General features: G+C 44.8%; 3 protein-coding genes across 4 annotated transcripts in view; all 3 read right to left on the bottom strand.

Moving 5' to 3' along the window:
* Positions 1-22,094: 22,094 nt before the first annotated feature.
* On the bottom strand, positions 22,095-50,880 carry LOC310775778 (intelectin-like; the record flags this gene model as incomplete). The annotated part of the gene is made up of 11 exons (XM_083635912.1): positions 22,095-22,223; positions 26,248-26,371; positions 37,307-37,576; positions 37,626-37,802; positions 43,111-43,223; positions 45,309-45,412; positions 45,664-45,787; positions 48,196-48,354; positions 48,501-48,748; positions 49,577-49,639; positions 50,823-50,880. 11 exons carry the CDS (start codon positions 50,878-50,880, stop codon positions 22,095-22,097), a joined length of 1,569 nt encoding a protein of 522 aa, XP_083492038.1.
* A 7,950-nt stretch (positions 50,881-58,830) lies between these two features.
* Positions 58,831-64,878, bottom strand: LOC310775506 (intelectin-like). Its single transcript, XM_083635668.1, has 8 exons — positions 64,806-64,878; positions 64,552-64,611; positions 64,299-64,349; positions 62,146-62,393; positions 61,253-61,411; positions 60,117-60,237; positions 59,524-59,627; positions 58,831-59,333 (listed from the first exon to the last, which is right to left on the bottom strand). The coding sequence occupies exons 2-8, from the start codon at positions 64,607-64,609 to the stop codon at positions 59,181-59,183; spliced, it is 894 nt and encodes a 297-aa protein (XP_083491794.1). The 5' UTR covers positions 64,610-64,611; positions 64,806-64,878; the 3' UTR covers positions 58,831-59,180.
* A 4,481-nt stretch (positions 64,879-69,359) lies between these two features.
* The window catches only part of crmp1 (collapsin response mediator protein 1), a gene marked incomplete at its 5' end in the record, with an annotated part of 15,226 nt that continues 12,496 nt past the window's right edge, over positions 69,360-72,089 (bottom strand). For both annotated transcript variants that reach the window (XM_083635664.1, XM_083635665.1), the window contains 3 exons: positions 69,360-69,490; positions 69,664-69,829; positions 71,189-71,368. In XM_083635664.1, the coding sequence (XP_083491790.1) occupies positions 69,399-69,490; positions 69,664-69,829; positions 71,189-71,368 (438 nt within the window). In that variant the 3' untranslated portion in view covers positions 69,360-69,398. The remainder of the gene's footprint in view (positions 69,491-69,663; positions 69,830-71,188; positions 71,369-72,089) is intronic.

Here is a 72,089-nt window from a genome sequence, read left to right as displayed (position 1 = left end):
CGGTCGTCGTAGCGTCGTGGCGGAGAATAGTCACGATGGCGTTCACCATAGTGGGGCTCCTCCCTGCGCCTTGACGGCGGGGAAAAGTCGTCACGACGGCGACCGCCATGGTGTTGTGGCGGAGAATAGTCGCGGTGGCGTTCACCATAGTGAGGCTCCTCCCTGCGCCTTGACGGCGGGGGAAAATCGTCACGGCGGTGGCCGCCATGGCGTTGTGGCGGAGAATAGTCGCGATGGCGTTCCGTGTGGCGTTCGTTGCCCCAGCGGTCGTCTGCCCGCCGCCCTGTGGGCGGGGGGCAGTCATCCGGGCGTGGGGGCGGGGAATAGTCGCGATGGCGGTGTGGGGAAGCATGGTCGCGGCGGTGGCCTTCGCGGCGAGGCTCCTCCCCCCGCCGTGACGGCGGGGGAAAATCCTCACAGCGGCGGCTCTCCCAGCGGCGGCCATCGCCTCTCAGCCACGGGGGAGCGCGGTCGCTCCTGTGTCTATTCCCCCCCTCCTCTTGTGGAGGGGAGACTTCAGTCCTACTGTACTCGAACCATGGTTGTTCAAAGGTGGCCTTTTTGTGGCCCCTCTCACGGGTTAGCGAGCCCCCTCGGTCGTCCCTATGCGATTGCCTTAAGGACGTGGACTCGAACGGGGGATTGGGTCCCCTGGCCTCACTGGGCTGGGACCCGAGTACGACGGGCGTGTCGATGTCGTATGGCGAGGGTTCGGCTCCACTACCGAGCCCGTTACGCAGTGCAGCCGGCGTCTGGACGCCGTGCGATGAGGACGCTTGTGGAGGCAGACTTACCTGCCTCTCTTCTCCTGGGACCTGGTGGGGGGTGGACGAGAACGGAGGCTTGTCGGTTTCACGCTTACCGTCATTGCCTCCCTCTCCATCACCCTCTTCCTCAGAATCTGCTTGGGCTGCTCGCAGTTTCCTTTCCAAGTCCTGGATTGTCCTCTCTTGGTCTTCGTTTGAGACCTCCAGGCACGCATTTTGCCTGTCCAACTCAGTTGCTCGGTTATGCAGCTGTGTGTTGGTTTTTCTGTGAAAGGTTTCTCTGTGGAGAACGAGATAAAGCAGCTCTGACAGCATGGTGCAGTTTACCGTATCTGCACTTTTCATGGCGGCTGCTTTTCCTTCCAACATTTTCTCACATTCTTCTTCTGTGAGCTTCCGCAGATGTTCGATCTGTCCTCTCCCAGGAGGAACCGCGTTCATGAGCGCTTCATGTAACAGCTGGTCGGGCGAGGCCGAGTGCTCTGCAGCAGCACTCTGGCCGTTGTGCTGTGACATCTTACCTGCTAGTCAGTGCACTTCTTAAGCTTAGGTGGAGCTCGTACCTGTAGCTTGAAAGTCAAATAACTTGACTTGAGAGGCAAACGTAAATAGGCTTGTAGTCAAACTGTGTTTGCGAAAGTCCTATTGTTGAATTTTAAATATAAGCAGGTTTTAATTCAACTGTAGTTGCCTAATGTTAGGAGTTAGTCGCTATGCAAGCTTGAAATAAGGGGTTCTTAAATCAAAACGATTGAACTGTGTTAGTTGTCTGTGTCAGTCTGAATCTGTGTCAGTCTGAGCGGTGGTAGCTCTGTCTGGCTCCGCTCGTTCTGGCTGGAAGCTGTTTGGGAGGTTATTAGCATTCAGTGCTTGGCATGCGCTTCAGTGGTTACACAATGCAATTTAGGTAATTCAGTGTTTCAGTCAAAATTGTGATATTTGTGGTAAACTCTGCCTGAAAGATGCCTCGGGCGGGGCTCCAAATGTTGTGCTCGTTATTTGGGTGAATTTAGTTAGGTAAAATAAAATATTAATAATCCGAAAATTATTAATATTTCATAAAATTATTAAAATCAAATATGTAATCCTTGGTAAGGATTAACCTAGGGGCACCACCGGCTTAATCACCGGACCTAATCTGAATCACCTTTAGTCTAATCTGAAAGGAGAGAGTTCTTACACCTTAGACAATAGTTTACCACAATTCCACAAAATCACTCTGAAACAGTTGAATTCTAATAAAAGTTGACAATATTTATTATATATATAAAATAAAAGAGAGGGATTGGCAATACAGTCAGTGAATTCACGTGGTAACTGAGTTACATTCTAAACATTTCAATGTATGGTCGGTGAATGTGAGGTAGGGGTATTTATCTGCATCAAAAGTGTAAAGCACCGGATGAACACTAGAGGGAGGCAGAGTGTGTGTATGTGTGGGTGTGTGTGTGTGCGTGAGGGGTCTGTTCTCAAAATGGCCGACCCGGAAGGGCCGACTAGACACAAAATGGAGGCTACGGGGGTGTGCTTTCGGGCCAAAATGGCGATCGGCCCAAGATGGAGACTAAGGGAATGTGTTCTCGGCACAAAATGGCGGTTAGCCGACTAATAGCTATGTGTGTGAGTATTTAGCAAGGAAGGGTCCGTTCACGCGCTTGCGCACGTGCCCGTGAGTGAGAAATAACACCGTCTAGATGAAAAACAGGGCCGTGAGGCTCTTACTTCGCCACGATTAGTTAATCGACTTTGAATTGGCGAAACAAGTTCCTCTCAGCTCGTTGGCTATATTAGATCCACTCCGTGGATCGGTGAAGAAGTAACTGGCTAGCGTCTAAACACTCGGATTCAGTAATGCATATATAACCCACAGTCACAGTCAGATATAAACAGTCACAGATTCATTCACAGTATCATATCAGTTAATCATGTACATCTAAAGATATATATATCATCTAACTCTAACAATTCTAAGCCCGGACTTGAGTGATCAATTCAGTCAGCTTACTTGGCTTGTTCGTTCAGCTCTGCAAACGCGGATGCAGGTTTGTTGCGGTCGGACTCGCAAGGTTCCTCCAGCGGGGAGGAGGGGTGCTCGTGGAGCGGGCGGCCGCTTGTCTCGAAGAGGAAGACGTGGAGGAAGGAGCGGGGGTTTGAGAATAGGCAGTCGATCTCAGCTGGCCACGCTGGGTTCTTGCATCTGCTGTCGTCTCAGTGGAGGAAAGGGGGAACCTCACAGCTCGCTTCTTCGGGTTGAGGGCACTCAGGCGATGCGGGTCGGTTTCAGGATATCAGAGCTGGCTTGGCCCTGATGTGGAGGTCGTCGGCCTGGTTGCGGCCTGGGCGGCTCGGGTCCGGGCAGGGGGGAAGGGCGGTTTGTCTCGGGACACAAACGCACGTCCTGTCGCGACGATTAGTCACTTAGAACTTCTCAGAGGAGGACCTGTCTGCAGCTAGGCTGCTTAGGAACTGACGTTTTCAGGCTTCAAACCGGTATATGTTTTGGGGTGCAGGGCGTGTCTTTGCTGCGGTTTAGGCACACCGATTGGTTCCCCTTATCTCGCTGCTGTGGGACAAAGGAATCGGCTCGCATCCCTGTGGTTTTTATCACGGGTGTGGTATTCAAATTGGCCCAAATGGCCAGGTATGTGGGGGTTGGGTGCTCCCACTGTCTCCACCAGGACCAGCCAGTATTCAAACAACATGTCTCTCATTCAATGTCAGTTTTCGTTCAACATGTTTTTCATTCAATATCACTGTTAATTCAATATCAATGTTAATTCAATATCAATATCAATACTCCAATATGTCTGGCCCAACAATATAATGATAATACAATTATCTCAACCTTAAAAGGTTACATATAGGTGCCAAATGTTGCATACATGAATGCTTATACTTGTGTGTATACTGTTACTTTATACAGAAATTAGAACCACTGATCCATATACTGCTGTGAGTTTAAAAAATAACAACACTGAGGCTGCTTCAAGTTTGAACAAGACGCCCTCTGGTTTATTTATCCACAGAGAGAACAAAATTCCTAGATGTCATGAAGTTGTCATGCATTAGACTCTGGAGATGATGTGCCCTGCGTTTTTACAAAAGTAACAAAACCATTGGCTAGCAATGCAGCAGCAAGTTTGCCTCTAGAAAACAACCAATTAAAAAAAAAAAAATTTTTTTTTTTTGGGTGGGCCAGGGCAAGAAGTGGGTGGGCCTGTGCCTACCCAGGCCCACCCGTAGATACGCCCCTGGTCACAACACACTCATGCTGACAGTGGCCGGTGAAAAGTGTCCTCTGCATTTAACCCATCCAGGCATGTCCTTTCCTCCGGGGGGCAGGCCAGGAGCAGTGGTCGCTTTCTCGTACAGCGCCCGGGGACCAACTTCGGATGTTGTCGTCACTGGTCGGATGACGATGACGATCTGATCTTCTGCATGTTTTTAGTGGGGGGGGGGGGGGGTTATATACGGAGGAACCCCCTGGGGGAGCACGGGGAGAACATGCAAACTCCACACAGAGAGAAAGGCCCTTACGACGAGATAACCCACCTGGGCAGTAGGCACTGAAGATATGGGGGGGAACACAACCACAGCGCTCACAGTGTCCCAGGCGAGAATCGAACCCAGGACCTTCTGACTGTGAGGCGACAGTGCTACCGACTGCGCCACCGTTGTCAGTTCAGTCTTAAAGGTACAGTAGGCTGCTTTTATAATGTGTTTATCAAACAAATAATTTTAGTGATTAAACAGGAGAGCAGACAGTATCAAAGAAGTTAGTATAGGTAGAGGAACTGTAGGTTAATGCCATACCTGACACATGGTGAACAACCAGGGGAAGGATAACAAGAAGAATTGTCCATCTTTCCATGACTGAGGAGACCAACAAAATCAGTTACAACATTTTGACACAAGTTTGAGATGTTTCAATACTGCCTATGCTAAACATCCATTTGTTAAAAGCAATTGGATTAACTTAGTTTAGGGACCATTTCTTGTGACTTACCTGGCCAAATGTGATACACGGAGAAAGACAAAGCAGCTCTTCTTCTCACTAGACTGTACTGTTCTCTGATGGATGAAGAATGAGGGAAAAGGAAAATGTGGCATGATGTGTTGTCCCACCTCCTCCTTTATAGCCAACCAACACATTAGGGAGCGGCCAGCAATGGTGACACTTTCAGTGAAAGCTCAGAGACACAGTGATCCATCTGTCTGTCTGTCATACTCTGCATACTTCAGTGTTGCTGACAAGTTGGCGACTATATAAAACAGTATTCCGATAAACACTATCTTTTGCATCAATGCATTTGGCTCCCCAACAAACATATTAAGTCAGGTGTCAGCAACCTATGGCTGGAGGCCACTTCTGGCACGCGAAGGTTTAACCAGTGGCATGGCAGCACACAGTAGCAATACGTGCAGGGGAACAATTTTGTCAGAGAGTAGAGGAAGTACAGCCTGGGAAAAACCATCTTGATAATGTGACCTCAAATTCCATTCTTGAATGTGTTTAGTACGAGGCATTCTTCTTTGGCCCACAGAGCAATCATCAGACGCAATTTGCCAAATTTGTGTCTAACGGCCGGTTCACACACACGCCTAGAGCGACGCTTTAAGCAACGCTTTAAGCTACGCCTACGCATATAGGCATTGCTTCATGCACGCCTGGCGCCTATTTTCGTTCACACAGGACGCCACACTGAAGCCCCGCTCTGCGCTACACTGATCACATGAGCAGCGGTTTTTTTACACTTTTCAGATCTGATTTATAGCATGGGTGAGTCCTCTTTTTTATTGTAATGTGCAAGTGAGGATGTCTGTCTATTTCCTGGCCCGCTGTAATTGTTATTTTCCCTCGGGTAATCATGTGACTATGAGTCATCAACACCATGAGTGATACATGCATTGAGACAGGGGGGGTATATATACATCTGACAGAAAAGACGTTAATAGAGGAACACATGAAGGACAGCTCTCCTACTATGCACTCGTTAATTCGCGCTCCACCCTCCCTTTTGGGCAAACTCGGTAGAAAATATGGCCCAAGTCCATCAGAAACAACAGCCAGCTTGACAGTTCAGCGCGCCTAGACGCTGAAAAATAGAACAGACGCCTAAACGATAAATGCAGCGCAGCGTAGGCACAGCGCGAGCGTGGCTTCAGCACAGCGTGGCAGCGGTATGTGTGAACGCTCTCGTCTGTTAACAAGGACGCCTAAATTTTAGGCGTTGCTTAGGCGTTGCTTAAAGCATCGCTCTAGGCGTGTGTGTGAACGTGGCGTAAGAGGCAGGAAGTAACAGGTGCAAGCAGAATATTAATGAGGGTTTTCAATTTCGAATCCTTTTGGTGATCCAATGCCGGGGCCCTCGTTAGTGTTTTGCTTGTACCTGTGTTACTTCCTGCCTTTTAGACACAGAATTGGGTGTGAAGTGAAAAAGGCTAATGACTCCCATGGCTGCTGCAAATACTGTTATTGTTATTCTATGTTTAACATTTTTGCAACAATGTGAGTTGAAGGCATTGTGGTGTCTCGGCAGCCTAACCCCCGGCAGGTGAGAGTGGGAGGACGGCCAGCCACGACAGTGACATCAGAGCCGGGGTTCCAGACAGAGACGCTGTCTGGGCCACGTCATCAGTAAGAGGTGTTTCCCCAATTAGCTGCTCAATCAGTGGGACCGCTAGCAGCTGCGCGCTGTTAGGAGCGGCTCACATGGCTGTGACAAACTGAGCAATCAGCGAGCCTAGAAAGGGGAAACAGCTCTGAAGGTCCACTGTCTGGCTGGCTCTCCTCGAGAGAGAGGGGGTCCTCTCCGTGCTGTCGGGCGGTAAGGTATAATTTACAATCCTCTCCCTAAGCTCATGATAATGACTGTATATGATTTCTGACCGCTCCTGTCTCTTATCGCACGCAGGCAAGATGCTGGAGCATGTAACTAAGGCAAGCTACTGGTGGCAAGTTACTGGAGAATGTATCAGAGGACTGGAGCATGTATCAGAGGAAGTGAGCCCGGCCACAGGCTGGAGCCCTCACCAGAGGAAGCGAGCCAGGCAATGTACTGGAGCGCTTGGTGCCACGTTTTGGAGAAAGCTCATCTGCTGTGACTCACCTGTTAGGTGAACCCCACCTGCCTGGATTGAGACTTTGAATGAACAGCCCCGAGAAGGGAAGAATTTAAGTTGATTTGAATTGAATAATGAATAAAACAACGCTCCTTGCGTTTAAACCTGCTTTTCGTGTCTTGGCTTGCATCAGAGTTGCCACAAATGGTGGAGAATGCAGGCACTCTGATTCAACGCCAACCTCACGCACTAGGGAGCAAAAGCTGGCTCTAGTGGCGCTGATAAAAAGCCAAAGTGAACTACAGCAGGTCGTAAAAGAATTGGGAAAAAAAAGTAGAGAAAGACGAAATTACTTTACGGCCCCCCCCGGAGACGTGCTCACCAAGCAGAGCCCGATGAGGACGTCGAGGCCGACTGGGAGCTCTTCGGGGAGACCCCCTGTAGAGAAAAACTCGTCATAGACCGATGCCTACGCTCCTTGCCGCCCGACGCCAGAAAACGCCAGCCACTCAGAACCGACCCGGCCGAGACAGCCGCCGCCACCGGGCCCCACGCAGAGCGAGCCGCGCCCTGATCCCCCCGATGAGGGGAAACGAGGGGAAAACGGATTCCCCGTCAGCGCCTCGCCTGCCCAGCCTTCCGGATGGATTCCGAAGGACCGGGGTCCGAAAGCTCGGCCGGAGACGAAGGTCCGCCCGACGCTAGACAGGATGCAGCCCAGGGGAGCCCCTCCTCGCTGAACGCCTTGGGTGAGTTATGGAAGAACCACCAAGTCAGCGGGGACGGGATGCGCTCCACCCAGAGCGATCTCCTCCGCACGCCCGACGCCAGAAAAGAAAGCAGAAAATGATGATGGAAAAAAAAAAAAAATGTTTCAGCAGGGACATGACGTGCGCTACCCAGAGCGTTTAAAACTGGGAAAAAGGAGAAAAAAATTTTAGGGGGAGGATGGGTGGCTGTGTGGCTTGGTGAAGTTATTGGAGAACCACCAAGTCAGCGGGGACATAATGCGCTCTACCCCGAGCGATCCCCGCCGCAAGCCAGCCACTCCAGCTAAAGCTGCTCCAGCCGTCAAGAACGGCAAAGCAGCCCAGAAAGCAGAAAGCGATGATGACGATGAAGAAAAGGACGACTCTGAAGAAGAGACTCCACCAGTGAAAGTGGCGAAGAAGGCCACTCCAGATGAAGATACTCCAGCTGCCAAGGCTGCGACCAAGCCTGCAGTGAAGGCCCAGCCTGCTAAAGAAAAGTCAGAGAATGATTAAGACGAGGAGGATGATGACTCTGAGGAAGAGGTGCCACTCGCCGATGCCATGTCCCGCCGTGAGGAAGCAGGAGACATGGAAAAGAGATATGGAAGCTCGCCGCACGGGCAGCGAGCTTAGGGGGAGGATATGTGGTGTCTCGGCAGCCTAACCCCCGGCAGGTGAGAGTGGGAGGACGGCCAGCCACGACAGTGACATCAGAGCCGGGGTTCCAGACAGAGACGCTGTCTGGGCCACGTCATCAGTAAGAGGTGTTTCCCCAATTAGCTGCTCAATCAGTGGGACCGCTAGCAGCTGCGCGCTGTTAGGAGCGGCTCACATGGCTGTGACAAACTGAGCAATCAGCGAGCCTAGAAAGGGGAAACAGCTCTGAAGGTCCACTGTCTGGCTGGCTCTCCTCGAGAGAGAGGGGGTCCTCTCCGTGCTGTCGGGCGGTAAGGTATAATTTACAATCCTCTCCCTAAGCTCATGATAATGACTGTATATGATTTCTGACCGCTCCTGTCTCTTATCGCACGCAGGCAAGATGCTGGAGCATGTAACTAAGGCAAGCTACTGGTGGCAAGTTACTGGAGAATGTATCAGAGGACTGGAGCATGTATCAGAGGAAGTGAGCCCGGCCACAGGCTGGAGCCCTCACCAGAGGAAGCGAGCCAGGCAATGTACTGGAGCGCTTGGTGCCACGTTTTGGAGAAAGCTCATCTGCTGTGACTCACCTGTTAGGTGAACCCCACCTGCCTGGATTGAGACTTTGAATGAACAGCCCCGAGAAGGGAAGAATTTAAGTTGATTTGAATTGAATAATGAATAAAACAACGCTCCTTGCGTTTAAACCTGCTTTTCGTGTCTTGGCTTGCATCAGAGTTGCCACAGCATCCTTTAGATTTCACCTGCTGTAAGTAAGGTTCCTTTGGTCAGGTGCATGTGTTGTACTTGGAGGCAGTATGAATTATCAAACAACATACGGTACTATAGTAAACTCTCAAACAGCCCCTCCTGGGCTACCGTACAGCAGGGCTAGACTGTCCTCATACCAAAAAATCTGATCCTTGAGACTAACTGGAACCTTCTCATTTTTGTATCATTCTGTGATCATTTATTCAAGATGAAAAAGAGACTTATTACTGGAAGACTTCTCTGAGACAAATGAAATTGAATTGAGATAATAATTTTAGTAATATTTGAGAAAGTAAAGAGATGAACATGAGATCATTCTGAGACTTTCATGAGACAAATCTGACAAGTATGATCCTTAGACGAGATCTTATTATTGTATATCCAATGTCTCGTCCTTGACTCAGTTATTTATCTTAAATGTCCAACTGAAGCTATGAAAAGGTAGCATGATTTTTTAGCCATATTTGAAAAATATGAGAAACAATTAAGAATTTAATTAGTTAATATTTAGTCATTAGAATTAGCTGTAATAAAACAAGAATAAGTTTAAGATCAACGACCTTAAAGTGGCAAAACATATCAATTTTAAATAAATTTGCATTCATTATTTATCCATCTCTATTGTTTAATCATGGGATCAAGAGGCATAATAATACACAACACAGCCTGTATTAACATGTGATTCCACCATCCCTAAAAAAAATAAAAAATAAAAATACTGTGTGTGTATATATATATATATATATATATATATATACGATTCAAAATACAATGCTACAGCATGCGCTGGGACGCGTCATCAGTGATGTTAACTGTGGGTCGTAAGGTGTTTCGGGTCTATCCAACATCATACACCCTCGCCCAGTAGACCCAGCCGAGGCCGATTAAGACCCCGACCCGCGTCCCGGAATAGGTCCGCGGAAGGGTTGATCACGCCCAATCCGCTGCAATAGAGTTTAGTGCTACACCGCAGTATTGTGAGACCTTCGGTGCATGGAGGTCTAAGGCCCTCTGGGGTGATTCCAGGCCGGGCATCTCCTTCGTCTCACCAGAACCTCCTGTGGCAAAAGGCAATCCTACCATGCCGTACCATGGGCAGGGAGGATGCCTCAAGGAGGCCTGTGCGCTGCACGTCATACACCTGCGACGAGCACCTCGCTCTAGCCTGAAGGACCCCAGGCCACGCCGATGTTTACGCAGATTTTCAGGAGGCTGATCCGTAGCGTTTGTGGATTTCTCCCTCACGAGAGAGCCAGGCTGGGGTGCTAAAACCCATTCAAGATTCAAGATTCAAGATTCAAGATTTTTATTGTCACTCCATGGTACAAGTATCACGAGTGAAATCCTTGTGCTGAGGACTCCGTTTACAACATAGTACAAATGTGACAGGGCATATGAGTGCAAAAACAACAAGAGACACAACAAGCAATAAGGCAGTATAGTGATAAGACAAGTCAGAGACAGTGGCATATTCACTGCACATACTGTAGGTGCACATGTCATGTGCATACTTTAGACGTGCTTAAACATTTTAAATTCGGGTATTTGACATACAGGTGCAAATAGCATATTCATTATTAAACATACAATTAAACTCGGCGTTTTAAATTCGGCGTATTTGACATACAGGTGCAAATAGCATATTCCTTATTAAACATACAATTAAACATTAGACATACGTTATGGTAGCAGCTACAGTGCGGTACAGTACGGCTACTACACTATTTGTGTATGTTAAGGAGTCTCGTGGCCTGCGGGAAGAAACTGTTCCTCAAGCGATTTGTGCGTGCTTTTGGAACCCTGTATCTTCTCCCTGAGGGTAACAGGGAGAACAGGCTGTTGTGGGGGTGGTTTGTGTCTTTGATGATCTTCAGGGACCTCCTGAGGCACCGCTGTTTATACAGTTGATGCAGTTCTGGCAACTCACTTCCTGTTACGTGCTGGGCCGCGCGTCTCACTCTCCGTAGCGTCCTGCGGTCCATGGTGGTACAGTTCCCGTACCAGGTGGTGAAGCAGCCAGTCAGCAGGCTTTCAATGGTGCCTCTGTAGAAGTCCGTAAGGATTTCTGGCCTTAGCCCAAATTTCTTCAGGCGCCTGAGTCCGTGTATTCGCTGTTGGGCCTTTTTGACAACAGTGGCGGTGTGGCCGGACCAAGTCAGGTCCTGGTGGATGTTGACTCCCAGGTACTTGAAGCTGTCCACCCTTTCCACCACTGTGCCGTTGATGGTGATTGGGGGGTGTGTGCCCCCCCCCCCCTCCTGTAGTCTACAATGATCTCCTTGGTCTTGGAGACGTTCAGAGAGAGGTGGTTGTCCTGGCACCATTGTTCCAGGGCCCCCACCTCCTCTCTGTAGGCCGTCTCGTCGCCCCCCGAGATCAGCCCCACGACCGCTGTGTCGTCTGCAAACTTCACGATGGTGTTCGAAGTTTGAGTCGACACGCAGTCGTGGGTGTAGAGGTCGTACCAGAAGGGGCTGGAGACGCACCCCTGGGGCGCTCCTATGCTGATAGTCAGTGGTGAGGAGGTGAGGTTGCCCACCCTCACCACCTGGCGGCGGTCTGTCAGGAAATCCAGGATCCAGTCGCACATTGCTGTGTTTAGTCCCAGATCCTTGAGCTTGCGTATCAGCCTGGAGGGTACTATGGTGTTGAATGCTGAGCTGTAGTCCACGAACAGCATTCTTACATAGGTGTCCTTCCCCTCCAGGTGGGACAGGGCGGTGTGGAGCACGTGTGCTACTGCATCCGCTGTGCTCCTGTTGGAGCGGTATGCAAATTGTAGCGGGTCGTGGTCCGGGGGGAGTGTGGGGCGGATCTTTGATATGACCAGCTTTTCAAAGCACTTGCTGGCTATTGGCGTGAGGGCTATTGGGCGCCAGTCATTGAGGCTGGTCACTTTTTGCTGCTTGGGAATGGAGATGATTGTCGCTGCTTTGAAGCAGGAGGGAACTCGTCGGAGGGAGAGAGACTGGTTGAAAATGTCTGTGAATACGCCTGCCAGCTGGTGGGCGCAGGCCTTGAGGACCCGCCCGGGGATGCCGTCCGGGCCGGCCGCCTTGCGTGGGTTGATATGCAGGAACGACCGGCACACTTCATCCTCAGTGATGGGGGGGGTTTGGTGGTTAGGTGGGAATGGGAGGGGGTGGGGGTGCTGAGGGGTGGGGGGGAGGAGGGGGGGAGCGGAGGTGGTCGGGGGGGGGGAGAGGAGGAGGGGTGGTGGAGGGGCGGAGAGGAGGAGGGGTGATGGGGAGGAGGGGAGGGGTGATGGGGGGAGAGGAGGGGGGGGTGGAGGGGGGAGGAGGGGGGAGGGGGGGTTGGGTTGGGGAGGGGTGGTGGGGGGGGAGGGAGGGGGGGTGATGGGGGGGAGGAGAGGGGGAGAGGGGTGGGGGAGGAGGGGAGGCGCTCTGGCAGAGGGGTCGAAGCTAGCGTAGAACGCGTTGAGTTCGTCCGGTAGGGTGGGTGACGTGCTGGGGTTCTGTCGTGTCACCTCTTTGAAGTCTGTGGCAGCATGGAGCCCTCTCCACAGTTGTCTGGGGTTGTTAGTGTCCAATTTTGACTCCAGCTGCCTTCCATAATTTCTTCGTGCTTTTTTTATAGCGGTCCGGAGGGCATATTGTGCCTGCTTGTGTTGTTCTGGTGTGCCAGAACTGAAGGCGGTGGTCCTGGCGTGAAGGGCAGCCCTGACGTTGCTGTTGACCCAGGGCTTTTGATTTGGCATTATTTTGACTCTCTTTGTGGGGACTATGTCGTCGGTACACTTCTTTATGAAGCATGATGATGATTTATGAATCCCGTACCGGATGCAGTCTCTCCGACCGTCAACTGTCTCTCCAGCTTGTCACCAAACTATACTTGGTTGTCACCTAGTCTATTCCCAAGTGTCACTGGCCAGGGGGAGCCAGGGGTTTCGGTTCAAGTATACATACTACTGCATGCGCTGGGACGCGTCATCAGTGATGTTAACTGGGGTCGTGGGGTGTTTCGGGTCTGTCAACATCATACACCCTCGCCCAGTAGACCCAGCCGAGGCCGATTACGACCCCAACCCGCGTCCCAGAAGCAGCCGCTCTAATCTAATCTAATCTAAAATGGATTTGATCAAGATCACCCAAATATTACCCAATAGATTACTGACGTTGCACTGCTCTGAACACCAATTCACCTGTGTTCTCATCAAATTCATCTTTTAGTCGTTTGCAGCTTCTGGAACTTCTGGGCTCAGCAACTGCACAGAAAAGATCAGATTCTGATTCATGAATTCTAGTATCACCATCACATGTATAAGTGTTTGTCAGTTCAGTCTTAAAGGTACAGTAGACTGCTTTTATAATGTGTTTATCAAAAGCATAATTTTAGTGATTATACAGGAGAGCAGACAGTATCGAAGTAGTTATTATAGGTAGAGTTACTGTAGGTTAATGTCATACCTGACACACGGTGAACAACCGGAAGGATAACAAGAAGAATGATCCATCTTTTCATGACTGAGGAGACCAACAAAATCAGTTAGAACATTCTGACCACAGTTTTAGATGTTCCAATACTGCCATATGTTTCAATACTGCCTTGTTATGGTTGCTGTGAGACTGGTGGATTTACGTGCGGATACTTAATGTCCAAGACACACTTGGTAAACTGAAGGCTCGATAGAACGCTGTGGCACTTGATAGCTCTTGAGTCTGCGAGGTTCGAAGATGGGAACTGTTGCAGAAGGTTGCCGTGAGGTTAGTCTATGAACAACTACTGAGGACTTGCAGAGCACACTGTTATAGGCCGAGACTATGACATCACACTGCGTTGTGACATCATCAGTGAGGCCATCAGAGACGGCATGATCATGATCCAGTAACGTAGTCAGATAGAGATGTAGGTATGACATCATCTAACACGATCTGACAGAGATGTCATGGGGACATCACCTAACAGTACGGGCGCCACCTGGCGTCCAACGAGACCTGCCACATGAACGGCCAGACCGACGAGCCCGATATAGAACCACAGAGGGCGCCGCAGACTCTGCAGGGAATCTCCAGGGGAACCTGCAGACCCAGAAGGAGGAGTCCCAGCGGACACCCCAGACTCCGAAGGTGCTCCAAACTCGGAAGACAGGGCCAAAGGGGGTGTCGCAGGCTCAGAGAGCGGAGCGCCAGAAGGCTCCGCAGAATCTATGTTGCAGCTCCCAAAGGCAGAGCCAAAGGAGGCTCTCCCCTGGGGGATGGCGGTCTAGGCAAAAGGCTGGCAGAACAACTGAATCTGAATAACAACTGAATTTGGATAAAAGCGTCTGCCAAATGACGTAATGTAATGTAATGTAATGAATCCGGACAGGAATTCGAGGATTGGTCGAGAGCAGGAACCGAACGTCGACGCTTAGACCTGTAGTTAGACTGCTGCTGAGGTCCGGGCTCGGACTCGGCGAGGGAAAGGCCTACCATCCCGACCTGGAGTTGAGGTAGGACACCCACAGGTTGGGCCTCAAGGTCAGCAGACTGGGAGGCCCTGAACTGATCCCTCGCCAACAGATCCTGGGTGTGAGCGTCAGCCGAGGGGTAGGCTTTAATTACAAGCCTCCGCAGGTGGCTGCCAAACTCCCGAGCTGATTCATTATGTAGCCGGTGTCTTGATGCAAGGCTAGCCCGAGACCAGTCCTCACTATCATACGGCTCTAAACATCCAGCCATAGCGATCTTCAACAAGGTGAAATCATTCTTAGTCTCTGCTGAAAGGCCACTATAAATTTCACGAGCGCGGCCCGACAGCAGCAATGCCATAAATCTTAATCTCAATTGGTCATCCCACTCATTCACATCTGCAGCAAGCTCGAAATGTTCTGACCAATCCGACCAATCACGCCTGGTACCAGTGAACGTTTCAGGCATAAAAACCGGGCGGGGGGCCGAGACGCGACTATGCCCAACAAGGCCCACTCCGGCGCCCTGTGGTCCCGCCTGCTGCGGAAAACCCGGAGGTAAGGAAGCAGGGGGCAGGGCAGCACTGGAAACCTCTGAAGCAGATGCAGTGGCAGAAGGAATAGGAGGTACTGGCGCAGTAGGGAATAACCTTCGGAGGTCATCCACCGTCATGCCTTTGGCCCGCAGTAAACCTGTGAGCCTCTCCTTGAAATCGTCTCCACACTCAGCAGCACCTAGCAGGGGTACGTCCTGTGGCTCAACCAGCTGTTTCGAATCAGGCATAGTGGGAGCAAGAGGAATGGCTGCACTGGAAACCTCCAGTGTTTGGGTTGGGGCAACGATCTGCTCAGGAGGAGGGGGAGCGGAAGACTGCGGAAAGACACCCCCCTCTGCCCGGGCGGTCCAATCGTCGAGCCGATATAGCTGGTTAACCAGGAAGGCGTGCCGATCATCGGCCTTGGAAGCTGCTTCCTTCTGGCTGTCAAGCAGGTCCTGAAGAATGTCTGTGGCGAGCGCTTGCACCCGGTGTGTTTCCCTGTGGCTGTCAAGCAGACCCTGAAGAATGTTGTCCCTTTGCAAGGTCTGCAACGCTGTTTGCAAGGTCCCCACCGAGACAAAATGTGAAGTGGCCGGCGACCCGGGCCACGGGGTTTGGAACGAGGGCTCGGAAGCTGGATTCTCAGGGTCTTCCTCCTTTATTGGTGGAAATCTATCCGCTAAATCCATTTCTGATTTGTTCATACTGTTAAGGTTGCTGTGAGACTGGTGGATTTGCTTGCGGATACTTAATGTCCAAGACACACTTGGTAAACTGAAGTCTTGATAACTAGGAACGCTGTGGCACTTGATAGCTCTTGAGTCTGCAAGGTTCGAAGATGGGAACTGTTGCAGAAGGTTGCCGTGAGGTTAGTCTATGAACAACTACTGAGGACTTGCAGAGCACACCGTTATAGGCCGAGACTATGACATCACACTGCGTTGTGACATCAGTGAGGCCATCAGAGACGGCATGATCATGATCCAGTAACGTAGTCAGATAGAGATGTAGGTATGACATCATCTAACACGATCTGACAGAGATGTCATGGGGACATCACCTAACATGCCTATGCTAAACATCCATTTATATTAAACTATTTTCTGCACTCTTGTGTCAAAAACAATTGGATTAACTTAGTTTAGGGATAATTTCTTGTGACTTACCTGGCCAAATGTGAAAGACACAGAGAAAGAGAAAGCAGCTCTTCTTCTCACTAGACTGTACTGTTCTCTGATGGATGAAGAATGAGGGAAAAGGAAAATGTGGCATGATGTGTTGTCCCACTGTCAGTGAAAATTATTGATTGATTGATTGATTGATCGATTGATTGTTGATCATTGTTGTCTGTGTTCAGTGTTGGTGAGCGGCCTTCCCCATCGGAGATGTGCTGTGGTTCCAAAACATCATTAAAAAACATCATTAACACATTGACTGCCAGCCCTTTTTTCAATGCTGTAGGTAGGTTCTGCCAGGTTTTTTTTTGAGGATTCTGGCTCATTTTACAAGAGCCGAGGATTCTTTTCTGCTAAGATTTTGTGAACACACAATATCTCAAAACAACTAATAGAATGTGTGCTTTCTCTGTCTAAAAGAGTTAGTTTGTAGAGTTAGTAGTTATGTAAGCATTAGCAGTTGAATACAGCATGGTTTCAGCGTCAGAAAAATTATTCAGAGATAAACGGCTTTTTGTGAAATTCGATAGAACAGTCACTTTAACCATTCATTTTTGGCATCAGTAAGACCTAAAGAATAGTTTTGAACAGTAATTTCCTCCATAACAGCAGGAAACTCCCCTCTGCTTCCAACTCCTCCCTCCGTGGGCGTTCCTCTTGGCTGCAGCCAGCGGCCGTGTCACAAGCTTGTCACCAGTCTCACTGCTTTGCAGCTGCTGTGCGGCTGTGCCTGTCTGAGCGGCCGCTCTTTGAGGAAGTCTGGTTGGACTCGCTCGCTTCTTGGAGTTTTGGTTGAGAGCTTTGATCAAGCTTTTGCGATTCTGGTCATATTTATGCTCAAAGGTACTCGAGTGTGTGTGTGTGTGCGCGCGCTTGTGTGTGTGTGTGTGTGTGTGTGTGTGTGTGTGTGTGTGTGTGTGTGTGTGAAATCGAAAGCGTTTTCGCCCAGCTATTTCCTTGAAAATTAGAATGGCTTTCTCCCGCGGACCCGCGGCTGTGCTTTCTCTCTGTCTGGAGAGCACTGTCGCCACCTAGCTGGTCGGTAAAATAGATTATACACATTCTCTTCCTCCAATTCTGGTATAGGAGACGTAAAAGGGGTTGATCGATGTCCCACCGTCAAAAAAAAAAAATGTTTATGTAAGCCGAGATATCTCGTCCTTGGCACTCAACGGTTGGATCATGTAAGCCGAGATATCTCGTCCTTGGCACTCAACGTGTTAAGATGAATCATCTCTGCTTGCTGAGCTTCAAAGGCCTTCAGGCATGTGAGGGAGATAACGTCCAGGTCTGCTTGACCAGAGTGAAAGTTGAATCCTCCTGGTGAGGTGATGGAACTTTACAGCAGACTCCGGAGGGTGGGGGCCAGCCACTCCTCGTTATAAGATATAGATACGAGTTAGCTTTTGGGGCACTTGTTCTGAAACTTCCAATTGAGTGTGACTCTCTGTATACAGACAGACCATTACTTGGAAATAAATCCTCCTTTGTTCATTTCAACGAGCGACTGATTAATTGTTTCAAACAACAAGCATTTTTTGCCATTACAATCTTGGGGGCTCGTCCGGGATGTAATCTTTTTGCTGGACTAGGCTGTTTGCGGGGAGTCGACTGATTGATCATCTCCTGCTGACAGGACCTCAAACCTCGACTTAGCTCTGAGAGTGGAGGGGTCGGCCTGCCCGCACAGCCCTGCCCAGTGACTGTGATCTACAAAAATCCGGTGAGACGCATTTAATGCATTGTTGTTGATTGATCAATTATACCAAATTTTATTTAGCTACCAAATTTTGAATACTGTTATACAATTGGTTTTAAAACATAGACAATTGTAATTACTGCTAAAAGCTGCAGGTCTGGGGGATGGTTACGGATATAGCCACTGCCTTAGCCAAATCTTTTGTCTAATAGAGGGTGGTGTGGATGTCTAAGGGAGACATTTGCGTGAGATATATATAAAACTCACTATTGCCTTACTACGGATATACTCACTGCCTTGCATGGGTAACTATTATCCAGAAGAGAGGGTGAGGTGTTGCATCAGGAGGGATGCACACGTAAGGGAGGTTACTAGAGCCGTACTCGTTTTAAGCAAGGTTTAGAGAAAAAAAACGGCCTGTTTGTTGACGGGCAACAGAAAGACGCAAGGTACCAGAAGAGGGTATGCTTGGGGTCCAAACTGCAGTATAAAGATAAAGAAAACACCATACCCAGACCTGAGTTTTGCGAAAGGAGGTATAAAATAGTAGCTATAATACAAGGTACAGTATAGAATTACAAAAAAAAATCTAAGTGATTTGGTAAAAATATCTTTCCATTCAATTTACAAAAAGAAGTTTCAAAAGGTCTCTTTCCTTTCATAAAAAAAAAAAAAAAAAAGTGAGAGAATGAGGGGAAACAGAATGAGCAGTGAGGCTCATTATAGAAACAAAAGTCACAAAATTACAAATTAAACTTTTTATTTTGGGTTAGGGAGGGGGTAGGCTCCCTGAACCTAGCCCAAAACAGGCGGCGGCAGGCCTGTGAAGGTCTGAGGGCACGTTAAATCATAATATAGTGCTGGGGAGAGGACTGAAGGCCCCCGTGTCTTGAAGTATGAATTAACATACTGCCGTGGTACCGTCTAGTCGGCGTGTTTGTCGCATGTAGGTGTGTGGGCAACACCTGGTACGTGGATGACAGTCCACACCTAGCAGAGTGGGCTTCTGTGATAGGAGTCACTTTGTGAACAGGCAAGGTGGATGTAAACGGTTAAAGTTTCTATACCATACATGGGCAACATACGGCCCGCGGGCCGTATGCGGCCCGCGGCGCCCCCTGTGTGGCCCGCGATGGAATTGCAAAAAAAAAAAAAAAAAAAAAAAAAAAAAATTTACAGTGCACCTGAACGCAACATGCAAGATACCCGCTGGATAAGTGTCCAAATGTTCATGTCATTCTGGCCAATACTCCACTTCTGTTATAACATTTCAGTCTGGAATATGGAATATCTTTCAATAATATTTATGACTAAAAGGCTAAAAGTAATCTCATGTGTAAGAAATTACTGTTCTACATTGAAGTAGAAATTTAAATAATTAACTTGTTGGTTTTGGATTTATTTAGCTTCAAGAGTGCATTTTTGTTCTTGTGTGACCCTCAACACAGGCTTTGAGAATCCCGGGCCACTTACTGATACTTATGCTTAAATTAACCCACTCATATTCTGGTTTATTTCAAGAAAAACATTTAGGCTAGTGGAAATTCTAATTGGCTGGTAACTTTAAAATCTAGCAGCCATATTGTCAGGTGGTCAAAAAAGTTAATTTCAAGCCCTGCAGGGAGAGCAGGTGGTGACATAGGAGTGAGTGAAAAAAGGATCAAATATTGGTGGTTAAGACTGAATAATGACATCACAATTGTTAATTTAAAATGAGTTATTCCTCTAAACCTGGCTTCAAATGCCCCAAATTTTTCACCCTGGCGCCGTTCAGCCCTCAGCAAAATCTGGTAGCGAGGAATTTTTTTTGTGGCCCTCTCTATCATCAAAGTTCCTGGGTTACGGCATGACAATATTTGTTCGGCCCCCGGCAACAATCTGTGTTTCTCATGTGGCCCCCCATGAAAAATAGTTGCCCACCCCTGTTCTATACCCATAGCAAAGTGGGATAGAGATCAGACCGTCGGCTTCCAACCGGGTGGCTAATCACCACTACGGGATCTGCCTTAGAGGTGGGTTGGCGGTCGCTATCGATCTGGGTCATCTGCCGGTTGGGTCGCAGATGGCAGTAAGACCATGTTGGACTGTATGTCAATATGGCCGCCGCGCTCAGCTCAATGTACAGTCAGGCCACTACAAGCCAAAAGCGAATGAGTTAGTAGGCAAGTAGTGCTCTTGTGATCAGTGTTTTTGAAAAGAAAACTCCGGGAAGCAGGAGGCTGAGTTGTCTAGGTGGAGTGGGCGAGGCCAGCTCACCTGAGTCGATCCAGTGGAAGGGGTCTAGCCATGGCCGTAACTAGCTATGAGGTCGGGGAGGTCCGGACCTCCCCTAATATTTCAGAGATCTTTTTTTTTTTTTTTTTTTTTTTTTTAGCCTTTATTTAACCAGGTTTGTCCCATTGAGATCAAAGATCTCTTTTACAAGAGAGACCTGGCCAAGAAACAGCAGCAACACAAAGTTACAACAAACAAACACATAAACACATACAATTGAAAAACATTAAAATGATCAAATAAAACATTTGCATACAGACAGCCTGTTCTCAAGAGATTTTACCATAGCCTTAAAACCATTTAAGGTTACTAAGCCATTAAGTTTAAGATCAGACTGCAGACTGTTCCATGCGGTGGGTGCAGAGAACCTAAAAGCTTTCTTCCCCAATTCAGTTCGGACTTTGGGAACAGAAAATTGTAGTGTCCTGAGAACGAAGATTGTAAAAAAATAAAACAATCTGCATGGAAAAGCATGAAAAACACGGGATCGCTTTTATTTTGAAACGAAAGGCAGGTCAGGCAGGAAGTCATCTGACGCCGCGTCCGCGGTAACTTGATTCCGAGAGAGCAGCAGCATGGTGGTGAGTGATGACTGTCTGTCTGCCTGCCTGGCGAGATAATTGAAGGTGAGCGAGCTGCGAGACAGTGAGCGAGTGAACGACAGACAGTGAGTGACACTGACAGATTTTTTAGCAACAACCAAGAAAGTAAGTGTCTAGTCTGTCTCTTAAGTAATGTTACCTGTGTGACACGTTGGGATGCTACTGGCTAATCATGCATGATGCCAATTGCCAAGCTCCCGAAGTCAGGTATGCAGGTGGCTATATGCATGGTTTCAGTTTCATGACCCAATAAGTAACAAAAAGAGGTGGTGTAAAGTTAAAAACAACATAATATATTTTATTTTATTTTTCAATCGTTCCTATCAGGAATAAATAAATGTCCCTCTGTATGTTTTTTTTATTATCGATGATGACTTTGTGTGTTGTGTACGGCTTGGGTTGTGTACCTGTGTTTGTAGGTGTCATTTTGATATGAATTTGGCTAAAACAGTTTGTGTTTGTTAGTTACAATTATGTTGACAGGAGAGCTGAGCAGGTGGTGACATGAAAGAGAATATACTGAATAATGACATCACAACAGTATAATCCTAATGTTGATTTAAAATGATATATTACTCTAAATATGGCTAAAAAAGGGGGGAAAAAACCCTCCATTTTTTTTCGGCGGCGCCCGTAATCCGCCTCCCCTTGCTGGACCTCCCCTATTTCGGAACCCTGGTTACAGCCCTGGGTCTAGCCTGGGGCTGCATCCTTCGGGAAGGTCCGAAGGACTCAAGCGTTTAAGGTTTCATAAGTGTTTGAATAAGCCGGCCGGCAGGATATAAGAGGATGTGTTTATTTGTTTTGAAATCCATGGTGGGTTTAGGGCTTGTTTTGAGTTCCATGGTCTAACACCCACACCAACAAAAGTACAGTTGTTTTTCTTTAAGGCAAATCAGCTATAGCCTACAGCAACCCACACCATTTAAAGCACAGATATTTCTTTGATTTGCGGGTATTTATTTGATTGGTACCAACGTTTCCACATTTTGAGCCATAGAAATAAGACTGTATAAAAGTTATGGTCTAAGTCGACATAAAAAAAAAGAAAAGAAAGATGGGAAACAGAAATAACAATCTTCTCCTATATTGCTGTTAAAGCCAAAAGCAATACAACACGATATACATACATTTATTTTGTTATTCCTTTATTGTTCTCCTGAACATTTTCTTATTACAAAGTGTATACATTTACATACATATACATATTTCCATTTATTGTATGAGGACAGGTAATTTCAGCTAGTGTCTCTTATTGTGTCTTTGAACTCGATCTGGACTTGGGCGGCGCCACACCCCAGCAGTAGCAGACCGAGATGCAGCTGTCCAGGCACCAGCGCAAAGAGAGGAGGCATCAATACCCACACAACAGCCACCATCGTACAGTGGCGCTGGAAGCACTTTTAGGGGGTGCTGCAGCACCCACCGCACAGCGCCGTTGCCATCGTATGCAGACCTCCTCGGCCCATCAACACCAAGCCCGCTTTCTCCCTCATGATGCAGAACTCCTCCGGACCACGGAGGGCATGAGGCTTCAACATGAGGAGGGTGTCAGAGACCAAGCAGAACTTCTCCAGATTATGGAGAGCATGATGAAGACGTGCATGCGACTTCTTGTTCGCCTCACTGAGACTTTCAAGCGAGTGAACGCCTTGCACGAGGAAATGTTGACATTCCTCCACAACAGCAACATGCAGCAGAGCGATGGCAGGGGCCGAGGGAGAGGAAGAGATGAACAGTTTGGTGGCAGGGGTCGACAGCAGAGAGAGCGACGTTTGCGCCTAGCACATGACCAATGTGCTGTGTGTCGCTGCTTTGGACATTGGGCGAAGGACTGTCCCGAAGCCAAGGGACAGTCCGATGCCCTGAATGGACAATTTCAACCTGGACAGTGTCAACAGCGACAGAGAGGATTCATGCCAAACAAATCCAACTGACTAGGAGGGGGTGTGGCGCTGTGCCGGGAACGGAGAGAGGGCCTTCACTGCAGGACATAAGCAGGAAAGTGTAAACACACACACACACACACACACACACGCTTACACGCTACAGCTGTTCAAAATACAATAGATAGGCTTGAGAAAGTGTACAAAACACACACATACACTTGCACACAGCTGTTGAAAATACAATGTATAGGTTTGAAAAATCATTGCAACCACCAACTGACTCATACATTATGTATAAAGGCAGCGCCCACAAGGCGTTGCCACAGGTGCGGCTCTTGGTGGACGGTGAAATGATACAGTTTTTGGTGGATTCAGGGGCATCCGAAAGTGTAATTTGTCATAAAGCCCTGTCTAACAAAACCAGCGCTGAGTGGGCGTTGGTTGAAATCAATTACTGCTTCAGGTAATATTGTGGATGAGAATTACACTGTGCCACTGCAGTGTGTAGATGAGTCAAGGAAAGATCAAACATTCATTCCTGTACTCCACAAACTGTCCCATCAATTTGTTGGGAAGAGATTTGATCATTCGTTTGGGCATCTGTCTAATTTCCACACCTGAAGCATTCAATTAAAAAGATTGACAGAGCTGGATTCAAATGCAAATTACACGATGGTGAAACAGGACCCTACGATTCCATTGTACGTTTACCAGTGGGACATTGTACCCACCACAGCCGGCAATGTGAATACTGATTTACTCAGTAAGGCCGAAGCCAGATGTCACCCAGGAGCTTAGCTGAGGAAAACTGACAACTTGCACTGCACAGCTCATGTACACAAAGGTCCAGATAAAACATATGAACTACAATGGGACAGAGTGACCAGAAGGAGAAACTTACACTGAAAACAATGTTTTGGACAGGCGCTCGATGTGCGGTTTCGGTTTCGTTATCGAAGCCTAGGCCGCACACCGACCCAAGGGACATGTAGAAACTAGGGATGGGGCCGATCCGATCCAATATCGGTATCGGGTGCCGATATGGCACTAATTCACGGATCGGATCGGATCGGAATTGAAAAAAAAAAAAAGTTATAATATCGGTATCGGCAGATATCCAAATTCAGGTATCGGAATCGGATCGGAAGTGAAAAAAGTGGATCGGTGCATCCCTAGTAGAAACATTTACCCAATTATACATTTCCTTTTGACGTGCACAATTCTTTTCCCCACGTATCCCTGGGGTCCACCCGCTATGCCGACCACCCGCAATGCCGACCTTAGGTTTAGGCATGGGGGGAGGTTAGGTTTGGCGTGGGGGCTGGGAGAGGTTAGCTCCACCGACACGCTGCACGCCGCCTCGCTCAGCTGGTTCTGCTTGTGGGCTATCGGCATTGTGACCTGTCGGCACTGCGGCCTGTCGGCACATAGACCCTTGCCAAAAGTCCGAAGGACAAATGGCATGATTTGGGACCGTGGGTCAAGGAATGTGAGCGCATCACCTCCTGGAAACAAACAAACGATGATGATGTAATGGTGGCTACCATGCCTGATAATACCAATGTTTTTAAACAATCCTACATGGCAGTGGTACAAACTGTCAGGACTGTTTCATTAGCAACCACTTGCAGGGGGAAAGTCATTTTTATGTCAAAAGACATGAGCATGGTAAAATGTGACATATCAACAATTCCTGAACTTTCCGAGGTACCTGAGGGTTTGTGGGCTAGAGGCAATTGTGATGTTGGTCTGATTAAAAGCATGGAACCAGTGGTGATCACCCCAAAATCTTGCTATCGACCGAAAGCGAAACAATATCCGCTTAAACAGGAGGCTATCGATGGCATTACACCGGTTTTCAACTCTTTGTTGAAGGCGGGGGTAATTATACCCTGTGAAGGCTCTCCTGTGCAGACACGTTGAAACTGATGCGACATCTTTATGACAGTGGCCACAAAGCGAGCGCTTCGAAATTGCAGTAGGCTGTCAGACAGAAGTTGTGTTTCTAGGACATGTGATCACTCAAAATGGCAAATCTTTATCGCCAAAGCGAATAGAAGCCATACAGGCCATAAAAAACTAGTGACAGTAAAACATTTTTAGGTATGACATCCTACTGTAGGACTTTCATTATTGACTACTCTTGTTTGGAAGCTCCGTTGAGTGCCATCGCACACGGACAAGGACTGACTGCAGGTAGTAGAGTGACATGGACACCTGAGGCAGAGGCCTCATTTGAAAAGTAAAAAATGGCTTTGCAAAGCACCCCCACACTTGGACTACCTGACCAGACTCGACCTTAAACTCAGATGGTAGACACCAAAGGGGACTTTATGACCTCTGTTTTGCTCCAAGAGCATGGTGCCCGCCTGCGACCAGTGGCATATTTTTCCACAAAACTTGACCCAGTGGCAGCTGGACTGCCAACATGTCTTCACACCGTGGCCGCTGCCGAGAAAGCCGTTCATGCGTCACGTGACTATGTAGGCTATTCTAGTCTCACTTTACTAGTGCCGCATGCGGTGACAATGCTACTGCTTGAGCAGAAGACGTGTCATTTGTCAACCAGCCGTTGGTTGTGATATAATCATTGCCTCTTGGACATGCCAAACATTATAGTTAAAAGGTGCTTAACCCAGCCACTCTGCTCCCTACGTCAGAGGATGGGGAGCCACATGAATGCTGTAACACAACTGTTACAGCAGTGTGATCACCTAGGCCTGATTTGCAGGAAGTTCCTCTCATTAATCCGGACCTAGAGCTATTTGTTCATGGCTCTGCCTCCCGTAACAAGGTCACAGGTATTAATGAGGTGGGTTTCACAATGGTCTCACACCATGACATTCTGTATGCTTCCTCATTGCCAGCTAACTGCTCCACCCAGGCCGCCGAACTCGCGGCTCTGATCAAAGCTTGTGAATTGGCAGAGGGCCAATCCATACAGATAGCAGGTATGGCTGGGGCGTGGTGCATGATTTTGGCACTTTGTGGAAGCAGAGAGGGTTTTTGACATCCACTGGTAAACCGTGCATGCATCACAAATTAATTGCCACGTTGCTTGATGCTATTTTGACGCAGCAGCAAAGGACGACGTCCATTTACTCCAGCATTTCTCTTTGCTAAGTGAAGAGAGCATTATCCCACACACATGCACGCCACCGCCCCTCTCTGAGCTGCAGGCTAGAGCTTCCCCTGAGGAAGTTTCACTATGGTGTAAGCATGGATGTGTACGAAGGGATGGAGTGTGGGAGGGCCCTAATGGTAAACCAAGTCTTCCAAAATGGCTCTTTCCACACTATGCAAAATTGACACACGGGTTCACACATGTGTCAAAGGGAGGAATGCAGGCAGCTGTGGGGCAGCATTGGTTTACGAAAGGATTCACAATTTACTCTCAAAAGTTTTGTGAGAAATGTGTGATCTGTGCACAACACAATGTGGGCAGAGCAATTTTGAGACAGGCTTCCCATGGAGAAAAGTCCTGCCAATTGTGTTATTTCAAATTGTGAAATTCTCTATGGCAGACCTGCCAATACTGGCGTAGGTCCAGCAAAAGGGATCTCGTTGTCAACGGATCTCTTCGATCATGACATGTTGACTTAATGTGTGCACCTAACCAAAACTCTTTCCCAGGTGCACAGACAGGTGAAAGAAGCACTACCCAAACCTGCAACGGGACCACTGCATAATCTGGTACCAGGAGACTGCAAGAGAGCACCGCCGCCAGACGCTGAAGCTCAGCCTGCTGAAAGTTAATAGGCCTCATCATCGCTGAGAGTGGGGCGCTGCAGCTGAGTGTGAGGAGGAGAGTGAGAGGTTCTGAGCCCACTGCGGGCGGCCTCTGGGATCACTATTTCCCTTCCTGGTGAGAGGCTTTGAGCGTTTGCGGCCTCTCGGAGCATTTATCAGCTTTGTCTCTTTTACACAATACACACGAGGAGGTTTGAGGCTCTGTGCTGCCTCCTCTACATGCACATACATACATACATGAACTTTAAAGGCAACCGGTACACACACCCCATAACCAACCTGAAGATTGGATCAAAATCACAGATCATTTGCGTAAAAAAATCGTAAAACAGAAGATGATGAACAGGGACACTGGGGGGAGGAAAGAGCGATGGCTCTCATGTAAGGGGACTATGTGTGTGTTTGCTGTAATTGCCATTGTTTTGACTGTGCCATTCATATAGTGGGAATTGTGAAGGTGGGAGTAATATTGGCTGTGATATTGGTATTTGTGTCCTGGTACCAATGTGTCAGAGAAGGTGTGATCCAGCTACCAGGATGTACAAGGATGATGGTGAAGTGATGAGTGGGTTCCACCTTATTTTGATATCATGGAGTTGAGTGAGATAGTAAATGAATAGAAAATGCAGCTGAACATGTACTAATGAATTTAATGTTTCACAGGTTGCTACTAATTGTTTTGATGTTTCACAGGTTGCTAAAAAAACAATTGTTTTAATTCTAATCTTGTGAGCTTTCTGATATATTTGAATCCAACATGCAGACATATTTTATATCTAGGAATCAAAGGGCTAAATTGTACAGCATTGTATACATTTTACTGTAATACAGACATTGTTTTTAACTAGTCATTTGATATTGTTTTGATGATCATTTTCTACAAGTTAAGCATAAAAGTGTTAGTTTTCAATGGCTGTATTTGTTCAAATGTTAAGGTTTCTTATCAATAAATTTTCTTTTAATAATTGATAATGATGATTGATTTTTATCAAAGGGAGGAAATGTCAGTGAAAATTATTGATTGATTGATTGATCGATTGATTGTTGATCATTGTTGTCTGTGTTCAGTGTTGGTGAGCGGCCTTCCCCATCGGAGATGTGCTGTGGTTCCAAAACATCATTAAAAAACATCATTAAGATGAATCATCTCTGCTTGCTGAGCTTCAAAGGCCTTCAGGCATGTGAGGGAGATAACGTGCTTGACCAGAGTGAAAGTTGAATCCTCCTGGTGAGGTGATGGAACTTTACAGCAGACTCCGGAGGGTGGGGGCCAGCCACTCCTCGTTATAAGATATAGATATGAGTTAGCTTTTGGGGCACTTGTTCTGAAACTTCCAATTGAGTGTGACTCTCTGTATACAGACAGACCATTACTTGGAAATAAATCCTCCTTTGTTCATTTCAACGAGCGACTGATTAATTGTTTCAAACAAGCATTTTTTGCCATTACACCACCTCATAGCCAACCAACACATTAGGGAGTGGTTAGCCAAGGTGACACTTTCAGTGAAAGCTCAGAGACACAATGATCCATCGGTCTGTCTGTCATACTCTGCATACTTCAGTGAGCTGAAGACTGGAAGCCACAGTCACGCAACAAGCATTAGATCAAAAGCAGTGCTGCTACATGATTCATTACATAATGACATGTCTGGTGTAATCGCTTTGAAATTGAAAACATTGCCAAGTTGCTGATAAAAAGTTCCTGGTAAAAACCCTGATGATAATGTGACCTCAAATTTTGTTTCAGTGTACATAGAGTGAAACACAATGTGAGAGGTTATCAAGATGTATTTATTTATTACCAGGCTAGAGGACGTACAGCTTCATGCAAACAGGTGGAATTGATAGCCAACTCATTCCAAACAAAGTTTTGATGTGGAAATTGCATGAGGAAGAAAGAAAACAGTATCCAGTCATCAGGTACTGTTTGTCTGGTTAACACTTAAAATTCCATGTGTTTCAACTGATTTAGGACAAACAACATTCTGCTTTTTTGCACCATACAAATTTAATAAACTCCAAGCTGTATTGACGCTGGTCTCACTCATGCCAGTTGGACAGTTCAAATCCTTCGTTGAGGACTTCTTTAGTATTCTTCTTGTTTCACCTAGCTGTGGTTATTTGCAGTGTTGGGCAAGTTACTTTCAAAATGTAATATACTACATATTACTAGTTACTTTCATTGTAAAGTAATAAGTTACTTTACAATATTACTTTCTGTGTAGAGTAACTCATTACTTATTACACTACTTTTGCATTACTTTTACCAAAACAACAGCCGCAGCAGAATGACATTGCCGCCCCGGAACCATCCCGAAAAATTATTTCAACCGCCTTGAAGTCGGTGTAAACTATCCAAAATTCTAAATGTTATTATTTCCCTTTGTTATTGTCATCTATAGTGGTTATTTGCATAATAACACACAGTTTGATTAGGAAGTTATTGTATCTTTTTTAAATATGTGCTTTGATTTAATAAAATGTAAATCAATTTGTAACTTGAGTTACTTGACAAAGTAACTGGTATAATATTACTGAAATCCTATAAGTAATAAGTTATATTACTGAGTTACTACTAAAAGTAATATATTACATGTAATATGTTACTTTTGTAATGAGTTACCCCCAACACTGGTTATTTGTAACAGCTCCGGCAGTAGTAACAGGACGCAGAGAGTCTTGACTGATGAACCATTGATTTTATTTTCTCCAGCAGGCACGACTAGGAGGCGTGATGGTTAACACCGTGAAAGCTATAAGGGACATACAAAACATATCAATTTACAGCCTGCACATCAAAAATAAACAATAGTAGGCCTACATAGAATTTATTAAAGCTAATGTAACAATTAAAATACAAACTTTATTAAACAACTAATTAAAACATCACCAGTCAACGTGCAACAAAACAGATAAAGTGCAAACACTAAATAGAAAGCAGCAATGGGGTTGACTACACCATCACACTAAATACATAGAATTAAAAGACATCAAGACAAAGTCAATAGACCACCCACCAAACCACATACATAAACGAATAAAATACATGTACATTCACAAAAGCAACACAATTGGACCTGCTAAAAGTGCAAACAGAATACCTCGTTCCGCTCGCCGAGGCTGTTAAGCAGGGGGCTTATCGACGCATCTTGGCTGGGTTATACCGCACACTAACAAATACAACCAAAACAAGAGTCACCATCGGCTTAAATCGCCAGCACAAAACTCCCGTAATACAGTTTTACAATTTGCACAACATACCTCAGGGCTTTCAGTCATGTTACTCTGTCTTTCTTCGGGGGAGAAAGTCGGCATTACCAGAGCACAGTACAGTATGCCGAACAGTTAAATAAGAAATGCAGCCAGCTGCTGACTCAACAGGTGGAGGAGATGAGGCTAATCAGTGGGGATTTCCTGGTCATCTACACAGACCAACCAGACTAGAGTGTAAGAGGAGGCTGCCACCTAGTGGACACTACAATAATTCCGAAAGGAAAGGGTGTAAATTATGTGGGGAAGAAACTGGAGCAGCAAAGAAAATAAGCGGTCAGTTACATTATTATTACCAACAATGGTTTAATTACTTTTAGACTAGTTATAAAATTAATAACATGAGATATGTTTAAAAAAGTTGTCCATTTATTTTGCTATTGTCTATTATTGTCTATTGTCTATTATTGTACTGTATTATTGCTATTCTGTAAACAGGGCACAATATGTTTTTCCTCTGTAAATAAAGGTTACTGTTTAGAGCACCTTTATGTCAGTGATCTCATTCTAGTGTTGCTCATAAAGAAAATCATTCACTAGTGACTATTTAGACACATTTGTGATTCATAAATGTCACCACAACATCGAGTTAAAACCCCTTTCCTGTCACACATGCTTTTTTCAATCATGAGAGACCAGAGGGTAAGGTTAATCAGCAAGCTTTATTAAAGTATGGCATGGCGATAGGATTCATGGCCTGAAGCGGTATGGCATTAATTCTGATGGCGTGGCAGCATGGCAACTGATTCTTTGGCGTAGTGACTCCGAGGCAGGATGCCTCTCTTCTTGAGGCGGGAGGGCATCTGCTCGGAGAACCCCCCCCGTAGGGGATTCTTCGGGAGTCAATACATTGGTGGTGGACTGGGGAGGTGGGTGGGGTGAAACGCGGCTTCCAGAGAAGGAATTAGATCAGCTTAGTGCAGCGCTAGGGGACAGGGAACAAGGACCGTGGTGCGCCCGGCGTGGCTATAAATACTGCCACGTCATGGCCTCGGCACTGACGACATTAACGCCGTCACCTAGGCAAGTGCGTCACTACTGCACTGACGACATTAACGACGTCACGCTGGGATTACTGCACTTGTCGTCACGCTAGGATTACATATGATGCTGAGGTCGCTATGTCTCTAGATTACGTGTGGCGTGAGGCAGCGTGACTGGTCTTCATCTTGAAACTAGGTCGAGACCATCATTTCAATCATGAGAGACCAGAGGGTAAGGTTAATCAGCAAGCTTTATTAAAGTATGGCATGGCGATAGGATTCATGGCCTGAAGCGGTATGGCATTAATTCTGATGGCGTGGCAGCATGGCAACTGATTCTTTGGCGTAGTGACTCCGAGGCAGGATGCCTCTCTTCTTGAGGCGGGAGGGCATCTGCTCGGAGAACCCCCCAAAAGAGAGAAACCTGAAAGGCCAACCGGTCTGCTCGCCTCGCGATACAGCGGGCGCTGGGCGGAAGGCGACGCTTGTCGCCGACCGGTTGGCTCGAACCAAGGGCGCCGAAAACGTGGGTGCCGGGTCGCGCGAGCACCCACGGAAAGAGCCGAGCACCCACCGGGAAATGAGGGGAGAGAGAGAGAGATAGATGCCTATTACTGTGCCACAGGCAGATATCTCTCTCTCTCTCTCTCACTCCCCTCATCATTTCCCCGTGGATGCTCGGCTCTGGGCTGTGGGCTGTGGGGGCTGGGCCGCCTGGGCGGGGTCGAGTCATTTTACATGATAGCAAACTCAACCCGCCCGAGCCCCGCCGGCGGCCCCGGGTTGCAAAACGAGTTGATCCAAACATAGCCCGTTAATCTGATTGGCTGCATGAGTCAGTGCACTCTACGTGACCCTGCTGACGTAGTGACGTTAACACACTTGTGGACTTGAGCGGTATCTGACAGAGAGTGACAGACAGACTGACAGTTATCAACAACAACTAGAACTAGCCAAAAACAAAATGAGGAGATTTTTGATTAAACCTAGTGGGGTTTCCACCACCACCACCACAACGACTTCCAGTTCCACAACAACCAGCGTGGTTTCCAGTGCGACTGGGACTACGTCTACTAGTCTAGTAACACCGCGGCCGCGCCGAGGCCAAGTACTTCATCATCTGCGACTGGTGAGCCGGCGGGCTGCAGAAGGGATCATGGACAAAAGAAAGGGCGGACTTATCAAGCTAGCTGGAAAACCAAATTCCCATGGATAACCTATACAAAGGACAAAGTATTTTGTGAGGTGTGCACTGCAGCTAAAAACATGGGGGCTCCGCTTCCCTCCACATCACCCCATCTAGAATCTTTGAAGGCTTTTGTACAAGAAGGCTTTTCCTGGGCTAAAGCATTAGAACGATTCATAAAACAATTCATCCGACGCTCAACTCCAAGGGGCAACACTTTCCTCATAAAGAAAAAATAACGTCAATGGTGAGTGAAAAAATAAAACCTTTTCTATTTAATAGCTATGCGGGCCTAATATTGGTGGTCAATTAATTGTGACAGTGCAATGTGTACAGTAGGCTATTATGTTTGGCTTGTGTTGGTGTGGTGTCTCTGAGCCACATGGGGCTTGGTGTGTAATTGAGCTATCTATGATTTATCTTCTAAATAATTCCGGTGGCATAATTATTATTTTCCGTGCATTATGAGCCTCATAATATGAGGTGTAGTAGTGTATGTTAATGTTGGTTAAAACCTTTGATCTCTCAATGTGTCTGTGTGGGCCGCTGACGCTGTTCATGTCCTATGGTGCTGAAATGAGTGTGTGGGTGAGTGCTTCGGTCGCTTATTCCTATTGTGTCGAACTGAAGTGGTGTGTGAAGTGTGTGTGTGTGTGTGTGTGTGTGTGTGTGTGTGTGTGTGTGTGTGTGTGTGTGTGTGTGTAGGTCGCTGTTAAATCTCCTATGGTGCTGAAATGTGTGCGTTTGCGTCACTGCAGCTTTATCACGTTTGGGTCGGCTCGGCTGGGGGGGGGGGGGTTGTTTGGCAACGGGCACAAGCATGGGCACCCACTGGCACAGACATAAATCGGCGCCTATGGCTCGAACCCCCCCCCAAACTGCACCCAGAACACTTGCAGGCTGCTCGACACCTAGAACACTTCGAGTAGATTACTGGGGTTTGAATTAGTGGGGAGACTACAGGCTGCTCGACACCTAGAACATTGACAGGCTGCTCGACACCTAGAACACTTCAAGTAGTCTGCTGAGGTCTGAATTAGTGATGCTGAATTAGTTATGTGACTACAGGCTGCTCGACACCTAGAACACTTGCAGGCTGCTCGACACCTGGAACACTTCGAGTCGTCTACTGAGGTCTTGCTGAATTAGTTATGTGACTACAGGCTGCTCGACACCTAGAACACTTCGAGTCGTCTACTGAGGTCTTGCTGAATTAGTTATGTGACTACAGGCTGCTCGACACCTAGAACACTTGCAGGCTGCTCGACACCTAGAACACTTCGAGTCGTCTACTGAGGTCTGAATTGGTGATGCTGCCTCAGCGTTGAGATTTGAATCGAGCCTCCTCGGTTTTGAGATTTGAATTGAGCCCCCCCCTGACTACAGGCTGCTCGACACCTGGAACACTTGCAGGCTGCTTGACACCTAGAACACTTCGAGTAGTCCACTGGGGTCTGAATTAGTGGGGAGACTACGGGCTGCTCGACACCCGGAACACTTGCAGGCTGCTCGGCACCTAGAACATTCACAGGCTGCTCGACACGTAGAACACTTTGAGTAGTCTGCTGGGGTCTGGATTAGTGGTGTGACTACAGGCTGCTCGGCACCTAGAACACTTGCAGGCTGCTCGGCACCTATAACACTTTGAGTAGTCTACCGTGGTCGGAATTAGTGATTTGTTGCGGGCTGTTCAACACCGAACACTTGCAGGCTGCTCGACACCTAGAACGCTTAATCAATTAGATCGACCCCCCCCCTGACTACAGGCTGCTCGGCACCTGGAACACTTGCAGGCTGCTCAGCACCTAGAACACTTCGAGTAGTCCACTGGGGTCTGAATTAGTGGGGAGACTACGGGCTGCTCGACACCCGGAACACTTGCAGGCTGCTCGGCACCTAGAACATTCACAGGCTGCTTGACACGTAGAACACTTTGAGTAGTCTGCTGGGGTCTGAATTAGTGGTGCGACTACAGGCTGCTCGGCACCTAGAACACTTGCAGGCTGCTCGGCACCTAGAACACTTCGAGTAGTCTACCGTGGTCGGAATTAGTGATTTGTTGCGGGCTGTTCAACGCCGAGCACTTGCAGGCTGCTCGACACCTGGAACGCTTAATCAATTAGATCGACACCGATTCGGGGAGTCCACCACCAATGAAATGGTAACGGCTATTGCGAGGAATGCAGGAATGGATGCCATGTGCTTACCATGTGACGCCTAGGGGAGGAAAGATCTTTGGGCAGACAATATGGCGGCCTGCTCTGGTCGGATGTAGGCCGCGTGGGCTGACGAGGACCAGCGGCATCGCCACGGCGACTTACGACGTCCCCCCGGGCGTGGCCGCAGCGCTACAGCAGGCGCTGGGTGATCGACCAATCCGGCGAGCTTCGGCGCGGTGACTTAGCAAAACCCCCCAAGAACCCTGCCTTGGCCTATTGGAATCATTACTACCGCTGGCACTTTTTCGCCCCTAATTACTTCAGTGACTTAGGATTTTATGAGACAACTCCGGGCTTCCGGGCTTTTAGCGACTTACGAAAACCACCGGCCGGCTTGGCCTCGGCGATACGGCGGGCGCTGGATAGAACGAGCACTTGTTCGCCAAGCAGCTTACGCCGGCGCACTCAGTCTCTACAGCGACTTACGAAAACCGCTGGCCGGCTTGGCCTCAGCGATCCAGCGGGCGCTGGATGGAGCCGGTTTACTGCGGCGCGCTGTATTAACATTTTTGGACTCCTACAACCTAGACAGGCTCCAGTGACTTACGTGCACGCGGCACTGGAAGGGGAACGCTTGTTCGACCGGCTTACTGCGGAGCGTTACCACTGCTGCACCTGGCTTAATTCTGAGCATTACTACTGCTGCGTGACTCTGGAAGAGGAACGCATGTTCGACCGGCTTACTGCGCAGCCTTACTACTGTTGCACCTGACTTACTTCGGAGCATAACTACTGCTGGCGCTATAGCTTAGCACCCCCTGGCGCTATAATATAATATATAATATAATGATGCATTTAGGATTTTGCTCAGGATAGTATATAATATAATGGTGCCTTTAGGATTTTACTCCGGCATCCGAGATGGACAAGTGCTAGCCATGTGTTTGTGAGCAGTAATGTGCTCGCTTTCCGTGCTGTTCTGAGACGGTTTATTTACAGTTTTATGCGTCGACTAGCCAGTCGGAGAATGGAGTTATTATGGCACTAGCGGGTGCCTGCACGAAGTGAGCAAAATTTATGATGGACTTCTGGAAGCACTGCAATAGCTGCTTGTATGTGTTTTAAATCCATTTGTTGTGTGGTTTTATTTTATTTTAATTCTTTCTTATTGTGCTGTCTGTGTTTGTGTACGTATTTTATATGGACCCGAGTCTGGAATAAAGTTTATGTATATGACTTTAGCGCCCCCTTGCGCTATAACTTCGGGGAGAGCGCTGGAAGGGAACACTTGTTCCGCGCTCCGCCGACTTACTCCGGGGCATTGCTACTGCTGGACGGTGACTTTAGACTCGCCCCTGCGCAACGAGCGACTTGCGGCGGCTTACTGCTGGCACTATAATTTCGGGGAGACCACACTTGTTCCACCGACTTACTTCGGAGCATTGCTACTGCTGCGCTATGACTTTAGACTCGCCCCTGCGCAACGAGCGACTTACGGCGGCTTACTGCTGGCGCTATAATTTCGGGGAGACCAGCACCAATGAAATGCGATGAAAGGGTGCTACTGCGCGGGTTTGCCTTTGCCATGCTGCTTAAGGCGGTTGCGTTTTTGGAACGTCTGTTTGAAGACGCTGGATTTGGTTCCGGCTTCGTCACCGGCCATGACTCCGCATTCAGCTTAATCAGAGACGTGACTTGATTTCGGCCTAGACAGTGGCACTGGATTTGATTTCCGGTTTCGTCGACAGCGAGACTAAGCATTCAGCTTGTAGTCAGAGACAATGAATTTAATTTCTAGCCCCCTCAGCCGTGTTGTGTTGCAAGGACCAGAACTGAATGAGTGGGCAGAGCTAAATGCGAATGCACCATGTGACTAGGTCTGCCTTGAGCTGGATATTACGGGCCAATAATTTGTGGGGATAATCCCATGTAGGCCTTCTAAAGTGCTGCTTGTGACCAGTCCTGCTTACGCGACGGAATGAATCAATGACGCTTAGGCTATTTAACACTTGAACTCTGGAAATCTTGGCCAGCAGGATAGCACGTTCGAATATTAGCAATTGTAGGCGTGCATGGACTAACACCCCAACGCCCCTTCCGGCATACAGCATTATGGACGCTAGAAGCTCGATTCGCTAAATGAATGGGATTAATGCCGGAATGCGATTAATGACTTTTCCGAGGCAACCCGGTGCTGAAGCTATGGCATTGACATGTGATTGATACGGAGATAGAGGGACGCAGGAGGTCTCTCAGCCTGATTGATATGACTGACAATCCGCAAGCGGCATGATACCAAGAAGCATTATTATTATGAGTGATGCAAGGATGCGGTGACGCACGGTGATGACGGCCCGGCGATGCCTGGAGAAGCCTGGACACCAATAGTCGCTGAACGGATATTTTTAACTTGCAGCATTATTACCGTGGAATGAGAGTAGGCCTATATGTGGAGCCGTATACCGATGATGGGCATCGCCCGCCGCACGGTTAAATGTCCAAATCATATACATTATATATGTATGTTATATGTATATATATGTATATTCAGTGAGCAGCACGGCTTCTGATAATTTGACTGGGTGGCTGGAGCATCGACTCAGAGAAAGGGAAACGTTTTTTTTTTTTTTTTTTTTTAATTAAAACGGAATCTGGCTGTCATTAGACATTGATTAACTGAACGCTATTGCTAACTGATGCTTTGAACGTCCATTTGCAATGATTCTGGCTGGCTATTAACTATTGTAAATTGTGCAATAAATGCAATGAATGCAATTTGAGCACGATGTGTGAATACGTTTAATGTTAATTGTTTAGGCCTAATTATTTAACACGTTAGAGATGTGTGTAGTTCTCCATAGATTTAGCCTCTTCATTTTGCTCTCGAATGCACCAGGTTATTTAATTTCACGTTATTGGATGAAGAGACATTTAGTGTAGCTCCGCCGTCTTTCTTTAGCTGTAGGCGAGGATATAACGACCAGTTCACGGAGATTGTCAAGAGATCATTCATTCACTATGATAAATGCATTGCTACTTATGCCCAGTTCGTTTCCTTCGCGCCCGACGTGCGGACCGCAGGGAATGGTTAGGTGATTGTTTTGAAGCACGCCGAAATGATTTGAAATTAAGATTTGGTTGCTAAAATTATATGGCACTGTTATGTATTAAAGAGGTGATTACATTACCGTTGTGCTCGACTACTGTCCGGGACGCGCTCCGCGGGCGTTCCCTGCGCTCGGGGCTGACGATGCTGCGAGCCGTCCCGGCTGGATAGCATTTAATCGTGGGAGCCGAATTCCCCGACCACGTCGTGGAACTGCGTCTGCCTCGAGCGTGGACCTGCTACGATGATGGAGCAGGACCTGCGCTTACGATGGCTTGATTAGCAGGATCAGAACGGCGGACGCTTGGAGACTGAATGGCTTGATGGCCCGAACAGAACGGGGCCGCGGATGGATGAGACTTGAAACTGAGGATTGCATGGCTGCGGCCAGCTCCGGGCCCGGAGCGCGCTCTCCCCCCGACTGCGAGTTATTGCCGTCCTCGCGCGGGCCCGCTTGCACGCTCTCGTCGACGAGATCCGCCGTTCGAGATGCACTCGGTGCCGCCGGAGCCTGCTGCCTGATGCCGTCTGCCCCCCGTCTGATGAGCACACGGGGCTGGCGGCTGGGAAGCCTGCTGCATCCCGTACCCGGGCTGGGATGTTTCGTAGTGCGTCTCCTCGTCGGCGCTGGATGTCTCGACCTCGAATTGGTACTGCGCCTCGAGGTCCATGTCTTCGAAGCTCGTCGTGCTGAGAGAGCGAACGGGGGTGAGTGGTACCGCGAACGCGAATGGCTTGATGGCAGAATCGGAAGGGATGATGCAGCTTGAGAATGGCGAAACACGACTTTCAGAGAAGTGAAACGCGGCTTCCAGAGAAGGAATTAGATCAGCTTAGTGCAGCGCTAGGGGACAGGGAACAAGGACCATGGTGCGCCCGGCGTGGCTATAAATACTGCCACGTCATGGCCTCGGCACTGACGACATTAACGCCGTCACCTAGGCAAGTGCGTCACTACTGCACTGACGACATTAACGACGTCACGCTGGGATTACTGCACTTGTCATCACGCTAGGATTACATGTGATGCTGAGGTCGCTATGTCTCTAGATTACGTGTGGCGTGAGGCAGCGTGACTGGTCTTCATCTTGAAACTAGGTCGAGACCATCATCTATCTACTAATAATCCTCGTGTAGTGGGATATTATAATATATATATATTATTGTCTGCACTTTAGAAAGTGCCAACAAGGATTACTGATCTGGTGATTTGGGAGACCATGGAAGGAGTTGCACTTCAACTTTCTGTCCATGAAACCATTCTTGAATGTGTTTAGTAGGAGGCATTCTTCTTTGGCCCTTATAAAAACACACAGAGCAATCATCAGACCCACTTTGGCTGTTTCACTTCCCACCCAATTCACCCATTTTGTGTCTAAAAGGCAGGAAGTAACACAGGTGCAAGCAGAACATTAATGAGGGTTTTCAACTTCCAATCCTTTTGGTGATCCAATCCCGGGGCCCTCGTTACTGTTTTACTTGCACCTGTTTTACTTCCTGCCTTTTAGACACAAAATGGGTGAATTGGGTGGGAAGTAAAAAAGGCCAATGACTCCCACAGCTGCTGCAAATACACTTACTGTTATTCTATGTTTAACATTTAGCAACAATGTGAGTTGAAGGCATCCTTTAGATTTCACCTGCTTTAAGCACAATGCATCCACATGCAGGGAAAAGGGTGAAAGGTGACTCATCAGACCATAGCTGAGCAAAGGTTCCTTTGGTCAGGTGTCCATGTGTTGTACTTGGAGGCAGTATGAATTATCAAACAACATACGGTACTATAGTAAACTCTCAAACAAGTTTAGCCAGTAGTGAATGCCCCTCCTGGGCTACCATACAGTAGTGCTAGACTGGCAAAAATAACTAAATACATAAAAAAAAATCTGTTGCTCATCTGTTGTTCATCATGATCTATTGAGACTAACTGGAACCTTCGATATTTTTGTAGCAATCGGTGATCATTTAATCGAGATGAAAAAGAGACTTATTACTGGGAGACTTCTCTGAGACAAATGAAATTGAATTGTCGGTGTGTTTTCACGTTGGATATATATATATCTATATATATCTATATCTATATCTATAAGCAAGCAACATTTATTTTAGTCATGTAATGGATATTAAGCAGATCAATATTGTACAACAATATTGATCTGTTTAATATCCATTACATTTATATTACTTTACTTTATTGGTTTATTGTGACGGGACAATGCACATTAATGGACATGTTCAGAAAAACAGAAGCCTCTATATACGAAAACATGTAAATATGCCGGAGTTAGCTAATGCTAATTTACATCCGTAGTCCCCAATAAATATCAAAACAATCACTCATTACATTCATTCAACGCACAAACTGATATACATGTAACGTGTCATCGCAAGAGATACCACAACATTACAGACATCAAAATTACAGCAAAACACAGACAGGATGTACATGCAACATGTCAGTGCTAAAAGAAGAATACTACACCTTACATTCGACAGGTTACATGATAATACATAAATACAATATGGAAGGCTACTCTACTCTCTCTTAAGTGCTACACTTAAGTGGTGAAAATAATATATAAAAATAATGTATAAAATAAATGTTGCCTATATAAGCAACAGTTTATTGGGATCTTTCCAATTTATTTTAGTCATGTAACGATAATAAACAGATCAATATTGTAGAGTTTTTTCATATTATGCTCTCAGAAATTGCTATTTTATTTTATGATTTCAATTGAATCTAACTCAACAAACTACAATATATTATCATGTCGTGAAAAGGTAATAGGTTACCAGTGTTCTGAAAATGAAATCAGTATTACATATTAATAAAGTGCAGGAAGATAGACAGGAAAGAATAATGTTGATAATTATAAGCCTAAACGACCAAGGCAAATAACTGACCATGAGCCAGTGGTCATCAAAAAACAGGTAATAACTCAAGTGTCCTCATATAAATATTTAGGTGTACACATAGATAATCTTCTCTGCTGGAAAACACATATTGACAAACCGTGCAACAAACTGCAGCAGAGGCTTTGCTTCTTAAGACGGCTGAGGTTGTACTCAGTGAGCAGCCACATCATGTTGCTGTTCTACCGGGCGAGTCTAGAGAGTGTGATCAGATATGGACTAACAGCATGGTTTGGTAACCTTACTGTTCAACTGAGAAGCAGGCTGGCCAGCATGCACAAGGCCATTAAAATAATAGGTAAGAAAGAATATGAGCCCATACAAAAACACCCCCTCTTCTCTGAATATGAAACTCTGCCATCAGGCAGGAGACTCCGGGTGTCAAAGTGCAACACAAACCGCTTGAAGCTTTCCTTTGTTCCAGCCTCCATTAAGTTGCTGAACCCTACAAAACATTAGAGCAGGTGTGTCAAACTCAATTTCATCCCGGGCCACATCAGCATTATGGTTGTCCTCAAAGGGTCGGTTGTAAATATAACACAATATAAATGTATCTAGCCTACATATTTCATATTGCCTCTGATTCGATTATTATTGTTACAAGATTACAAGATCAGTTACAACATTCTGACACAAGTTTTAGATGTTTCAATAATGCCTATGCTAAACATCCATTTGTTCAACAATATTAAACTATTTTCTGCACTCTTTTTGTCAAAAGCAATTGGATTAACTTAGTTAACAGACAATTTCTTGTGACTTACCTGGCCAAATGTGATACACAGAGAAAGACAAAGCAGCTCTTCTTCTCACTAGACTGTACTGTTCTCTGATGGATGAAGAATGAGGGAAAAGGAAAATGTCACATGATGTGTTGTCCCACCTCCTCCTTTATAGCCAACCAACACATTAGGGAGCGGTCAGCAATGGTGACACTTTCAGTGAAAGCTCACAGACACAGTGATCTGTCTGTCTGTCTGTCATACTCTGCATACTTCAGTCAAACATTTCCAAGTTGCTGACAAAGTTGGCGACTATATAAAACCTTAACCCGGTAGAAAATATATTTTGCATCAATGCATTTGGCTCCCCAACAAACATATTAGGGCAGGTGTCAGCAACCTATGGCTGGGGGCCACTTCTGGCACATGAAAGGTTAACCAGTGGCATGGCAGCACTCAGTAGCAATACGATTAAGATTAAGATTAAGATTAAGATTAAACTGGACGGCCAAACCCTGTCTTCATTTGTCACAAACACTCTAAAGCTGTAATGGCTGCATTCTGGAAAGAGAACACGTGCAGGGGAACCATTTTGTCAGAGAGTAGAGGAAGTACAGCCTGGTAAAAACCAACTTGACAATGTGACCTCAAATTCTGTTTCGCTGTACGTAGACCGAAACAGAATGTGAGGTCAGGTTCTCAGGTTATCAGGCTTGAGGACGTACAGCTTCATCTAAACGGGTGGAGTTGATAGGCAACTCTTCTTCATTCCAAAGAAAGTTTTGATGTGGAAATGGCATGAGGAAGAAAAACAAAAACATGATCCAGACAGTCATCATTATGATACTCTTTGTCTGGTTAACACTGAAAATTCCATGTGTTTCAACTGATTTAGGACAAACAACATTCTGCTTTTTTGCACCATATAAATGTAATAAACTCCAAGATGGGTTGAAGCTGGTCTCACTCATGCCAGTTGGACAGCTCAAATCCTTGGTTGAGGACTTCTTTAGTACTGTTCTTGCATCACCTAGCTGTGGTTATTATTACCAACAATGTTTTAATTACTTTTAGGCTAGCTATAATATTAATAACACAAGAGATTATGTTTAAAAAAAAGTTGTCCCTGTATTTTCCTATTGTCTATTATTGTCTATTGTCTATTATTGTACTGTATTATTGCTCTTCTGTGAAGAGGGCACAAGATGTTTTTCCTCTGTAAATAAAGGTTACTGTTTAGATCACCTTTCTCATTCTAGTGTTGCTCATAAAGCAAATTATTCACTAGTGACTTGTTCGCAGGCCGACATTGTAATTAAGAATTTTGTTCTTAATTGTCTCGCCTGGTAAAATAAAGGTAAAATAAAAAATAAAAGTTTAGACACATTTGTCATTCCTAAATGTCACCACAATTGCCATCGACTTAAAAGCCTTTCTTGTCACCCATGCTTTTTTTCCCTACTAAAAATCTCTGTGTGGTGGGATATTAGACTGATGTTGGACTGTAAAGTCTCCAGTTGTTTGAGGTGGAAGCTTTATTCCTTCTTTCTAGAAAGTGCCAACAAGGATTACTGATCTAGTCATTTTGGAGGCCATGGAAGGAGTTGGACTTCAACTTTCTGCCCATGAAACCATTCTTGAATGTGTTTAGTATAGGCATTCTTCTTTGGCCCATACAAAAACACGCAGAGCAATCATGAGAACAAATTCACCTTTTTCACTTCCCACCCAATTCACCCATTTTCAATAATGAGAGACTAGAGAGAAGGTACAAATAAACTTTATTGATAGTAATTTGATTTGGCCTATGACTCCATGATATGATGATGGTTCCTCCTGAGTTGTGCGGAGGACGTCAGTGATTTATAGGATAGATAATTCCTCCCACAGGGAATTCATCAGGAGCCATGACATTGGTGGTGATCAGGATAGGAGGTGGGGCAAAACATTGCTTTCAACAAGGTTTCAGCAACTGAGAGGTGACGGCACATAGGTGAGTTACAACACAGCAAGATACATGGGAACTTTTATACAACTCATTCAGTTGATTGGCCAGCAGAAAAACGAGGGAAATTAGCTGATTGGGTATAGTCCAGAAAGAGGGAAACCGTGGGAGACAGTGATTGGACAAGGAATGAACGAAGGGGGCGTGTATATCAATGAGTGAATGATATAACTGACTGGCACATTTTAATAAAGTGCAGGAAGATAGAAGATAGAATCATGTTGATAATGTAAGCCTATAGTAAACTATACACAATGCTATGATACTATTATTGTAGACGCTATCAGTGTTGTCTGGTGATTATCATTCCAACTTAAGATGTAAACTTGGCCATATTGCATGGCGATACAGATGGGCCCAGCTCAGAGATGCAAAGAAGATGAGGGAACATCAGCGATAGAAGAGCAGTACAGCTGCCTCAGTAATTTGCCTGGATGCACTCCATTGTTGGTTGTCCCCATCGCCACTCCCATCAAAGGAAGTGAAGTCTCCACATTGGTTTGGTGCATCTTGAGGGAAGTGTCCTCCTCCACCAATACAGTACTATATTAAAAAAAAGAAAATATGTAAAACAAAAACACATAGAGACTTGTGATACTTATGAAAACTTTCCTCTGTCTTACATTAGTTCTGCAGTAACCTAACCCTGGAATACTTCTTTGTTGTAATATCTGCCATTACTGACGTACTGCATCAAAGTAGTCACATTTTGGTCTACCAAAAAAGTCTATAAAGAAACTTGAACTACAGAACTCTGCTGCTAGACTTTTAACTAAGACCAAGAAGAGAGAGCACATCACTCCTGTTTTATCAGAACTACACTGGCTCCCCATTCCTTTTAGAATTGATTTTAAGGTCATTTTTAATTACTTACAAAGCACTTAATGGCACAGCACCTTCATACATTTTAGATTTCTTTACACCCTACCAACCGCAAAGAGCCCTTAGGTCCTCAAATTCCTGTCTTTTAGCTGTTCCAAAAGTACTACACAAACATAGCGGGGAAACTGCTTTTATGCACTATGTACCAAAACTGTGGAACACCTTGCCCGACTACATTAAACAGGCAAGCTCCGTGAACATTTTTAAAAAGAAGCTAAAAACCTACCTTTATTCGAAGGCCTTTAACTAACCGCTTATTTTATTTTATTTTATTTTTATTTAGTGTTTTATCCCCATGCAAGTTCTTAGTTTCTTTTTGTTCCATTTAGATTTTATTTTTATTTTTTATCCTTTTATTATTTTTACCTCTATTTTATTTACGTTATCATTTTTATTGTGTTAACTTATTTTCATGTCTATAAATTGTCTATTTTATTTTCTTTTCTTTTTTCTTTTTTTTTCTTTTTCTTTTTTTTCTTTACTTCTATTTTAATTATACTATCATTCTTATTGTGTTTACTTATTTCCATGTCTACAAATTGGTTGTAATGTATTCAGGGGCGCCGTATAGGGGGGGAAAGGTAGGACGATTCTAAGGGCCCTTGAAGCTGACAGGGGCCCTGTCAGCTTCAAGGGCCCTAAAAGCTTGGACACTAGGCAATTTTTTGCAGTATTAAATTATTAACCTATTGTAATGAATATACTATTTTATTCAATGTACTAGTAAAACGAATTGCTTCTTTTTGGCAAAAAAGAAAAAATCCTCTTGCAGACACACACCCCTTCGATTTTCAAGAAATGGTTTCTCCCTGCTGAGAAATAGGCACGCCTCCCATCCAGGCAGCGTGGTGGGCAGAGTTGCGCGCTGATCAATCAGATGAGAGGAGAGAGGAGAGACCAGCAACATGCCAAAAGAAAGAGAGGAGAGAGAAAAGAAAGGACAACAGTTCCTCACGCAGTTTTATAGGAAGGCAGGTGAGGTGAGTGCTGGAATGGTGCAGCTGCTGTCTGCCTGTCTCTGTGTGAGAGATAGGCTACACTACGTGAATCACTCTGCCTGCCATGTTAACCTAGAGAACTGTCTAGTCTGTCCCGCGCCATCTGAACATTTATTCAACTTTTCTTAACTACTGTATATAATAAGTAATAATAATAATAAAAAAATAAGAAGGATCAACACAATTTATTTGTCCACATAATGACCATCATATGAAAGGAAAAGCAGCCCACAAATGACAGCCAATGAGAAAAGGAGAACATAATGATATTAAGACTGAATAATGATATCACAACAGTCTCATGCTAAACACTCCTGTTGGACTCCACATGTGTATCAATATTATTTCTAGTCATTAGTTGATAGTATTTCTTTGTTCCCTCTGGTGTATTCAGAGCAGAGAGAGAGTATGATGATTCAACAGGGATGAGAGTGAGAAAAGGAGCAAATATTGATGGTTAAGACTGAATAATGACAACACTACAGTGTTATCCTAATATAATTTAAAATGCAATATTATCCTCTAAATCAGCTTCAAACAGCCCAAATTTTGTGGGGCCCATGCTATGTCCTGTCATGGGGCCCAAAATCCCTGGCGGCGCCCCTGAATGTATTCTCTTTTGCTATGGTCTGATTACTCCTGTTTTAAATGTCTTTTTCTTGCATGTCCAGCACTTTGAGCTGCATTTTATGTATGATAGGTGCTATACAAATAAAGCTTATTATTATTATTATAAATCAACTCTCACATGTTCAACATCGCCTCCTGTTGGTTTTGTCCCAGAGCAGATGGCAGTGGCAGCACGCTGATAGTTGATAGCTCTGAAGCTGATGTAGCCTGGGGTAAACTGAGCTGATGGAGAAGCAATAAATAAATAAATAAATAGATAAATGGTCGATCAATCAGTCGGTGCATCAGTGCATGTGTCAAGTTAGTGTAAATAGATGTAAAGAGCTTTCACTGGACAGATCACATGAGCACAGAAACCTGCACATACTGTGCATTAGTACATTCTATATTGTACCAAGATCACAGCAGAAGACAAGAGCAGCACATAGACTATCTGCTAGTACACACAACATGCTCATTTTAAATACTATTACCTCTCGCATCGGGTCCATAAAACATGCTTGTGGTGTCTGCATCTCCATGATCATATATGATAGGGAAGGATGGTCCATTATCCGTGATTGCCGAGAGTGTATCATTGTACCTCACTGGGTAACGCTTGAAATGGCAAAAAATGAATGTTAGTGCTATTTTCCTACATCAAACACAGTGAAACATTACACATTCAATTATTAAACTAATAGTACTGCAAATTACTTTTTAAATGTAGTGCTTTTACCATTTAGGTACTCTAAAATAAATGCTGTAAAATCAGCTGGGGGGATGCATATTCAAAAAAGAAAGCTTGTAGGTTACTACTGGCTCCATTCAGGCCTGCTCAAAAGAATAGCAACCCTGCATTATAAAGGAATAGTTCACCCTGAAATGAAAATTCAGTCATTATCTACTCCTCCCCCCCCCCCCCCCCCCGCCCCCATGCCAGTAGAAAGTAAGGTTTGTTAGTCCATACAACAGTCCTGGAGCTTCCCATTTTAATGATTTTTAATGTTTTGATGAACCAAAACAACCCCAATCCAAGTCAGAAACACAACAGCACTGTGAGCCTGTTGGAATTCAAAAACCTTACTATTAACACTTGACTAGCCTGTACTCTACTACTGTACTGTACTGTACTGTACTGTACTGTAGCCTACTGTACTGTACTGTACTGTACTGTACTGTACTGTACTGTACTGTACTTACTGTACTATACTGTACTGTACTGTAATGTACAGTCAACCTAGTGACATCATCTATCTAGCAGCGTCCAGTTGGTGAAAAAGTGAAATGTTCTTCTTCCTACCATTTCCTAGAGCTTCCCAGTTGTTCCCAGTATAGTAGTAAGGATTTTGAACATTTTGATGAATCAAAATTACCCCAATTCAAGTCAGAAACACAACAGCGCTGTGAGCCTGTTAGAATTCAAAATTCTTATACCAACACAGAACTAGCCTGTACTCCACTACTGTACTGTACTGTACTCCACTAGTACTGTACCGTTCTGTTCTGTACTGTACTCCACTACTGTACTATACTGTACTGTACTCCACTAGTACTGTACTGTTCTGTACTGTAGGGGAGGTCCGGGACGAATGAAGCACTTTTTGTTTTTTTTGTCATTGTGTAAAGATTGTTTCAGCTGGAGTTATAATATTTTCATGTAAGCAACCTACACATGTCCTCTGGCAATACCAACCGTAGTTTCGTTCCATGGGTCAATACATCAGACGTCATCAGATGGCAACCAGAAGCTGCGCAATGCTTAATTTGTCCCACAGTGAAGGGACAAATAAAGCACAGGCGGGGGACTAATGTAGCGGTTGTGAAAAGGCACAAAAACAGCCAGGTAACAATTTTTTTCTGGCATTAATTCCTTCATCTTTTGGTCATCTAAGAAACTAAGTATTATGAAATACATTTTAATATGTTATATGTTGCAAATTAATATAATTATAACGTCTATCTATATATTTTGCTGATGTGATGTGATCAATATTTTACCTCCCTTAAATGGCTTATCCAAAGAAATATTTGAATGTGTGCATTTTTTTGCCCTCTGTCCGTGGTCCTCTTCCTTATGCGAGGCATTGTCCTGCAAGCACAGATAAATGCATAGCCTATTCAAGGCAATTGGAGCAAAGTGCTTTATTTGTCCCCCGTGCGTTTCCCTGGATGAAAGCTAAGCTAGCACAAAGGATATGCTAACATTACACACAAAACAATCATTGAGCTGTAGTCTACCGATAGGTCTAACAGATGAATAGCGTTAGCAGCATTAAATAAATAAATTCCAACACGCTAATAGAAAAATACACAGTTTGCAATATTTTACTCGCGTTTGAAAATAAGACGAAAAGGCAACGTTTTTGCGGATATCTCCGCCATCCACTGACTGGCCGAGCTGAAACTTCACAGGAAGTGAGGTACCAGGAAGTGTAACATGGGGGGAAAGAATCGTCTTCCTGGGTTTTGTCAAAGATAGTATATGAGGACAAGCTAATTCCGTCCCCCTGCTTAATTCGTCCCGGACCTCCCCTACTCCACTACTGTACAATACTGTAGTGTACTGTACTCTACTGTACTGTACTATACTATACTCTACTGTACTATACTCTACTGTACTCTACTTTACTGTACTCTACTGTACAGTCAACCTAGTGACATCTATCTAGCAGTGCCCCAGTTGGTGAAAAAGTTAAATGTTCATCTTCCTACCAATTCTAGGTACATTTCAGACTTGAAAGCAGTGTCCTGTCTCGTCTGAGAGGTGAAATGCAAATGAACGAGAGTCATATGATCAAATGTTTCATGTGAGTCATTCTGATTGGTGAGAATGAAATATTTCCCTGATTTAAATCCCTGTTCACTCCCTGTTAAGCTCAAGCCTTGCAAGTCAACTCAACAGTTCATCCTTTAAGGAACAGGGAATGAGCAGGAATACATTTGGATAGGAACATCTTTCTTGTAGGCTACTGGTTACATACATAACCCAAGTGCAGAATGTATTGAGGCACAGTAGATCTTACTGAAAAGAGTCCAAAGAGGTTCTCCCCATATCTGTGTAAGAAGCTGCTGGCTGTGTGGTATCGTAAGATGGCTGAGCTTCTCCAGTTCTCCAGTGGGCTGTTGTTGGGAACATGCCACACTGACATATCACTTGCAGATAAGTCATAGTAGCCAGGATTCTGGGAAAGAAAGGCAACAAGTGAAGCAACCATCCCTGTGTAGTAATTTATTTCAACTGGACTTTAAAGCATTGATGTTTTTCTCGTGAATGATGTTTGTCAGTCAGTATCGTCAGTATAGTCAGGAACCATCTACTGTAGCCCACCTTGAAGTCATCAGAGGTGGCACTTTCGACTGTTCCAAAGACGTTTCTGTTGGCCCAGTTTCCATCTCCTCCTGGCAGATTAATGTTGTCCCCCTGCTGGCTGGACCAGAGGTCACCCAGTGTACATCTGCCATTCATGTTGTTCTCATGTACGCTCGCCACCAGGGTCCAGCCACCGCCTGCAGTGGTCATGTCACAGAAAGTCTGGTAGACCGTGCCACCAGCAGTGGTCAGGTAGTGCAACCCATCTAAATGAAGGAAGACAGAGGAGTGTCATGACAATGTCTAGTAGGAATCACAACTCCAAAACCTAATCAGGAGGGCTGGTCAAATCATTGGCATGCAGCCCCCATCTTCTCTCCAGGAGATTTTCGAGGAGACAGCGAGGAAGCAGGCCTTGAAATCACCTGCGATCCAAACCACATCCTTCATACAGAGTATGAGCTGCTGCTGTCAGGCAGAAGGTACAGGTTACCAAACCACATCCTTCATACAGAGTAAGATGAACAGGTATACATTTTCTTTTGTTCCACTGTCAACCCAACTACTTAACAGTAAGAGATGATATATTGTAGAGCATCTGTGCAAGACCTAACATTCCAGTTTATTATCAATTTTTTTCTAGGGCATCGGTGCAATATTTAACTCTTCATTTGATCATCAAATCTATTTCTTGGGGGGAGGGGTAACATTTCCTTTGTACAGGGCATTGTGCAATATTAGGTAATAGTCTTTGTGTGTATGTTTTTGATGCATAGGGATATCGGTATTGAATGTTAATTGTAGTTTGATTGTGCATGCACTGTGTGTATATGTGTGCTATGACGCCACCTACTGTATGTTCTCTCAAATGCCCAAGACATATTTCTCCTAAAGGAGACAAGAAAGGCTAATAATCCAATCTAATCTTATCTAATCTAATCTAATCTAATCTAATCTAATCTAATCTAATCTAATCTAATCTAACCTAATCTAATCTAATCTAATCTAATCTAATCTAAAATGGATTTGATCAAAATCACCCAAATAATAACAATGAGATTACTGATGTTGCACTGCTCTGAACACCAATTCACCTGTGTTAACATCAAATTCATCTTTTAGTCGTTTGCAGCTTCTGGAACTTCTGGGGTCAGCACCTGCACAGAAAAGATCAGATTCTGATTCATGAATTCTAGCATCACCACCACATGTATAAGTGTTTGTCAGTTCAGTCTTTTTTTTTTTGTAACTTTATTTTTAATGTTTTTGTTTTAGAACAGAGTGTTTGCATCATATTCCAACATTTCTCCACATGAGTGACAGTTTTACAAATGCAAACTCACAAAATTAAAAAAAAAAAAAAAAAAAAAAACATTCAGGTCATCCTGATGGGTGTTACAGATCAATTCTTAGTTTTTTAATAGTTAGCTTTGTGTTAAGTTATGTTGTTCGGTTACTTGTTCCAATCAGCTTCAGAGAGAGAGAGAAGTATAGAGCGAAAAATAGAGAGAGAAAAAAATGAGACATATACATGTATAATATATAATACATTCGATGTGAAAATACACATGGGCCAAACGGGCATAAACAAGGCTAAATGGGAATGGAAGCTCCTCCTACACTCGTATGCGCCAACCATTTGGACCAGAACCCATCAAATTGATCCTTTCTCAATCTTAGATAGAAGGTCAGCTTTTCCATCTCATATATTTCCTGTACAATTGCTATCCACTCTTTTTTTGTTGGTGGGTCCTGGTTTAGCCATTTTCTTGTTATTGTTTTTTTGCTGGCTACAAGAAGTATTTTGAGGAGGTATTTATCTTGGGGATTAAATTCGATTGGTATATTCCCCAGGTATATGGTGCCAAAACTGTCATCTATTTCAAAACCCAGTATTAATTTGATCTCTGAGATTATTTTTAACCAGTAATCTTGGATTGCTGGGCATTTCCAAAATATGTGATAGTGATCAGCCATTGAATTATTGCATTTTCTCCAGCAATTACCGGATTCTATCGTTCTGTAAATATTTTCTTCTTGGAGTAATAAAAAATCTGATAAGGTTCTTCCATGAAAATTCTCTCCATTGGCCGGAGCTGGAGGTGGAGGATTGCATATCGCATATGTTTAACCATTGGTCCTCTGTTATGGTTATGTCTGCTTCTTTTTCCCATTTAGCCTTTACATATAGAGTAGAGTGATTTGTCAGTTCAGTCTTAAAGGTACAGTAGGCTGCTTTTTATAATGTGTTTATCAAACATATTTCTAGTGATTAAACAAGAGAGCAGACAGTATCAAAGAAGTTATTAGAGTTAGAGGAACTGTAGGTTAATGCCATACCTGACACATGGTGAACAACCAGGGGAAGGATAACAAGAAGAATGATCCATTTTTCCATGACTGAGGAGACCCAAAGATCAGTTACAAAATTCTGACCCAAGTTTTAGATGTTTCAATACTGCCATTATGTTTCAATACTGCCATTATGTTTCAAACTTTCAATACTGCCTTTATGCTAAACATCCATTTGTTCAACAAAATGAAACTATTTTCTGCACTCTTTTTAGGGACCATTTCTTGTGACTTACCTGGCCAAATGTGATACACAGAGAAAGACAAAGCAGCTCTTCTTCTCACTAGACTGTACTGTTCTCTGATGGATGAAGAATGAGGGAAAAGGAAAATGTGGCATGATGTGTTGTCCCACCTCCTCCTTTATAGCCAACCAACACATTAGGGAGCGGCCAGCCAAGGTGACACTTTCAGTGAAAGCTCACAGACACAGTGATCTGTCTCTCTGTCATACTCTGCATACTTCAGTGAAACATTTCCAAGTTGCTGACAAGTTGGCGACGATTTATAAAACCCTAACCCTATAAAAACTATCTTTTGCATCAATGCATTTGGCTTATTTTTTTATTTTTTTATTACCAGGCCAGAGGACGTACAGCTTCATCTAAACGGGTGCAGTTGATAGGCAACTCTTCTTCATTCCAAAGAAAGTTTGGATGTGGAAATGGCATGAGGAAGAAAAACAAAAACATGATCCAGACAGTCATCATTATGATACTCTTTGTCTGGTTAACACTCAAACTTCCATGTGTTTCAACTGATTTAGGACAAACAACATTCTGCTTTTTTGCACCATATACATTTTATAAACTCCAAGATGGATTTAAGCTGGTCTCACTCATGCCAGTTGGACAGTTCAAATCCTTTGTTGAGGACTTCTTTAGTATTCTTCTTGTTTCACCTAGCTGTGGTTATTATTACCAACAATGTTTTAATTACTTTTAGACTAGCTATACAATTAATAACATGAGATATGTTTAAAAAAGTTGTCCCTTTATTTTGCTATTGTCTATTATTGTCTATTGTCTATTATTGTACTGTATTATTGCTATTCTGTAAACAGGGCACAATATGTTTTTCCTCTGTAAATAAAGGTTACTGTTTATTGAGAGATTTGAGATTCACTTTATTGTCACTTCAATCATGAGAGGCCAGTTCGTAGGATTTAACAAACTTTATTTAGCAATCGGCATGCATGGCAAATGCTTTGGCGCATGACTCCATTAGCCAGTGGCGCTGCTCTTGAGGCAAGAGGAGGGCATCTGCTCAGGCTAGGAGATCCCCCCCAGTGGCGCTGCTCTTGAGGCAAGAGGAGGGCATCTGCTTAGGCTAGGAGATCCCCCCCCCGTGGGGGATCAGGAGTCACGACTCGTTGGTGGCGGACTGGGGAGGTGGGTGGGGCAAAACAACGCTCCGGAGGAGGGCTCAAGGGAGATGGACTGCTGTGAAGCTGCTGCTGTTATGATCGGCCAGAGAGAGAGAGGTGACGTAGAACCCTTGCTATATATATGAGAATTAACTGACGTCATATCTGACGTCATTACGGACGTCATACTAAGACTTTGACTGACCACGTCATACTAGAACTTGATTGACTTCAGGGGTGATCGGATTAGATTATGCACGAATGGCCTTCTGCTTGAACTATGGTCTAGAGACCTCACTTCAATCATGAGAGGCCAGTTCGTAGGATTTAACAAACTTTATTTAGCAATCGGCATGCATGGCAAATGCTTTGGCGCATGACTCCATTAGCCAGTGGCGCTGCTCTTGAGGCAAGAGGAGGGCATCTGCTTAGGCTAGGAGATCCCCCCAAAAGGAAGATCTGATTACCGGAGGTTAATTGAGATCTGCGGGCACCGGTAGTTGATTGTACTTTTCTGGCCTTCGACCTTTTAACGACTTATGGCTACTTGCGGCTGGCGCTTCCCAACTCGGTCGGGCCTTCGATCTTGACCCCCCTACTTGCGTTGCGGCTGGCGCTTCCCAGCTCGGTCGGGCCTTGCGCGCCGCACGACTTGGCCTTCTGACTGACCCTGACTCTCTCTCTCGACTCTCTCTCTCCCCCAAAAATGATCCGGGAGATTTACTGCGCCTACTGGGCGCTGTGCTTTCGGGGAGCCACCACCAACGAGACATTTTGGCACGGAGCCCGGGACACTGTTTGTTGCCATGCTCGCCGATTGAGGAAGGAGGGTTCTTTGGGCCGCGGTATGGCCGCCTGCTCCGGGCGGGTGTAGCTGGAGAGCTGATGAAGACCAGCTGGGGCGTCCTCTTGAGGTGCTGGATGACTTAGGGGTTGGTGACTTAGTGACTTAGGGGTTCCCAACTTGGCCTGGGTGACTTAGAGATTTCCCGACTGGGCGCTGGACTTGGATGACTTAGGGGTTGGTGACCCGACTTGGCCTGGGTGACTTAGTGGCTTCCCAACTTGGCGCTGGGGCCAGTCTGAGGCCTGAGCCTGATGTAGCGAGCCATGGGGAGTAGATTGTTTCCAGGAGTTAGGATGGCTTAGGGGTTGGTGACTTAGTGGCTTAGGGGATGACTTAGGGGTTGGTGACTTAGTGGCTTAGGGGATGACTTAGGGGTTGGTGACTTAGTGGCTTAGGGGGTGATTTAGGGGTTGGTGACTTAGTGGCTTGGGGGATGGCTTAGGGGTTGGTGACTTGGTGGCTTAGGGGCTGGTGACTTAGTGGCTTAGGGGGTGACTTAGGGGTTGGTGACTTAGTGGCTTGGGGGATGACTTAGGGGTTGGTGACTTGGTGGCTTAGGGGTTGGTGACTTAGTGGCTTAGGGGGTGACTTAGGGGTTGGTGACTTAGTGGCTTGGGGGATGGCTTAGGGGTTGGTGACTTGGTGGCTTAGGGGCTGGTGACTTAGTGGCTTAGGGGGTGACTTAGGGGTTGGTGACTTAGTGGCTTGGGGGATGACTTAGGGGTTGGTGACTTGGTGGCTTAGGGGTTGGTGACTTAGTGGCTTAGGGGGTGACTTAGGGGTTGGTGACTTAGTGGCTTGGGGGATGAACTTAGGGGTTGGTGACTTGGTGGCTTAGGGGATGGCTTAGGGATTGGTGACTTAGTGGCTTAGGGGGGTTGGTGACTTAGTGGCTTAGGGGGTGACTTAGGGGTTGGTGACTTAGTGGCTTGGGGGATGACTTAGGGGTTGGTGACTTGGTGGCTTAGGGGTTGGTGACTTAGTGGCTTAGGGGGTGACTTAGGGGTTGGTGACTTAGTGGCTTAGGGGGTGACTTAGGGGTTGGTGACTTAGTGGCTTGGGGGATGACTTAGGGGTTGGTGACTTGGTGGCTTAGGGGTTGGTGACTTAGTGGCTTAGGGGGTGACTTAGGGGTTGGTGACTTAGTGGCTTGGGGGATGAACTTAGGGGTTGGTGACTTGGTGGCTTAGGGGATGGCTTAGGGATTGGTGACTTAGTGGCTTAGGGGGGTTGGTGACTTAGTGGCTTAGGGGGTGACTTAGGGGTTGGTGACTTAGTGGCTTGGGGGATGACTTAGGGGTTGGTGACTTGGTGGCTTAGGGGTTGGTGACTTAGTGGCTTAGGGGGTGACTTAGGGGTTGGTGACTTAGTGGCTTGGGGGATGAACTTAGGGGTTGGTGACTTGGTGGCTTAGGGGATGGCTTAGGGGTTGGTGACTTAGTGGCTTAGGGGGGTTGGTGACTTAGTGGCTTAGGGGGTGACTTAGGGGTTGGTGACTTAGTGGCTTGGGGGATGAACTTAGGGGTTGGTGACTTGGTGGCTTAGGGGATGGCTTAGGGGTTGGTGACTTAGTGGCTTAGGGGGGTTGGTGACTTAGTGGCTTAGGGGATGACTTAGGGGTTGGTGACTTAGTGGCTTAGGGGTGACTTAGGGGTTGGTGACTTAGTGGCTTAGGGGATGGCTTAGGGGTTGGTGACTTGGTGGCTTAGGGGATGGCTTAGGGGTTGGTGACTTAGTGGCTTAGGGGATGGCTTAGGGGTTGGTGACTTAGTGGCTTAGGGGATGACTTAGGGGTTGGTGACTTAGTGGCTTAGGGGATGACTTAGGGGTTGGTGACTTGGTGGCTTAGGGGATGACTTAGGGGTTGGTGACTTAGTGGCTTAGGGGTTCCCGGCTTGGCCCTTTTTTGTGTTATTACTATTGTTATTAGTGGGCGTTTAAAGATGGGATGATCAGATCGCAGACCGGGTAGATTGTCGATCAACTCGCTTTATTTAATCAAACACGAGGGACACCTACAGTACATGTGGTGTTTTCAAAGCAATGTAAATCAATATTTCTTGTTTGGTGGGGGGCGGGTCCTTTGCGGGCAGCGGGAGCGGGGGTGGGCGCAGGAGTATGCTAACTAAATTGATGTCTCTGCCCTTCAAAATCTGGGATCTCAACCTGGGAGACACATCGGCACAGGGAGAAACAAAAGGCATACCAAATGAGATGGCGGGCGTGGCGGACGCCAGGGTGTTCATCTGGGCGGGTTGGGCGGTGGTGAGGAGCACGTCGGCTTGCTGCGTGGGCGGGGGCGGGATCGGCTGCTGCACTGGCTGGGCTGTGGCGAACGTGGGGGGAAAGGGGGGGGGGGGTTTCCAGGGCCCTCAGACGAGCATCCACTGATCTGCTAGCATCTAGCAGGGACAGCAGAATGGCTCTTGACGACCCCTGTCGGCTCGGCGGAGCTGCGAATGGTGCCGTTTCCGCTTCCGGGGCGGCGGCCTGAAGGTCAGTGCGGCCAGGAAGGACATGGCGTCTCGCGGTGGCCCCACGGCCTGTATTTCCCCGGCGTCTCCCCGCTCTCGGAGCGGCTGCCTCTGCTGATCTTCGTCCGCGGCCTCTCGCACGTCCACGCCGAGCGGCCTCCCCCTCTGGCACGCTCGCACGCGTTCTTGGGCGACCGGGCGCACGCGGCACTTCGTCATCTGCTTTCCTTCCAAGGGCCGTCGCAGTGGCGCGCCCCATGCCACGGGAACGCGCGCCGGGCCTTTTCATCGTGGCTGCGTTGGCGGCCTGTGGTCCGGCCGCTTCGCCAACGTCTTCATCAGACGTCTCGGAAAGCAAGAACGCACCGTGGCCGATCTGGAACGGGGTCTCGTTGGCTGAGCTGCTGTCGCTGTCCGTGGACTGCTCTGGCTCGGAGCTCGACATGCCGGGAATGGAGTGGGAAACGTTGAGGAATATGCGGGGAATATCTGCGTTGGATTTCCACGGGTAGAGAAGGCTTGAGGGTGCTGATTCGGTCTCCGGATATGGTGCAAAACAACGCTCCGGAGGAGGGCTCAAGGGAGATGGACTGCTGTGAAGCTGCTGCTGTTATGATCGGCCAGAGAGAGAGAGGTGACGTAGAACCCTTGCTATATATATGAGAATTAACTGACGTCATATCTGACGTCATTACGGACGTCATACTAAGACTTTGACTGACCACGTCATACTAGAACTTGATTGACTTCAGGGGTGATCGGATTAGATTATGCACGAATGGCCTTCTGCTTGAACTATGGTCTAGAGACCTCACTTCATGGTACAAGTATCACGAGCGAAATTCTGCTTGGTTCGCTCTCAGAGTCGGAGAGCAAAACCGGGTCGCCATTGAACAGCGCCAGCAATTTGGATTGGACAAAGCATATAAATAACTCAGAATTCACATTATTACTAGTTAGAAAAAGTAATAAAGGCACACTTCAATATTATACAATACAGATACATTTGTTGTAAATGTACAGGGTTACCAGCAAAGACAACCCACACCACGACACCAGGGAGGCTGCCATTACAGCGCCGGTTTGGTTCATCGTGGGAGGAAAGGGGGGGTGGGGGGGGGGTGTTGCAAAGCGGGGGGAAGTTGCTGGAGGCGGGGGGTGGGGTTTAGGGGAGGGGGGCGGGAGGGGGGGGGTTAGGGGGAGTGCGTGCGTGACCGTGTGTAGGCCTGTGAGTCCTTAGAGTCCATGGGTGTTTGTGTGTGTGTGTAGTCTGAGCCTCCTTCGGCTGAACACAGCGTTGCTGTGGAGATGGCCTCGTCAATTCAGACCAGAGTTCAGGCGTCAGATGTCGGGGCGGGGGGGTGACGTTGGAGACGCAGATTGCACTCAGGGCTTCAGGAGAGTTTTGCTGCTAGTGTCCTTGACAGCTTAGCAGGTGGCCAGATTAAATCCGTTTGTTTTGGTTTTCCCCGGTGGGTGTAGGATCAACAACATTCCTCACACGAGTCAGTCCTGATCCTCGGTTTTAAAACACTTCGGCGCAGCGGCAGTGATATCTCCAAGAAGTAATCAATTTTTACGATTCAGATCAGAAATCGCAATAGTCCAAGTACTCACTGCCCCGCTCATCTCGTTTAGAGCATCTTTATGTCAGTGATGTCATTCTAGTGTTGCTCATAAAGAAATTGATTCACTAGTGACTATTTAGACACATTTGTGATTCCTAAATGTCACCACAACATCAAGTTAAAACCCCTTTCCTGTCACACATGCTTTTTTCCCTACTAAAAATCTCTGTGTGGTGGGATATTAGACAGATGTTGGACTGTAAAGCCTCCAGTGGTTTGAGGTGGAAGTCTTCTTTATTCCGCCTTCTTCCTACACTTTAGAAAGTGCCAACAAGGAGATTACTGATCTAGTGATTTGGGAGACCATGGAAGGAGTTGCACTTCAACTTTCTGTCCATGAAACCATTCTTGAATGTGTTTAGTAGGAGGCATTCTTCTTTGGCCCTTTTAAAAACACGCAGAGCAATCAGACCCAATTTCGCCTTTTTCACTTCCCACCCAATTCACCCATTTTGTGTCTAAAAGGCAGGAAGTAACACAGGTGCAAGCAGAACATTAATGAGTGTTTCCAACTTCCAATCCTTTTGGTGATCCAGTGCCGGGGCCCTCATTATGGTTTTGCTTGCACCTGTGTTACTTCCTGCCTTTTAGACACAAAATGGGTGAATTGGGTGGGAAGTAAAAAAGGCCAATGACCCCCACAGCTGCTGCAAATACTGTTACTGTTATTCTATGTTTAACATTTAGCAACAATGTGAGTTGAAGGCATCCTTTAGATTTCACCTGCTTTAAGCACAATGCATCCACATGCAGGGAAAAGGGTGAAAGGTGACTCATCAGACCATAGCTGAGCAAAGGTTCCTTTGGTCAGGTGTCCATGTGTTGTACTTTGAGGCAGTATGAATTATCAAACAACATACGGTAGGCTACTATAGTAAACTCTCAAACAGCCCCTCCTGGGCTACTCTACAGTAGGGCTAGACTGGCCTTCTCATAGCAAAAAATCTGTTGCTCATCTGTTGTTCATCTTGATCTCTTGAGACTAATTGGAACCTTCTCATTTTTGTATGATTCTGTGATCATTTATTCGAGATGAAAAAGAGACTTATTAATGGGAGACTTCTCAGAGACAAATTAAATTGATTTGAGATTTTGGCAATATTTGAGAAAGTAAAGAGACGAACATGAGATAATTCTGAGACTTTCATGAGACAAATCTGACAAGTATGATCCTTAGACGAGATCTTATTATTGATTAACCAATGTCTCATCAGTCATTGACTCAGTTAGTTATCTTAAATGTCCAACTGAAGCTATGAGAAGGTAACATGATTTTTGTTCCATATTTGAAAAATATGAGAAACTATGAAGAACTTAATGAGTTAATAATTAGTCATTAGAATGAATTGTACTAAAACAAGAATAAACACTCTTCAGTTTTAGATCAACCACCTTAAAGTGGCAAAACCATATAAATTTAAAATAAATTTGCATTCATAATTTATCCATCTCTATTGTTTAATCATGGGATCAAGAGCCATAATAATACACAACACAGCCTGTATTAACATAATGTGATTCCACCAACACTTAAAAAAATGAAACATAATTAATGATTATATAATTATATAATATGTCTAATTATATATATGCCTATATATATATATATATATATATATATATATATATATATATATATATATATATATATATATATATATATATATATTGCAATTTTATTTTATGATCTCAATTGAATCTAACTCAACAAGCTACAATATATTATTATGTGGAGAAAAGGTAAGTATAGGTTACCATCTTGGTATTGAAAATGAAATCAGTACAAGTGCACATTTTTAATAAAGTGCAGGAAGATAGACAGGAAAGAATCATGTTGATAATGTAAGCCTAAATGACTAGTTTACTCTACAGTGCACACGTAATGCTAATATGATACTATTATTGTAGATGCTATCAGTGTTGTCTGGAGTTATCATTCCAACTTAGAAACTAAGACAGATGTAAACTTGGCCATATTGCATGGTGATACAGATGGGCCCAGCTCAGAGATGCAAAGAAGATGAGGGAACATCAGCGATAGAAGAGCAGTACAGCTGCCTCAGTAATTTGCCTGGATGCACTCCATTGTTGGTTGTTCCCATCGCCACTCCCATCAAAGGCAGTGAAGTCTCCACATTGGTTTGGTGCATCTTGAGGGAAGTGTCCTCCTCCACCAATACAGAACTATATACAAAAAATATATAAGTAAAGCAAATAAAAACACATACAGAGACTTGTCTTGTTATACTTGTGAAGACTTTCCTCTGTCTTATAGTTCTGAGGTAACCTAACACTGGCATACTTCTTTGTTGTAATATCTGCCATTACTGACCTACTGCAACAAAGTACAGTAGTCACATAATTTGAATCTCACATGTTCAACATCGCCTCCTGTTGGTTTGGTCCCAGAGCAGATGGCAGTGGCGGCACGCTCATTGTTGATAGCTCTGAAGCTGATGTAGCCTGGGCTAAACTGACCTGATGGAGAAGCAATAAATAAATACATAAATAAATAAATAAATAAATAAATAAATAAATAAATAAATAAATAAATAAATAAATAAATAAATAGATAAATAGATAGATACTGTAGATAGATAGATAGATGGATATATAGTTAGATAGATAGATAGATAGAGATAGATAGATAGATAGATAGATAGATAGATAGATAGATAGATAGATAGATAGATAGATAGATAGATAGATAGATAGATAGATAGATCCATCCATCCATTGATCGCTGCCTCGCCTGTCTGCATGTGTAAAGTTAGTGTAAATAAAGATGATTGAAGCTAGATAGATTCAAAGAGCTTTCACTGGACAGATCACATGAGCACAGAAACCTGCACATACTGTGCATTAGTACACTCTATATTGTACCAAGATCATAGCAGAAGACAAGAGCAGCACATACTGTAGACTATCTGCTAGTACACACAACATGCTCATTTTAAATACTATTACCTCTCACAGAGGGTCCATAAAACATCCTTGTCTTGTGCGTATTTCCATGATCATAATGGATACGGTAGGATGGTCCATTGTTGGTGAGTGGAGCCCCTGCATTGTACCTCACTGGGTAACGCTTGAAATAAAATAAAAATAGTAATTTTGTGTTATTTTCCTACTGCAAACACAGTGAAAAATTACACATTCAATCATTAAGCTAATAATAATGCAAATACCTTTTTAGTGCTTTTACCATGTATTACAAAGTGCTGTAAAATTAAATTGTGTGTGTGTGTGTGTGTGTGTGTGTGGGGGGGGGGGTATTAAAAAAAGAAAGCTTATAGGATACGGGCTCCATTCAGGCCTGCTCAAAAGAAATAGGAAGACTGTATTATAAAGGAATATTTCCCAGTGAAATGAAAATTCAGTCATTATCTACTCACCCCCCCCCCCCCCTCCCCCTCCCCATGCCAGTAGGAAGTCAGGTTTGTTAGTCCATACAACAGTCCTGGAGCTTCCCATTTGTTCTCAGTATAGCAAGGATTTTGAACACTTTGATTAATCAAAATTACCCCAATTCAAGTCAGGAACACAACAGCCCTGTGTGCCTGTTAGAATTCAAAACCCTTACCAACACTTAACTAGCCTGTACGCTACTACTGTATTGTACTGTACTGTACTATACTGTACTGTACTGTACTCCAATACTGTACTGTACTCCAATACTGTAATGTACTGTCCTGTCCTGTACTGTACTGTACTCTACTGTTCAGTCAACCTAGTGACATCATCTATCTAGCAGCGCCCTAGATGGCAAAAAGCTGAAATGTTCATCTCCCTCCCAATTCTAGATACATTTCAGACTTGAAAGCAGTGTCTTGTCTCGTCTGAGGTGAAATGCAAATTAATTCGAGTCATATGATCAAATGTTTCATGTGAGTCATTGTGATTGGTGAGAATGAAAGATTTCTCTGATTTAAATCCATGTTCACTCTTTGTTAAGCTCAAGCCTTGCAAGTCAACTCAACAGTTCATCCTTTAAGGAACAGGGAATGAGCAGGAATACATTTGGATAGGAACATCTTTCTTGTAGGCTACTGGTTACATACATAACCCAAGTGCAGAATGTATTGAGGCACAGTAGATCTTACTGTAAAGAGTCCAAAGAGGTTCCCGCTAAAACCGCGTAAGAAGCCACAGCTTGTGTGGTATCGTAAGATGGCTTCGCTTCTCCAGTTCTCCAGTGGGCTGTTGTTGGGAACATGCCACACTGACAGATCTCTTGCCGCCAAGTCATAATAACCAAGATTCTGGGAAAGAAATGGAACAAGTGAAGCAACCATCCCTGTGTACTTTTTTAAAATTAATTTCAACTGGACTTTAAAGCATTGATGTTTTTCTAGTGAATCAGTCAGTCATGAACAGTGTTGGGCAAGTTACTTTGGGAAATGTAATTAGTTGCTGATTAAAAAGTAACACAAGTTGCTTTACCCATTACTTTTTCAAAAGTAATTATTTACATTAGTACTTACGTTACTAGTTACTTTTTCTTTTCTTTTTTACCCCTGAAAAAGTGACATACAACCAAGCTCTTTTTACAACTGAATCTACTTTATTGGAATGAAATACAAGAGTCCACAATCGGCCAAACTGCATAACTGTAAACATTGCAGCCTCTCAAACCTGATGGGCTAGAGTATATATATATATATATATATATATATATATATATATATATATATATATATATATTGCAATTTTTTTTTTTTTTTTTTTTTATACACACATACATAAACAAAGCAATGTTCTCTCCAGAGTTTTTCTGTTGTTTTTCTGCATAATTAAGGGTAAAAAAACCAAAAAAAGTAACCTGTTACTTTGATCAGTAACTGTAATCTTATTACTGTTTTCGAAATTGTAACGCCTTACATTACTTAGTTACTGAAAAAGTAATCAGATTACAGTAACACGTTACTTAGTAACGCATTACTGCCCAACACTGGTCATGAGTCAGTATAGTCAGGAAGCATCTACTGTAGCCTACCTTGAAGTCATCGCAGGTGGCACTTTCGGGCGTTCCAAAGACCCTTCTGTTGGCCCAGTTTCCATCTCCTCCTGGCAGATTAACGTTGTCCCCCTGCTGGCTGGACCAGCGGTCACCCTGTGTACATTTGCCATTTATGTTGTTCTCATGTACGCTCGCCACCAGGGTCCAGCCACCGCCTGCAGTGGTCATGTCACAGAAAGTCCGGTAGACCGTGCCACCAGCAGTGGTCAGGTAGTACAACCCATCTAAATGAAGGAAGACAGAGGAGTGTCATGACAATGTCTAGTAGCAATCACAACTCCAAAACCTAATCAGGAGGGCTGGTCAAATCATTGGCATGCAGCTCCCATCTTCTCTCCAGGAGATTTTCGAGGAGCCAGCGAGGAAGCAGGCCTTGAAATCACCTGCGACCCAAACCACATCCTTCATACAGTGGCGCTGGAAGTACTTTTAGGTAGGGGGTGCTGTAAGGAAGGGACTCTCGGTGCTGCCCGCAAGGTCAGCGCCGAAGAAAATTTGATATTTTTTGGCCTTTCATCCATATTTAGAAGAATATTTAATTTTAAATTAACATTAGGATTATACTGTTGTGATGTCATTATTCAGTACAGTATCGCCTTTTCTCACTCACTTTCCTGCTCTCCCTTTAGTCGTTTTACACTACAACAGACAGCAACACCGGCATAAACACTGAACTTATTATTATTATTATTATGGAAAACCAGATTATGATGAAAATCAAACACTTTTGAAGAGAGAGCGTATGAAATAAGATTAGAGCTGGGAAGCACAAACTGTTTTTTAATGCATTTTGTTGCTGTTATAAACACAAGACAGCCAAATCCAACAATTTCAAAAATCCCATCTCTTGCCACCAGGGGGTGCTGCAGCACCCTCAGCAGCCACCTTCCAGCTCCCTTGCCTTCATACAGAATATGAGCTGCTGCTGTCAGGCAGAAGGTACAGGTTACCAAACCACATCATTCATCAGTGTTGTGGGTAACTCATTACAAAAGTAATATATTACATGTAATATATTACTTTTAGCAGTAACTCAATAATATAACTTATTACTTACAGGATTTCAGATACCAGTTACTTTGTCAAGTAACACAAGTTACAAATTGAGTTACATTTTTTGGGGGTATCAAAGCACATATATCTCACTATATAATCACATTATATCTTTATTTAAATATTATTTAAATAAAGATATAATCATTTCCTAATCAAACTGTGTGGTTGTATGCAAATAACCACTATAGATGACAATAACAAAGGAAAAGGATAACATTTTGAATTTTGGATTGTTTATACTGATTTCAAGGTGGCTGAAATTATTTTTCGGGATGGTTCCATGGCGGCGATGTCATTCTGCTACTGCTGTTATTTTTGGTGAAAGTAATGCAAAAGTAGTGTAGTAAGTTACTCTACACAGACAGTAATATTGTAAAGTAACATTACTTTCAAAGCAAAGTAACTAGTATGTAATATATTACATTTTGAAAGTAACTTGCCCAACACTGTCCTTCACACAGAGTATGAGCTGTTGCTTTCAGGCAGAAGGTCACCAAACCACATCCTTCATACAGAGTAAGATGAACAGGTATACATTTTCTTTTGTTCCACTGTCAATCAAACTACTTAACAGTAAGAGATGATATATTGTAGAGCATCTACAATGCTCTACAATACCTGACATTCCAGTTTATTATCCAATATTTTCTAGGGCATCGGTGCAATATTTAACTCTTCATTTGATCATCAAACCTATTTCTTGGGGGGAGGGGTAACATTTCCTTTGTACAGGGCATTGTGCAATATTAGATAATATTCTTGGTGTGTATGTTTTTGATGTAGGGGTATCGGTAATGAATGTTAATTGTAGTTTGATTGTGCATGCACTGTGTGTATATGTGTGCTATGACGCTACCTACTGCATGTTCTCTTCGAACATGCATAAACTAATCTAATCTAATATAATCTAATCTAATCTAATATATCATATCATATCATATCATATCATATCATATCATATCATATAATCTGGATTTGATCAAGATCACCTAAATAATAACAATGACCTAAATAATAACAATGCAACATGACATTACTGAGGTTGCACAAAACTGCCCTGGACACCAGCTCACCTGTGTTAACACCATCAGATTTTAGTGTTTTGCAGCTTCTGGGCACAGCACCTGCACAGAAAAGATCAGATTCTGATTAATGAATTCTAGTATCACCACCACATGTATTAGTGTTTGTCAGTTCAGTCTTAAAGGTACAGTAGGCTGCTTTTATAATGTGTTTATCAAACACATAATTTTAGTGATTAAACAGGAGAGCAGACAGTATCAAATAAGTTATTAGAGTTAGAGGAACTGTAGGTTAATGCCATACCTGACACATGGTGAACAACCAGGGGAAGGACAACAAGAAGAATGGTCCATCTTTCCATGACTGAGGAGACCAAAAGATCAGTTACAACATTCTGACCCCAGTTTTAGATGTTTCAATACTGCCATTATGTTTCAAACTTTCAATAATGCCTATGCTAAACATCTATTTGTTCAACAATATGAAACTATTTTCTGCACTCTTGTGTCAAAAGCAATTGGATTAAATTAGTTTACGGACAATTTCTTGTGACTTACCTGGCCAAATGTGATACACAGAGAAAGAGAAAGCAGCTCTTCTTCTCACTAGACTGTATTGTTCTCTGATGGATGAAGAATGAAGGAAAAGGAAAATGTGGCATGATGTGTTGTCCCACCTCCTCCTTTATAGCCAACCAACACATTAGGGAGTGGCCAGCAATGGTGACACTTTCAGTGAAAGCTCACAGACACAGTGATCTCATACTCTGTCTGTCATACTCTGCATACTTCAGTGAGCTGAAGACTGGAAGTCACAGTCACACAACAAGCATTAGATCAAAACCAGTGCTGCTACATGATTAATTACATATTACATATGTCTGGTGTAACCACCTTGAAATTGGAAACATTTCCAAGTTGCTGACAAGTTGGCGACTATTTATAAAACCTAAACCGTATAACTATCTTTTGCATCAATGCATTTGGCCAGCCGCTGTGTCCCAGGTTGACTGCAGAAGTCCTGGCCATTCATATTTACAAAGTATGAATGGAGATATTCTATGTGTTATAAAAGATGGTGAAAAGAAAAATACTAATTTCCTATTAGAGCTATCCAAGTAATAACATAGCTAACGTCCAGATAACGCAACAAACCATTATTACTCATTAAATCTAATTACATTTAATTTAATCAAATTCAATTCAATTTCATTTAATTTAATTAAATGTTATCCCCCCTGCAAAGCTGTCCCTGTCGTTGAACTTTCTCCACCCCTTCTGCCAATCTGGGGAGAGACTAGCACATGCTTCCTCTGATGCATGTGAAGTTGCCAGCCGCTTCTTTTCACCTGACAGTGAGGAGTTTCACCTGCAGGATGTAGCACGTGGGAGGGATCACGGGAGTCTCCCCAGTTCCGTCCCAGATGCCCCGACCGACCAGAGGAGGTGCTAGTGCAGTAACCAGGACACATATTCGGCCTCCCACTCACTGTGAGGCCATTTACACCTGGCACTAACACGCATTTTCTGTGATCAGATTGCAATCGGATAGTGCTTGACCACTTGAAAGTACAGGTGTAAACGCCCCCAAGACCCATTGAGGCCGGATTGCAATCTGATCGGCCAAACCACCTCCAGAGGTGGTCAGGGACGCATTGTGACCACATTGAACACAAGTGTAAATGCAATGCGTCCTCTCAATCCACATACAACAGCCACCACTGTTTTTCTCCTGCTCTACGCTAGGGAGTCAGCCTGATCCGATCACAATCGCATCTCAATGGGGACACTGGAGACACATAATAATTCCAGGTGTAAATAAAATCAGGTTAATGTGGTCAAGCACTATCCGATTGCAATCTGATCACAGAAAACGCATGCTAGTGCCAGGTCTAAATGGCCTCACAGACACGGCCAATTGTGCCTGTATGGACACCCGACCAGCTGGAGGCAACACGGGGCACGAACCTGCAACCCTATTGGTACTACCCGGGCGCCTGGCCCAAAACCATTAACAATTTGCAGCTCATAAAGAAGTTATCATGATAGCATTTTGTAATTTCCAACCAAAATAATAAAAGATGATGAAATGTTTCCTGATTACATTAAATCACATTACACCATACTGCCATACATTATATAAGTTAATTACAGAACATCTTAACTGAATATAATACAGTAGGCTATGTCATCCATTCAAACATTGACACTTTTGCAATGATCTGAAATAAAACCCTTCGTTTTGCAGTGCAATACATTCAAATTCAAATCTGTTCCCTTTACGAACCACCAGGAATAGTGCGATGTAGACTGATTGAATAATATACCTATTCACCTCTTTACAACAATATACCAAGATAAGTCTACAGTAACTATTAGTAATCGAGCACTAACAGAGGAAATATACATGTAAAAGACTCCAAAGGTGTAATGGCTGTATTCTGGAAATAGAACACGTGCAGGTGAACCATTTTGGCAGAGAGTAGAGGAAGTACAGCTTGCAAAAAACCATCTTGATAATGTGACCTCAAATTCTGTTTTGCTGGATGTGAGGTCAGGTTATCAAGATTATCTTTTTTTTTTTTTTACCAGGCTAGAGGATGTACAGCTTCATCTAGACAGGTGGAGTTGATAGGCAACTCTTCTTCATTCCAAACAAAGTTTTGATGTGGAAATGGCATGAGGAAGAAAACAAAAAACAAAAACAGTATCCAGTCATCATTATGATACTCTTTGTCTGGTTAACACTCAAACTGTGTTTCAACTGATTTAGGACAAACAACATTCTGCTTTTTTGCACCATATAAATTTAATAAACTCCAAGATGGGTTGAAGCTGGTCTCACTCATGCCAGTTGGACAGCTCAAATCCTTGTTTCAGGACTTCTTTAGTATTTTTCTTGTTTCACCTATCTTTGGTTATTATTACCAACAATGTTTTAATTACTTTTAGACCAGCTATAAAATTAATAACATGAGATATGTTTAAAAAAGTTGTCCCTTTATTTTGCTATTGTCTATTATTGTACTGTATTATTGCTATTCTGTAAACAGGGAACAAGATGTTTTTCCTCTGAAAATAAAGGTTACTCTTTAGAGCACCATTATGTCAGTGATCTCATTTTAGTGTTGCTCATAAAGAAAATCCTTCACTAGTTTAGACACATTTGTGATTCCTAATGATAATAATACATGATACATGATGATACATGATAATGTCACCACAATTGCCATCGACTTAAAACCCTTTCTTGTCACATGCTTTCCCCCCCTACTAAAAATCTCTGTGTGGTGGGATATTAGACTGATGTTTGACTGTAAAGCCTCCAGTGGTTTGAGATGGAAGTCTTCTTTATTCCTTCTTTCTGCACTTTAGAAAGTGCCAACAAGGATTACTGATCTAGTGATTTGGGAGACCATGGAAGGAGTTGCACTTCAACTTTCTGTCCATGAAACCATTCTTGAATGTGTTTAGTAGGAGGCATTCTTCTTTGGCCCTTATAAAAACACGCAGAGCAATCAGACCCAATTTCGCCTTTTTCACTTCCCACCCAATTCACCCATGTTGTGTCTAAAAGGCAGGAAGTAACACAGGTGCAAGCAGAACATTAATGAGGGTTTCCAACTTCCAATCCATTTAGTGATCCAATGCAGAGGCCCTCGTTACTGTTTTGCTTGTACCTGTGTTACTTCCTGCCTTTTAGACACAAAATGGGTGAATTGGGTGTGAAGTAAAAAAGGCCAATGACTCCCACAGCTGCTGCAAATACACTTACTGTTATTCTATGTTTAACATTTAGCAACAATGTGAGTTGAAGGCATCCTTTAGATTTCACCTGCTTTAAGCACAGTGCATCCACATGCAGGGAAAAGGGTGAAAGGTGACTCATCAGACCATAGCTGAGCAAAGGTATAGTAAACTTTCAAACAAGTATTGTTTTATTGTCATATTTCACAACAGTCAAGTGTTTATTGATCATTAGTGATTCCATCGGAGAGGCTAGACAACGGCAACAAAATGGAATGTCATAGAAACACTATAACAAAGAAAACACACAGAATGAATCCGATCAAATCAAACCAGCTTAAAAAGATTCAGTAAAGAAAAGCAGTGGGAGCTGAAGCCCTTTTTACAGCAATGAGTTGAGCATGTTGTCACAACAAAGATCTATTTCTGGTATGAGTGATTGACAACATAACTATCAGACACAGATCATAAATCATTTTCTTTGAAATTATATAATGTACAGTAGGTACAATACTGGTCAAACTGTAAAGTGGTTTTGCAGTCTGAGACCACTACTGTTTGTTTTTTTTGCTTCTGTTTTAACTGCTCCTCTGCTTTATTTGGTTCACACTTTATGGGAGTTTATCGATACATTGAATACGTGCTACAGTATTTGATGACAGAGAGGAAGTTACATTGTTAATTATTGAGGTCAGGTAAGGTTACAATGAATGTTGTAAGGTAAGCTGGCTCTATCCACAGTGATTATTTTTTGTGTTTAAAGCAGTTATAATATAAGGTTAGATATTTCTGTGCTGTCCAATACAATGTCAAATGTGCCTTGAATACAACTTTTGTGTACCTCCCGCTGTAACAACAAACCACAAGTAGTGCAACATCTAAAGATATGTCCATGCAATATGTACAACCAACCCACTTGAGCCACACTGAAAACAGATATTGCAAAGATGTTGAAAGGAGAAATCCACCATTTCTTCAGCTGTCCACCAGAGGAGTGGAATAGAAGCACCATGTCTGATCGGACCCTTGAGAGGTGAGATATGACAACGATGAAGGAAGTCGTGCTCATGGAGGAGGAAATTACAACATTATGACACAATGACTTTATGCTGGGTTCACATTTGGAGGGGGTCCAACACTGGCTCTGTTTGTGAGAGTGGCCACGATTCTGAGTGAGTTGATTGTAAGAGTAAAGCATTATCTTCTTGTACTGTGAGTGTTAATGTGCAGCTGATGCATCTTGGTGACTATAGACTCAAGGTGGTAAAATTATAAAGGTCTAAAAGTTTCATGTTGTGGCCTTGGAGTCTAACGTACATGACCTCACCGATATTCATCCGTGCCAGTGTGCTCACACACTACTGCTGTGACAACCCCAACCACACTTTGTGTACAGTCAAGTGTTCAACCAAGGCTGGTGATGTTAGAGCGACCACCAGGGGGTGCTACAATGCGGTGGCCAGAGCGACGTGGGATGTTGTCATCAATCTGCGCCCCTGAGAAATGAAGACAACATGATGTGACATTTAATTCAAGTGTCAAGTTTTCCAGAGACCTCATTTTTATTCTAGCTCATGCAAGGCATCCTAATATCCCAGCTCCAACCAACATCAAAAGTATCCTCAGACCTTAAAAAGGACAGTATGTGATAATAGTATAATACTCTTACCTGATAGGCTGAAGTTGGACTGGTGAAGATTGCGTATAGGTGGAGGCTGGTGAGAGGTGGGTGAGGTTTTGGCTGATGGGGAGGGAGTGATGTATTTAGGGGTGGCAGGGGCATCATATACAGGGCCTTCATACAACCCGCGAGCTACACCTTGGCTCCCCTTCAGCTGGACAGTAAACACACACAGACACATGCAGAAAGCATACTTACCAGTCACACTTCAGAAACAACATGACGTGTAGAGAAGACTAATATTACGTTGAATCGCTGTGCTCCGCATACTACTTAAATGAGTCTGTGCCACTTCACAGCCCTCGCTGGCGCGTTGAGGGGGGGAACAACTGAATGACTGACAGGTCGTAGCACCAATGAGAGAGTGGTTCAGAGTCAGGTTGGGTGGGTACGCCTGATTGCTAAAGTCGTTACTGATTGGTGGGTTCAGGATTCCCAACAAACCGATCACTGGCCAGGATTCGGACACCCGTTTGAAGCGAAGAGTGTCCCAGACCCAGAGAGAGCTCTGTAGCATGCAGCAGTAGTATGGGGCACTTTACACGAGGACGGTTTCCTATGGAAACGGGGAATTATTTTATCGTTAGTGCCTCCCGTTAAGGCGGCGACGGCGTTTCTGCGCTTTGGAGACGACACATTTTGGAACCACCTTCCAGAGTGGAATTGTTGGTGACGCTTCCCGCTGAGCGCTCCATGTAATCGGTTAGAAACGATAGTCTTCCCAGAAACTCTGACGTGCCTGCACACGCGACACACGCTTGGCAACATTCAGAATTAAGCTACACTGCGGCCGACTTCAGTTACATGTTCATAGCGAGCGTTACTGCTGCTGCGAGGAGCCGATGGCTGTACCCGGTCGGCATTTAACGTTAGGCAAGCACATTGACAGTGTTTTCTCACTGCAGCCTACACAGTAGACAGTGTCAGCACAGCCAGCGCTCCCGATCCTCGCTGCTCGTTAAAGATTTCCAAATAGGCTTATTCTGATAAACTGGTCACATCTATGTAACGTTCTCACCCGAAAATATTACAACTTTAAATCAGTTTGTTGTTTTTTTAGCTTGAAAACAGCTTTTTTGCAAGTCAAAAAATTACTACGGTAGCCGTAATCCGTGTCTAAAACCCAGAAAGACGATTAGGAAATGACGTCATGCAGAGAAGCGTCCATGGAGCGACGAGCAACGCCCCGTTGACCATCACACTGCCACCTAGCGACCTGGCATGTACATTACGGCGTTTTAAAAATTCAACAGTGCTCATGTAAACAGGGAGAAGGAGAAGGTGTGAAGGAAAAGGTGTGAAGGAAACGCTATTGTGTCGTTTCTTCCAGAGACTGTCCTCGTGTAAAGGGCCCCATAGTGTATCAGTGTAAGAACTCTCATGGGTCTGGTGTTGAGACGACTCTACATATACCCGAGGAATACATTTTGTAACTAACATTGGATGTTTACTGCCCACTGAATCATACTACATGACAGGGCACGTTTAGATAAAGCCACCTAGGCTACTGCACCTGGTTCCTGAACTTCATGCGCTGGTAGGCGTAGCCCGGGAAGGGCTTGCGGGGAATGAAGCGGCCAGAGCCCTGCTGAGCCTGCAGCGTGCCTTCCTCATACACCAAGCGACCCCGACTCAACACCAGCACGGGACCCCCGCGGCACTCCACACCCTCGAAGATGTTGTATTCCAAAGCCTGTGTGGGGCGGGACATGAGCAATACAGAGAGAGAGAGAGAAAGAGGCGACGAGTAAGAATATACAAAGGTCAAAGGTCAAAGGTAACTTTATTGTCCCCTTGCAGGGAAATTGATTTGCAGCCACGTAATATAAAACACACATACTGTATCATACGACATACGAACGTAAAAAAGAAAATAAAGGACAGAAACCTAAAAACCTAAACACAGGGCAATAGAGGCAGAGAGGCTTTCAAAAGTACAACAGGTAAAAGTGCATAAGTGGGCAGTCTGTGTGCAAAAGGGCAGAACCAGAGAAATAAAGTTCTATCTGCTGTTCATCAGCTGAATAGCAGCCGGGACAAAGGAGAGTTTGAAGCGCTTGGTCCTCGTTGTGGGCACCCTCAGCCGACGGCCCAGTGGCGTGCCGTCCATTAGGCGAACTAGGCAAATGCTAAGGGCGCTTGAGCCGTTAGGGGCGCCAGAGAGGGTAAAAAAAAAAAAAAAAATACAAATACAAATACAAATACTTTTTCATGATAATAGGCCTACTATTATTTTACAATAGTAGACAAAAATAAGGAGAACAACGTCTTAAGTCTTTAAATAATAGTGAAATCATTTTTCTAATTCTGGCTTTCTGGCTGCCCGGGCTGCAGCACTTTCACCATGGTCCCTAATCCATACCACCCCACCCACTGCGCGGCCGCGCCCCCTTCTACCTGCTCGGAGCTTTTTC

The sequence above is a fragment of the Poromitra crassiceps genome, assembly GCF_964638095.1.
Source record: "Poromitra crassiceps genome assembly, chromosome: 4".
NCBI lineage: Eukaryota > Metazoa > Chordata > Actinopteri > Beryciformes > Melamphaidae > Poromitra > Poromitra crassiceps.
Note: the sequence above shows the minus strand (reverse complement) of the source record. Positions and strands in the feature narration are given on the sequence as shown.

Coding starts and splice junctions, on each gene's coding strand:
- LOC310775506 (XM_083635668.1), bottom strand. CDS start 64,609: ATGGAAAGATGGACCATTCTTCTTGTTGTCCTTCCCCTGGTTGTTCAC. Junction 62,394..64,298: donor ATCTGATGGTGTTAACACAG/GTGAGCTGGTGT, acceptor TCCTTCATTTAG/ATGGGTTGTACTACCTGACC. Junction 61,412..62,145: donor CCACCTGCGATGACTTCAAG/GTAGGCTACAGT, acceptor TTTCTTTCCCAG/AATCTTGGTTATTATGACTT.